The sequence below is a fragment of the Diadema antillarum genome, unplaced genomic scaffold (genome assembly GCF_040938485.1).
Source record: "Diadema antillarum isolate AM-2024a unplaced genomic scaffold, OU_Dant_1.0 seq00000368_RagTag, whole genome shotgun sequence".
Taxonomy (NCBI): Eukaryota; Metazoa; Echinodermata; class Echinoidea; order Diadematoida; family Diadematidae; genus Diadema; species Diadema antillarum.
The window spans coordinates 319,743-372,793 of record NW_027271369.1 but is presented as its reverse complement, the minus strand read 5'-3'; the positions used below and the strand labels follow the sequence as shown (position 1 = coordinate 372,793).

Below are 53,051 nucleotides of genomic sequence, written 5' to 3'. Positions count from 1 at the left end.
GAGGTTTGCAAACAATTTCCTTTCATAAACTGATATTCAAGATAAGGGGAGAAGGCCAAATCGTGATATCGGTCCCCTCTTGTTCTGCGTGTGCGTCTTCACTATGTGCAAAGTCTATATAGGTTGAAAGCAGTCACCTGCTATGACGAAACGAATGGCGGTGAATGGAGTGGTGTACTATTTCACGATAATGCCGTGGAGAAACTATATTTGGTGGTGGTTGAGGCAGCTTTTTGCACTGATGTTAGCTAGAGTCTGTAGTGTAGAGATAGGCCTACATGCAGTCCAAAAACAGAGTAGCTAACAACAGTATAGGCCCTAACTAACGGCACTAAGTTATCAGGGAAAATGCATGGTTACTTCTAGACAGAAAATCGGTCTGTCCGGAGGAGTCCCTGACTACCAGATACAGACTGATCTTTTGGTCAAGGTTATGTTACTTCATTCAGGTAGTGCCAATCTATAGGGCAGTCTGTTACAGCATGCAGGTCTAGATCCTACAGGACGACCTACGATCACTCTATTTGTATTTTCAGTAGCACATTACTCCAACCAGTAGGGCCTATTGTAATTACCATTGGAATTACCATTTTATTACTATAGTCATCAATAAAATAGTTTTAGCAGTAGTAACACTAACAGTAGTAGTTATTGTTGCAGTAGTACATGTACGTACTAATTGTTATCATGTTCATCATCATCATCTTCATATTTAGTGTTGGTGGTAGTGGTATGAGTAATATTTTAAATTGTAGGATTGGGTTGATTTCTTTTCAGGGTCAGTTGAAACTAGAAGTACTGATAACAAGACCAAATTAAAATGGTACCACATATTAACTTCGAGTGATATGCTCTTTAGTGATTTGTAAGTGTAGGCCTTTCTGTGATAATGAAAATAAAAGAAAAGAAAATGGCATTGAAATGAAGCTTCCTCTTTCATAATTCTAAATTAGCAGAAAAAAATGGTTCTGAGACCATTAACCTTCAGTTGAAAAATGAATAACAGCCTTAAATTGTTTCTAATTACTTGCATGTCATATTGAACTGAAAGGCAATGATGAGTTTTGTTAATATCAGGGGCACCCTGTCAAAAAAGAAAATTCAATCATTTGTTTGGTATCATGTACACAGCCATCATGCTCCTTTTCTAATTTACACAAAACTTACATTCTTCTGTTACGTGTAGCAATCAGAATTGGCTTGCACTGGCATTCTTCATTTACAAAATCATCCTGTCAATGAACTTCCATAGCTTTGCAGTGCAATGACTGAATTTTCAATACAAACATGCACTATCTAAAAGGCCCAAACTTTCTTTCAATGAATCACAAAAAAAAACCCATAAATTTTCCTATCCTCTTCTTCTTCTTCTGCATATGTGTCAAGTTATATAATGATTTATTTGAAATGTTCTTAGATGAAGATGTTCCCTTTTCGGTTGTTGAGCTGGGAAACAGTGGGCAGTCTGCTGCATACCCCAGCAGTGAGAGGCGACAGGATGCTGGCCGCATGTGTCCACAGTAAGTCTGAGGGCATCACTGTTTGATGTAGGTGACCGTATGAAGCAATGTTGTGAACATAGGCAGTGTAAATCCATTATTTTACCTGGGATGTGATTTCATGCAACAAAATCTTGATACTAGATTGACAGGCTGGCCTGGTGTTTTTTCTTTTTGTGTTTGTTTGTGTATATGGGTGTATGTGTGTTTGTATGCAGACATCACCTGGAGTTATCTTGCTACCACTTGAGTAATTTTGCATTCTGTTCAATTCTGGAAACATCTGTGGCTCTTTTAAAGCATTTTAACACCTTGCATTAAGACCATTTGTATTAAGAAGTCATTAAGAACAGTCAGCATTAACATTGTACAAACCTGCCCCCCCCCCCCCCAAAAAAAAAAGATAATAATAATAAATAAATAAATAAATAAATAAATAAATACAAAAAATAAAAAATGAATGGAAATGAGGTAGAAAATATACTTCATTGAAACACACTAAGTGTGGAGGGTAACAAGATAATTTGATTGCATCTATTGTTTACGGGAATTGGAGTAATTTTTACACCAAACACTATCATGTAGACTTGTAATTTCCCTGCCATGGCAGAAATCCAGTAGATTTGGTGTTCAGAATGATTGTATATGTATAAAATGCTTTAAAGCAAATGACACTGCAATAACATTCTGTAATCAGTCAGGCATCTTGTACCATATGATTTTTTTTTCTTCCTTCCAGCTCCCATTTGGATTACCACCAATCTTCCAAGACCTGCCAGAAAGGGTCAATGCCTTTCTCAACTGTCCAGAGAAGCTATCTATCCACGATGTGTACTCTGCTCAAAGGTTAAAAAATCATCTTTTACTCAAAGGGATTTTTTTGAAAAGCTTTGGTATAATCAGAAATTCCCAACCCTTAGTCTAAATGTTCACTGCATTTTGATGCAGGCGGAATGCTTCCTCTATTAAACATCTTTCTCCTAGTTACAGAATTCATGGATCTGCCCCACTGTCTAGCACCTTGAAAAAGGAAAATAATAATATATTACTTATATTGCTCCAAATCCACTCTGTAGAGTGCTCAAGACATATATGCTGTTATTACTTGGTCATGGGATAGGCGTACATTATTTCAACAAGCACTGACAGTGCTTACTTCAGTACTCTGTATTGTAATATGTCCAGTAGTACTTTTAGTAGTAATTCTTATGACAGATGACACATTCATTTTACAGTGGAAAAAACAATTCAGGTTAACTACTGCTTGAGATAATCATTTCATTTTTGCTGATGAAACAACAGTCATTATCACTTCCAAGTTTTTCATCGTCAGTCTTACTTTATTTCATAAAATCTTTTCATTCACCTCCTTAAAAAACAACAACAACATAAAAACCATACCACAATGATTTTGACTTCATGTGTGCTAAAATCATGCCCATGTTTGAAGTATTATCCTATTTGCATGACTTCTGCAGAATTTTTACTGCTGAATTGCTTATTTCCTGCAGGAAACTGCCCAGAAAATCAACTCCAGCCAACCTGTACAATGTAAGTCTGTGTCCATTGCAGACAACACTGCAGGTGGAGAGGAACGCAGTGACAGGAGAACTGCTCGGTTACAAGGAGGTGAGCCCTGGCGATGTGAAGAAAAACTTGCCTTCCGAGCAATATTCCACACAAAACAGTAGAAGAATGCCTCCAAGTAGTATGTTCTTTGAGGGCAAATTCAATGTCGGTTCCTTCATGCCGCAATGTCTAAATTTATAAATGAACTATCATTAACGTCAGAGATGATCACGGATAACCAGTACAGCTATTGGTAACAGAGTAATTTTACAACTTATTTTTTGTTGTGTGTAATTGACGACAGATAAAAATTTCCCCACCATTAATTACATGAAAATAACTGTATATGAATGCTCAATACATACATTGTACTTGTGGGTCTGATTGTATGTCAAAAGGATTCCACAAACATGAATACTGAAAATGTACTGTCTATGGGGTCCCAATTAGTTGCCAACAATTTCTTTTACTTCAAATTGATGAAAGTCTTGCATCACGTTGTTATTATTGCAATTGTGGGCAAATTGCCCAACATTGATGTAAATAAGCACTGAATCGATCAGTGTTTTAGTTAGTGTTTCAGTGTTTTGTCAGTAAGTTGCAATATCTTTGACGGTAATTATAGTATGTCATTGAAAATGAGATATGTGACATAATTTTGCCTTTTCACTGTTCAGTAGCAATTGCTGTTGATGAAAATAGCACTGCAGTTCATAATCACACAATGAGGAAAAGTCATCAGATTTCAAACTCTCCCTGTGTTATGTTGTGGTAATTCATGTGAGGAAAAACTTTGGAACATATTTCAGTTTCGGCATTATGTAAAATTTATCAAATTTAATACATTCGTCAAGGTTCCCGTTGAAGACACCAGTGCCACGGCAAAAAACAGCCTATCCCTGACCAGGCAACCTGGCCCGTTGTCCGAGGCCGTCCGGGGAAGCACCACTAACTTTCCCTTCATGCCTGGTGGCCTCGATGAGGAATCCTTTCTTGATGATGAAGCAGTGCTGCTGACCGAGAAACTCCAGGGGGAAGACGACATCGACTTTGAGAACGACCTTCTGACCGCTCCCCCAGACTGGGAGTTTGGAATGGTCTTTGAGAAGCGGGCCAGGGAGGAGGAAGAGGATGTGAAGCAGGACCAGCCAGTGGCAGAGTTCAAGCCCTCAGCTGGCACTGTTGGACTCAATGACATCTTCGAGGCTGATGATCAGTTTGCTTTTCTGGATAAAAAGACTAGGGAAGACACAACAGCCAGTGATAATGTCATCAAACCAAAGGTGAGTGGAAAAGGTGTTTACTAGTCTTACACTCATTGACAATGAAGAGCATGACACATGTCACACTTGTTTCACTGGAAGCATACATATAGTCCTCATAACCCAGACAATCATACCTCATGAAGTTAAGTAGTCATTCATATTTGTACAACAGCATTCCAAGTGTGAATGTGACATGGTTTGGTGAGTGCTAGACCCACTGGTCTCTTATTTCTTTCAAGATGTTGTCAAAGTAGACTTTGATGTGTGGTGATAGCATGCTTTCATGTATTATTAGACTCACAATATAGTGGATATTGCCAATACATTTGAAATTGTCTGATTCATATTTTTCTTCACGCATCTCAGGTGGACAAGGAAGAACCAACCATGAAGAAGGATGAGGAGTTTGAGCAAATTGTTCCAGAGGTAGATGGACAAATCTATTACCCTTATTCAGATTTGTTTTATTTTTAAACAGTTTACCAAATTTTCTTTCACATAATTGCACCTTTGCATCTGATATTTATACTCTATCCTTGTTTTATTATAAATATTATGTTAGCACTGGGAAATGAAACATATTTTGTTTATCCTCAAAGGTGGTTGTAGGATATTGAAGTATTTAATGTTCTTATGTATTCTCCCCCTACATTTCCTCCACCAAACACCAAGACCAAGGAAAAACAGGAGGCCATAGAGGATCCCAAGAAGAAAAAGGCCTGGGCTATCAAAGTTGATGTGAGCTCACCAGTGGAAGACTTCTACAAGAAAATTCCTGTCATGGCACACAAGGTGAAGGTTTACTTGTTAATACCTTATTGTGAGATACATCCAGCCACAATGGCAACATGACTTGTCTATTCGACTGGTCAATTGTTTGTCAAAAACAATAACTTATCATTCCTGCCATGTCAACAAAATGTTACTGAGTGTATACCTTGTGTACTGATATTCCTTTAGAATAACTTGTCATTATTACATCATTAATTGTCATTGTACAGTCACAAAATTTTCTTTTGATTGAGTACACAATATGCAGGTTGAATCATCTGTGAGAAAATACCCAAATATTGCATTGAGTGATACTTTATAAAAGAAAGGGAAAAAAAATCAGTTGAAAACATGAATAAATGACAGTCCTGTATTGGCCTGTACCCCTTCCATGCCTTGCATCTGTACTATTCCGAAACCATAAATATCTTCTTCTTCTTTTTTTTCAGTATCCATTTGAGCTGGACATCTTCCAGAAGCAGGCTATTCTGAGGTTGGAAAATCACCAGAGTGTCTTTGTTGCTGCTCACACATCTGCTGGAAAGACTGTGGTGGCAGAATATGCGATTGCATTATCTATCAAACACTTCACAAGGTTTGTTGCCACTCGCAAAGTTTATCATATTACCAGTTTGCCCTTCTTAAAAGTTTATTATAGCATGTTGGTGTACAGTTATGAAAGATGGACTAGAGGAACTTTCTTTCATGCTGACAATTATAATAGGGTAGAGATGAAAGGCACTACCAATCAGTAAATTTCTATTCCATGTTACATGGTCATCATCAACTAGAATGATTAGGGACTGTGTCCAAATATTAAAATACAATTAATGTCAAATATCATGTACAATTAATGTCAAAAGCTGCTGTGCTATTGGAAACAGTACATTGGATGTCAATTGCAAATGCTGCTTATAGCTCCCTCATGATATAGCTTTGATAACAGTTGCCTTCCATCACTTAGCTGAGACTCAGGAAATTGAAAGTAATATGATTTTGCTTAACAACCTGTTGGTGCATATTATGCTAACCTAGTATTGGAAGGTATGATTCAATATTGAAATATTTATCAAGTTATCATATGTACATGTATCTCATAGATTTTGCCTCTTGTTCTTGAGCAGCTGAAAAAATATATATGCATGAAAGGAAATAAAACTCAAAATTTAAGAAATCTCCAGCCAGATTAAACTGAATGATACTGGCACAATGTTCTATGTACATATGAGTATTGAACTTATGATGGCAAGGCTTTTGAAGAGGGGTTAATTGCTAGCAAAAGAAGTGGGACATTGATGCACAGCTCTCTAGGAAACAATTCAATACTGTGATTTTGACTGACCCTAACCTCCAGCGCCATCAATTAATTTCATTGTTTGTATTGCAGGAGTGTGTATACTTCACCAATCAAGGCTCTATCTAATCAGAAGTTCAGAGACTTCAGAACCACATTCGGTGATGAGTCTGTTGGCCTCCTAACAGGAGATGTGCAGATAAGAACAGAGGCCCCCTGCCTCATTATGACAACTGAAATTCTAAGGTAAGGTTTCTGCTTTTCTCAAACCTATTCCATGTTATGTATTTTAAACTTAAATTTTAATCCAAGAATGATAAATTAATGTACTTTTTAAATGTCTAGTAATAGCAACAGACAGGTGATAACAATTCCTCTAGGAAGATACCTTCAGTTCTTTCATTAGGCACTCATTTTCACATGTGTTCCCTACTACACGTATTAAGTACGAGGTGTTAGGAGTGATGCTTTGAGTAGTGCCACCAAGCTCACAGATGGGAACATTGCATTTATGGCAAAACATGATTAGTCGTAGACAATGCACACAAATATATTCTGTTGATATGAATTGCTGAGTCTATCAAGAAATACACAAAGCTAAGTTGCTTGGCCATGTCCCATCGGGCAACAGATAGGGAAGTTTGGCGTGAGCTCATCAATATCACAGCAGCGCATATTTGTGCCAGTTGAAATGAGTGAGTGACCGAGGCGCTGTCATCCAACTAACAGTATGTCACATGTTTGTTGCATGTCATTGCCAAGACATCATACCAGGAATATCAGCATTGACTGGATACTCTTTAACACCATCTGTTTTGCCCATTAAATCTTATTCATTTGTACTATATAGGTCCATGCTCTACAATGGCTCAGAGATAATTCGTGATTTGGAGTGGGTCATCTTTGATGAGGTTCACTACATCAATGACTCAGAGGTAGGTGAAATGTATGAGATGCTATCCAAATATCCTCAGAATCACTGCATTAGAATCACTACTACTGTAGGTGGTTACTTAACCTAGATAAATTGGTTGATGAACCAGTCATGTTGTAGATGCAGATGAATTTCCTTACTGGTACCAAGTGCTCTAAAAGTGTTGAAAACTGTCTCATTTCAGCGAGGGGTGGTGTGGGAAGAGGTGCTCATAATGCTTCCGGACCATGTCAACATCATCCTCCTTAGCGCCACAGTGCCAAACACCATGGAATTTGCAGACTGGGTCGGGTGAGCAGTCACATTGTAATGTCAGCAGTATCTAAATTTAGTATAAGTACAACAGTATCTAATATAGGGATTTGTCCAGGGTGACTGTTTTGGGTTAGTTAGGTTTCCATATTTTAGTGTCTTTCATAATTCTGCTTCTTATGTACAACAGTACATCAGTCATGGGATTTATTGTATTACTTGTGTGTGAGAGTGTTGGGGGGGGGGGAATGCACTCTACAAGCAATGCTTCTTAGCATTCCTCCCCATTTCCAGCATTGCCGTATAACTACAATATTCTGTAAACTTATATTTTATTATGTACTGTGATGTAATTTGTGTGTTCATTTGCTGTAAAATATTCATATGGTTCTGTTGGAAATGGAAAAAATGAATGAATGAATGAATGAAGGAAGGAAGGAAGGAAGGAAGGAAGGAAGGAATAGTAATAGTGTAGTCAATGACACAACATTTGCTCCTGCGACAAAAGCTCTAGTCTTATTTCTCCAAGGAGTTAGGGTTAGGGTTTTGGTTGTGATAGAGATTTAGGTTTAGTTTGATGTGAGGATTAGGATTAGGGTTAGAGTTATGTTTGTGGGTTTGTGTGTTTTTTGTTTGTTATATACATTGCAAAGATAGGATTCCTTGTGTCCTCAAAATGAAGCTGTCGGTTACTCTTATATAGTTCAGATGTAAACTGTGGTTTAATAGGGTAATGGTACATATTTCCAACTCTTAGAAGTTCCTGTTATGTTAATTACATATTGCTAACCTTCTGCCTAACAATGAAAACCATGTCTTGATGATGATGTTGTTGTTGGTGGTGGTGGTGTTTTTTTTTTTTTTTTTTTTTTTTTGGGGGGGGGTTGTTTGTTTGTTTGTTTGTTTGTTTGTTTGTTTGTTTTTAGATCTAATAGTACATTGTACTTTGTCTTATGAATGTTAACACAGGTGAAGATAGAATGCTTCATTGATAATCTACTTGTGTGTGGAGTAATTGTCATACATGTTAATCATAAATGTACGTGACCTTGATATTTTGGCATAATGATTTAATAATGATCTTGTTGTTTATAGGAGGATCAAGAGAAAAAGCATCTATGTGATCAGCACACTGAAGAGACCAGTTCCCCTGGAGCATTTCCTCTTCACTGGGAACAGTACTAAGACCAGTGATGAGCTCTTCCTCCTGGTGGACGCTGCTTCCTCTTTCCTCCAGCCAGGGTAGGATGCTAATCACAGTGTTAACCCTTTGAGGATGAGCTAATTTTTGCTGTTACACACATTTGCCATAGATACCTGCCTGAGTAAAATTAGGACCAGTGTTGAAAGGGTTAAGTATGAACATCATCCATAACTCTACTGAGTGCTGACATAGAATATGAATCATACACAACCATGCTTTAAATAAGCGGAGCTCAACTTCATAGACTGATGGACTAAGAATGGGATATTTCATTATCTTGTTTCATAATCCACTTTCCTCATCTTAACAAGACAAAGTGTACATGGAGATGTATTTGATATTTGGATGTTAGGATTTTCCTATTGCATGGCAGCAGACTTTCCTTTAAAGTAGTAAGTTTAGTGTGATTGATTATGGTATAGAAGAATATTGTACCAGCATTTTGTTATTTTATTTTTTTGTCTGTCACAGATATTTTTCAAGATAGCAAAAAAATATGCTTCTCCTTCAGTCATGTCTTTGTCATGATCATATTTTTCATGAGAAATGGACTTTCTTTGACGTGGTATTGAGATATGTTTTGGCAAATCTAATTTGCCGTGCCTTTTTAAGGAGCTAAGTCAAATGCTCTTTCAACATTCAAGAGAATGGCTCTTTGCGAAACATAGATTTTTCTTATATCATCTATAGAGGGTAGCCCAAGCAACTACATGTGTAACTCAGACTTTCAATGTGTACAACTTTTGAATGCATTGACCAATTTTCCTAAAAGGTTTCACTGCATGTTTTTCTAATCTTTCTGCATTTGTATGATCCATATATATATAATATGAAGAGTTTGTTTGCAAAAACCGATAAGTCCATATTTGTCAAATGGAGATATTTGCGATTAAAGGTCAAGAAAAATAAAGAGAATAATAAGAAAATTTTTGCTTCTTTTGACCATAACTTCAAAAATATACCTTTATATGTAGTGACCAATATATCATTTGAAAGGTATTATTTTGTACTTTATGACAAAGACCATACTTCAAAATCTTCAGAAATGGACTTATCGGTTTTTGCAAACAAACTCTTCATATATATATTATATGATACACAAAACACCCCATTCAAGTTATATGTAAGTATATATGCTGTGGCAAGCATATCAGTAGTACAATGTTACCTACTGTTTCTAGGTACAAGAAAGCAGTGCAGGCAAAGAAGGACAGAGAAAAGAAGAGCAGTGCAGCTTTTGGTGCCAAGGGGTCAAGACAAGGTCACTCTAAAGGGGTCAGTTTTCACGGATCCAGCATATTTTGATAAGAACCAGTGAGAGATGAGAAAAAGTATGGCGCAGCATGATTATACACAGCAAATATTAATCATATATTTTTTGGTGTGCAATTGTACAAATTTTTTTTTTTTGTTGGAAGATTAGTGATGTGAGATAATCTTTTCACCTTCTCTAATGATTCCATTGGTAGTTAAAGTTTGTATCAAATAGATAATAATATTAGTACTGCCTGGTTTTGTACCACTTCAACTGCTAATACTAATATTTGATTCAAATTCAACAGTATACAAGAGAAGATTCTGCTTTAATATTTTCATCTTCTTTCCTCTTCAGGACAAGAATGTCTACATGTCTGTGGTGGAGATGCTGAGAAAGAAGGAGCAGCTTCCTGTCGTCTGCTTCACGTTCTCCAAGAAGCGCTGCAACGAGAACGCCGCCCAGCTGTCCAGCCTGGACCTAACGACGGGCAAGGAGAAGAGTGAGATCACTGTCTTCATCAAGAAGTCTGTGGACAGACTGAAAGGGTCGGATAAGAAACTCCCACAGGTACAGGTTGCATACACCTTTATCCTTTACTTATTTCAAATCCTGTGATCTAATTGATCAATAATCCACTAAATATTTCCCGTATTTCATGAATGAGGTCATTGCCCCGCTGTATTTTGTGTTTTGCATTGGTGCGCATATGATTGATCTTGTGCAGACCACAAACCTGGCTCACAGGCAGTGATGTCAACATCACCTGTGGAGAGAAATCAATGAGAAGAACTATAAAGATAAGTGATAAAAAGCGAATGCAATGGCAGCCCAGGCTCTAGGTCGAGATCTGCAAAATAAAAGATCAAATTATTACTGCCTGCTTGTTCTCACAAAATACTGAAAATATATATGTGACCCGCTACAACAAACTGGTCCTAAAGTCGCGCACGGTCGAAGCCGTGAAAATCGAGTTTGAAGTCAGAGCATCAAAATCGGTCAAAACTTACGATTTTTTGAATTTGACATATCATTAGAGTATGAAATGTCTTCTATCATCTGTCGAAATTTTGAAGCAAAATGATGAAAGGAAAGACCATAAAAACAGCGTTTTTCTGGGCCATGTTTTTTGGCGTTTCAACGAAGCAGAAACTGATTCGAACATTTGGATTGAGCGCCACACATAGGCTCCGCCCCTAACAACGACCAGCGTGATCTCATTGGTCAGTTTGCCGCTTGCCGCTAACCGAAGTGTGAAGCTCGCACACTGCCCAGTTGACTGGTGCATGCTATGCCCAGCCGGCCCAGTGGCTTCTCCTGGCATCCTGGTCACTGATTGGTCGGTGAGGAGACCGCCGACGCTGTGTTTGAATGAGCATTTTGGGGGTTGCCTAGGGCTTACCTTCTATTGTCTGGAGGTGAATACTGCCTTGCGTGTCCCGTGATCGTGATTGCGTCGCAAGGAGAACTTTTAGGGCGCTTTTCTCGAAACACTGATTTCCCAGACGTCTTGACATGCTCTCTTTTAAACATCGATATCTCAGCAGCCGATTATCTTTATAAGATGTGTTATATATCAATTTAAAGCAGAAAGATTAGGGGATTGTGTCATGCAATTTTCAAATAATCGACTTCGCCCGACTTTAGGATCATTTTGTTGTAGCGGGTCACATATGGTCTGGTACCACCCAGGGGGTAACTGCCGATTTATCAATGTCAGGAGATTTAGAGAGCATTGATGCTCAATCGCTCTGTGTATGTTTGTATGCAATAATTCATGTAGAGGCAGGATTTAACTGTAAAGATTACTCACTTTTAAGACAAATGTAATTTTCCCATGGTTCATCATATTCATGAAACAATTAGTGTACTGCAATATGGCATAATTTATTGTAATCTGTATAGATAAAATGCTGTTGTAGAGAAGCAATGGTCTCTCTAATACTGTCTGTTCATGTTCGACAATCCCCAAGCAAATGAAGCATTCTCTAGGCTAAGAAGTGGAGGTATACTTGAAGAAGATTTTTACACATTTATATCACATTTCCAAGTATAATCCAATCATAAAAGTTCATCCCAAACTGTTTTTTTCTGAACCACAGTGAAGTATAGAATGCAAATGTTTGGATTGTATTTTGGATCCAATTTAATGTAGCAAGTGTAATTTCATGTAGTATTTCAGTGTATATTTAGAATTCTGCCTGATAATTCTGCATAGCTCCGTTACTCTTCCATGATGTGTGCAGTCTTGTTGGATGTTTTTGTGCTTGCATTCACTGTAAAAAGTCCAACAACATTGTATCTTGATGTCCTGAGGAAAGAGGATATGGGAGGACAACAAGGCATAGCTTTGATCACAAGACACTGTATCTTCATTGCCTGACAGGTGGTGCATCTCACAGAGCTCTTGAAACGTGGACTCGCCGTTCACCACAGTGGCATTCTACCCATCCTCAAAGAAGTCGTAGAAATGCTGTTCCAGAGAGGTCTTGTCAAGGTCAGTGACAAAGGGTCAGTGACACTTTCTAGGCAGTCAAGAAATTACAGTTTAATTTTTATTTTTTTCTTGTGATCGTATTTCAGTATCCTTTGTTGAGAACTAGAATTATGAGATAATAAATAGATTGAATTGTAGGAATGTAACGTCACTGGGGCGAAAAGACTTCGCATCTGAAATTTTGGTGAAAATTGCTTTTTTAGATTAATGGTTAGATAATCAGATAAGTGATGTCCTGTCCAAATCCTAGTTGTCTTACCCCCAAAAATGATGCCACCATGGCATGTCAAAGGAAAGACTCTCCCATTTGATATAGTGCTTTGGCTGTTATGTTCTTTTGCTCTCCTGAACATTTGACATTTTGCAGATGCGAGGTCTTGTCGCGACAATAAACGGTATGCTAATGAAAGTGCCTTCTCTTCTTTAAATATTGTCTATGTGACGCAGCTCCTCTTTGCCACGGAGACCTTTGCTATGGGAGTCAACATGCCAGCACGTACCGTCCTCTTTGATTCCATCAAGAAGCATGATGGCACCAGCCTGCGCCACCTCCTCCCAGGGGAGTACATCCAGATGGCTGGCAGGGCGGGGCGCAGAGGACTGGACAGTACCGGGATGGTCATCCTACTCTGCAAGGGGGACGTTCCCGAGATGTCCGATCTGCACTACATGATGAAGGTAGGGCTCCGGATCTCCTTCCTTGGTCAGTCTTGTCACCAAGGACTTAAAACAAAGACTCTAACCCCAAGCATTTCTCAAATGGGAGATACTCCCACCTTGACCCCTTAGCAAAGTGAAGACACTGATTTGCGCGAACATGAGAAAAATATTATACATATCCGCATGCACATACCACATGCTGAAAGTGAGATGTCCCTTGCAGCCGGGGTCCAGGTACATTAAGTGGGCCTTGGAGGCTCTAGGATCATAGATACTCTGGTGCTGTCTTAGCCTTATTTTTGAACATGTATGACAAAACTTCAGTTGAGTGGAAGAAAGCTATGTTTTAGGGGATACGCACACAGCTACAATTTGTAGAGCAGGAGAAATTGAAACTCATGCAGGAGAGCAGGACATTTTGAGAAAATGGCCTCAAAGCGCGAGATCTCCTTCCCGAAGCAACTTCAAGTGCTAGAGAGTATTATGATGCCAAGCTTCATCTGTCAGTATCATGATGTCAAATTGAATTTGTCACTATGTTGTATAAAGTATCTTTGAGTCCAACAGTGAAGTTGCTGTTCATAAGTTCAACTAATTATTACTTTTTTGACTGTGTTCATTCACAATTTTGATTTGTATGTCATTTCATTTTCATATTTGTGCTTATATATTTGAGAAAAAACATGCAGAAATATTATAAAGAAGCAATGGAGCTTCAGGAAAACAATAATGGGTGCATGACATGTAGATAAATCAAAGTTGTCATAAGTCAGCGAATGTTTGTGCTGTAAGGTTATTGTGTCAGAACATAAACCGACATTCTTGAGTATGTTTTGTTGTTTTGATTGGCTTATTTGATATAAGCAGTGTACATGTGCAACAGAAAATGTATTTTACCACCACTGTATGCACCAGCTTGAGCATGTTTGTCTTGTGCCTGTGACAGGGTCGTCCCACCAAGCTGGAGTCCCAGTTCCGCCTGACCTACGGGATGATCCTGAACCTGCTGCGAGTGGAGGAGCTGAGGGTGGAGGACATGATGAGGAGGAGCTTCTCTGAGTTTGCCACCAGGAAGGACACGGCCAAGTACCGCCAGCAGTGCAGAGATCTCAGCCAGCAGGCAAAGCAGGTGTGCAGCTGTTTGACCCCCTTTCTGTGACTTTTCACATGGGCTCATCATCTTTTGTCATTATCTTTTGTAGATTGCTGCTTCTTTCATTTGCTGAAATAAAAGAGAGGAGTGAATGTGATCCTACTTGATCTTAGGTGGAATTACTCATAAACAAGTCTCTCCCATTCATTAGTAGGCCTTACTCATCTCCTTTTTCCTATCAAATACATTTGGAAAATATGAAGTGGAAAATTGAAGGTAAACCATTGAATTTAAAATTCATGTGCTTGTAGTATAAGAACAATGTTTGAGTTATCAACACCCTGGGCAAGAATATTGCACGAGGCGTGAGATAAGCCAGGTCAAAAGGTTAAAATGATGTTGAACAAGTAGAATTGTATAATAGGAAATGTAAAATATTGTTCAAGTCAATAATAGTTGAAATAGTTGAATTCTTAACTTGAAAGCACATGAGGTCAACATATGTACAAAAAGTTCCTTTCAGAAAGTAAGCTTTGTTGATGAAATCCACTGGTCCAGTGATATGAAAGTGCTGGACAGTATTCTTGCCAATTTTGGTGGTCAACGAAGATGAGGATTGAATATTCATGTTGGACTGAATCAGTTCTTGGGATAGTGTCAAGTGTCTTTCGCCATCAGCATCAGCAGCACCTTCGATCTGGTTTTGGATTTGCTGTAGATCTAACACAGCCCAAAAGACCATTTCATGTGACACAACATCCCCTGGTACTGGACCCGGTTCTGGCTCTGCTTTCTTGTTTTTGTTCTCACACTCTACAAAGCCCTTTGCTTTATAGGTGCTTATTTCTGTCTTCCTGAGTGCAGTGGTCTTTGCGTAGTGCTTTAGTGAAGATTTGGGCTTATGTCCAGTCACGGTCATGATTTCCCTGCTTTAGAAACCAGTGTCGATCAGAGAAGTTGGTTGTTGCTCTCAAGCTGTGGTTAGTATTCTTGGTGATACATCCAGCTCCTGTGATTTTGTTCATCTTAGTTCCGATTGTATTGATTCCAAGGGGAAAGTTGTCATACCACGGACCCAATTCTGCCTGCTTAGATTTGGGCCTTTGTCAAGATGCGGTACAGGATGGGTTGAATGATTCTTTGTACTTGATCAGACTATTGACTGGGCATCGAGGAGAACTTTTGAGTTCATACATCCAACCTCCAAACTCTTCATTTCACCCTCTCTCCTCAATTCTGTGAAAGTGTGGCACTGCTCAAAATAGCAATTACGTAGTTCATCTGTGTCCAAGATGTAGTCATCAGGAACTCTCTTCCTCTTTGTCCAGAGTAGACTATGACATTGATAAACACTTTGTTCTGTCGCCCCAAGTGGTGTTTTAATATCCAATTGTCCACTTTCAACTATTTTTTGTCATGTCTTCCATGATTCCCCGTCATTGCATGAATATGCCGATATGTGATCACAGGTTTTATTTCATTTTGTAGTTGTTATTGTAGGTGAGACACTTATGGGACATGAACTATCTCACACCGTGACATGCATTATTTCATGCCGAAGCACACAATTCCAATATATACAGGATTCACACAGGGAGAAAAACTCTTCATTTTCACCGAAATGCATGCATGCAAATCTTACCATGGACTGTATCTGTATCCTCCCTTAGGCACGGGATGTGGATTGCTATATGTGCACAGACTTGGAGAAGTACTACAGGACATGCAAGCTCCTCCATGAGCTGAGGCAAGAAACCCAGGTATGTTTCCAGTTGTTCCGTTAATAGGTTCAAATCACCTACATGTATTGTTTTGTAGCACTAGGGTCACCAGGGATCAATGCTCTAATTACTCTTTACAAAAATATTCTGTCACACTGATAGGTCAGTTTTTTACACAAGGTACCCTGTAATATTGCTGCAAGGTCATACATTGATTTAAGTGGTTATACATTGTACAGTGATCCAATCAATTAAGAGAGCAATGGATGAGAACAACCATTTCCACTAGTGCTTTTTATGAGTCTCCTTTTTAAAGGTATGTCAAAAATACATTCCATGGTTTAATTCTGATTGGTCAGAGATTCTTGTATTGAGGGATTGGGGTCATTGACTTGTTTTGGTCCTATAAGAGAGGGACTGATGTTGTTTATGGTAAACTTTGATCAGGGTGGAGGGGGTTAGGATGAGGTTCTGGGTAGAGAGTTGTGTATACTGATGGCACTGATGCCATCTCTGGAGAGGTAGACATACTGTGGCTTGAGAGTGAGGGGCTTGATATAGGGTTTTCTGAAAAGGAAAATGTCTGTCTTTTCATCTGCAAATGGATGTTATCAGAGACTCCAACCCTAAGCACCTTCTGATCTGGAGATTCTCCCGCCTGAATCCCCTAGCAAACGGGAGACTCCAACTTGATGTGTGCTTCGCGCACATCAAGAGCACGAAGTTCCTTGCGGTCTAGGGTTCTAGACGCTCTCTCGTGCTATCTAAGGCTTATTTTTCAACATACACATCTGTACAGTGAAATTAAGTAAGAAATCATTTCAAGCAGGAGAAATTAAGTCTCAAGCGGGAGGACGGGAGATTCTGCAAAAATGGGCTCTTGGCTGGAGATCTCCCGTCGAAAGCGGGAGAGTTGGAGTCTCTGTGTTATACTGTCTTTTGACTTGTGCCACATGGTAGTCCAGATATAAAGCAGTGAGCTTTAATAATTTCATTGTCTTTGACCCATGAGACATTCCTCTGAACTGTCTTTTCACCGTTTTCAGTTGACATATCATGTTGTGATATGTGTATACTGTATGTTTTTGACATCTCTTGTCTACTCATAGAGGATAGTGTTGTCACGCCCTGCTGGAGTAAAGGCCCTTTGCCCAGGTCGAATCCTGATAGTCAAAAGCAAGAGCCATGGTAACGTCCTGGGTGCTGTGCTGAGTACCTCTGGGGCGTCGAAAGAGAGAAAAGTGAAGACGCTCATTTTGTGCAATCCCTCGGACAGTGCAAAGCCAGAGGCAAATCAGAAAACTGCATCTGGCGGTGAAAGTAGCAAGGGAGACGTAGAGCTTCATGTACCGCCACTTTTGAAGGAGGACCTCTGGAGGCCGGAGGGCCAGTGCAGTCATGTTGTGGAGGACCTTGTAGCAGACAATATAGCAGGAGTCACCACACACACCATCAGGCTTGAAAACAACAAGATCATTGATAATTTCGACAAGAGACGGATACCAAGATTTAGGTGGGTGTCACTGTTCAACATTTTTTTTTGAAGTATACGATTGCAAATAGATTTCACTGTTATTTCTAAGTTCAGCAAGACATTGAAGCAGATGGGAGGAGGTAGATTGTGTGTGTGTGACAAAATTTTGAAGGATTTTGTGATCATTAATGGAATTCATGAGCATATTATCTTTACTTCAAATGCACAGAAAAGAAATTTTGTTGAAAAATAAATGATACATCAATGATAAAAGGAAAGCTCAACAACAATCATAATAATTCCATGACAGATTCTGATATAGATTCAAATCCAGAAGTCCAGCACAAAGTGTAGAGTGCTCTTTATGGTTTTAATCAAGCACTTGAGTTTCATCCATTTTTTTGAAACCATGTGTGAATTTATTAAGGTGCAAAATGAGAAATTTATATGAGGACAAATAAAGAAAGAAGATCATGGACAACTTATTCTCTGTTTTCGTCTGCAGCAATGACCCTCCAAGTCAGTCAGCTACCCTAGCCACCCAGGAGCTGCTGAGACTGACTGAAGCCAACCCTGACGGTATCCCTACTCTTGATCCTGTTCGCGATCTCAGTATCCGGGACCTGGAACTGGTCGACAAGTTTACAGAGAGAAACCATGTGGAGAAGACCTTAGACACATTCAATTGTATCCGCTGTTTCAACTTCCAGCAGCATGTAAGTGCATTGCTTAACAAGTTTATTTTAGAGTATCAGGTCAGAAAATAATGATACAACCCCGAAATGTAAAAAGTCTTCATATGATCAAAGCATTCATGATAAACATTGTATGATTGTGTGTACAATGACAATTCTTTTTTCGGGGTTTGTACAATGACAATTTGATGAAGAAACAAACCAAACCAAAAAGCCATGAGCTTGACGCATATTTGATTAGGGGAAAAAAAAAAGATTTCATGAGTTACGTTAACAAAAGATATGTATTACTCTCACTTCCTCTATTCATTGATAATCCCTTTCATAACACACTGTCATATGCAGTGCCATCAGTTTGTTACCCATGAGCATTTCAAGATCCCAAGCTAGTTTTTGTATGAACATCAGCACTTGCTATTTGACAAGAATCCATTGAATATTGTGCAGCTGCTATTACATTGTGGTAGAGTTACTGGAGAGGAAATATGATGTCTTTTTCAGACTTTTTTTTTTTTACATTTTTTTACGGCATGTAAAGCCTGGGAAATGTCAAATATTCAGCAAACTTAGCTTGGATTCATCATAGCTTTTGAAAAGTGAAACACAACTTGACTGTGTCAGTTTGACATGATTAGAAGGAATAATAAAAGTTATGTCAGAAAGTGTGTGTAGACTTATGTGTTGGCAGGGGGAAATTACTTTATGTGGGAGGCTTTGGAAAACTGTATGTTTGGCACTGAAATGTAAAGAAACAATTACCCTCCTTTTATAGAGATCACAAATGTAACACTCACTGATAGATTGAGCTACCAGTATGTGACTTGTCTGTCTAAGGAAGAGAAACAACAAGCATGGGGGAGAAGTCACCCTCTGAAGGAATTCCATTGAGTGTGTGTCTGCTGCTTGTTTGTATTTGTTTGTGCATGTGATTGCGTGCAAATGAATTGGCAAACTTTAACAGCACGGTTGTTGAAAATGTGTAACACATACAATGCACTAATATTCGTAATGTCTGTTCTCTCTCTACTAGTATGCCCAAACATGCCACAAGATGAAGATTATGGAGGACTTGGCCCATTACAAGTTCCTTCTCTCTGACAGAAGCCTACAACTCTTGCCTGAATACCACCAGAGAATAAAGGCATGTTCCTTGCAGTGTAGAATTCATAAAAATTAAATCATATTTACAGTCTGCAGTGGAAAGTGTGAAGTGCAGATAGGAGTAAGCTGATTGTTATGCAAACTGTTGACTTACCACAGAATCATGACAACCATTTGTATTCATGTGGTGGTCATTAAGATGATGTAAGTTCAGTCATCACAGCAGGAATATAAAGGGGTGATGTTTGAGGTCCTGGAGGGTACATTCATCGCAGACTAGGAGACAAAAGATATCTGTTGGAATATTGATCCTAGTTGGCATGTGCAGATGTTATTGAAGTGCTCACTAGATGGGGCTGCATTACTTTTGTGGGCTTAAGCACTTTATGCTGAGGATTAACCAAGTGTTATCATTAAACCTTTGTGTGAAAATCAGTATGTTGAAACACCAAGAAAGAGCAAGATATACATCTAGGACCTATTTCTGTTATTTGGAAATCAATTATTTTGAAGTTTGAGACCGTGTTTTATCTATGTTATAAATATCACTCCCTGCAACAATCTGGAGGTATGGATAGACGGAGCAAAGTAGAAGTTTTTTCAAGAAAAAGTAACTTCAACATACATCTTTGCAAATATTCAGTGCACTAACTGGCATAGTCTGGTCGTCAGGACTTTATAGTTTTATGTACATTCATTGTCCTGTATTAACCATGGATTACAAGGTGCTTTCACTGAATTACGTCAACATGATAATACAATGTGTGTTTTTCCTCCGACAGGTTTTACAACAACTTGGCCACATTGACATGAGCAAGATAATCCAGCTAAAGGGTCGAGTAGCCTGTGCAGTCAGTAACCACGAACTCCTCATCACCGAGCTTGTCTTCCAAAACGTTCTCTCTGCCTACCAGCCGGGAGAGATTGCTGCCCTCCTCTCCTGTATGGTCTTTCAGGAGAAGAGATGTAGTGAACCGGAGCTGACCAAGAAACTGGAGGAGGTAAGTGGGACCTTGGGCAATGGCGCAGATGAAGGAGATTTTGCCGCTATACCCTATTGTTCTTATTATTACCAGATTCTAGTAACACTGATTGTTACCAGTTCACAAACAAATTAAAGAAAATGAACAAAGTAAATGCACTTCCATTGGGATATGGACCCGAGGCCTCCAGATTACCAGACTGGTGCTCTTACGTGTATACTGACTGAATTTAGCATAGAATTACTTGCATGTGTTGAATGAATGGATGGATAGTAGATAGGGACTGGGAGGGAAAAATAAGAGGAAACTAAGAATGCTTCATAATTTGCTGTGATACTCTGACAATTATTATCAAAATGTGGGGGTCTATAAAACAGTTTTTATGAATGTTGTACAGGGAAATGTAATCACCTCCTTACTTCCACATAACATTTAACTTGATTTGTGAATCTGACTCCTTTCTGGTCTGTCATTGCTCTCTTCTGATGGCTATTAGGGGGTCAAGCAGATACAGACTGTAGCAATGACCATTGGTGAACTCCAGTACCAATGCGGGGTGAAGATACCAGCTGAAGACTTTGTTGAACAGTACCGCTTCGGCCTCACTCAGGTGGTCTTTGAGTGGGCAAGGGGTATGGTAAGTGGCCACTTGATTGTTGTAACTTTTGACCTTCTTACACAAAATGTTCTACTCCATATACCAGGATTGACATTGTTGCAAGGAGGTAATGTGTGCTCATAACCTTGGCAATTCATATGCAGGAGTTTGTATTCGTCATAAATGTACAGTATATTCATCTTGACAATGACCATTTTTTTTATTCTTAAAAATCAAATTGCTTCAAAGCTTGGAATAGTCGTGGAGGCAAATTTCCATTAGTATTTTAATTTTGGTGCATAGGGAAAGATATATTTCAAAAGTCACCTTGTCTTGAGTGAATCATCAAGGTGAGTTCAACCCGTTGAATACGAGTCCTGAGTATGCTTGGACAAGTGTCTATGGGAAATGCATGTTATAGCAAAATTAGCCTGTCCTCAACAGGTTAAGCTAGTCTTGTGGACTTCTTTGTCCTGAATAAGAAGCCTAGATGAGATTAGAGAAATCATATACTTATTGTCTCATCCTGAAGAATGTGCCATATCAAGTTTGGACAAGTCACCTTGGTGATTTTGTAGAAGTCACCTTCTCACCTTGTTGTAATTTTTTTCTGCAGAAATGTCATTTCATGAGATAGATAAACTGATAATTCATTTGCCACCTCCCTAGCCATTCCGTGACATCACTGACCTGACCGATGTGTCTGAGGGTATCATTGTGAGAACGATACAGCGGCTGGAAGAAGTGTGTCGGGACGTCCGCAATGCAGCGAAAATCGTTGGTGACCCCATACTCACCAGTAAGATGGAGGATGCATCACAGATGATCAAGAGAGACATTGTTTTTGCAGCCAGCTTATATACGCAATGAGAGTCTGGGACTGTTGGATATTTTCCAATATGAACTGCTCATGGACATGTGGAATGATGAGTGTGTAAAGTGTGCTTGTTAAAGACCTGGTATCTTGGAGAATCATAAACTGATCTTCATTCGTTGCCCACCAGGGTACATTTGAAAACCATGAGTGGCGCCCATCAGCCACGTGTCAGCTTATATGTGCATTGAAGTGTACACTCATTGGTAACAGTAGACTCCAGTCAAGATTCTGTGGCTATGTGTGTGTACCTACATAGAGATCAGTGATAGAATGGTACATGATTAATTACTGGAGTTCTCAAATATATCCAAGCTGGGCCAGCCTTCGCACTCCATGGTATCCCCACGCTACTGAAAGGAGAAAAAAAAAAAAACATTTTGGCTGAGTTGCAGGAAAATGAGCAATGAGTTGCAAGTCTGTAGAAATCAGTGCATTCTTGCCATTAAATCAATTAGAACCATCCATTTCTAAAATTTCACAATTATGAAACAGATTGTTATCAATATCACTTTCCTTGTAACAACTGACTGAAAACATCTTTGCCAGCTAGATATTCTGTTTAATTTCCCAAATGTCTGAAATTTCTAAAGTTTGGTGATTGAAAAAAAAACAATTACTGTTTATGTAAAAATGAGTGTCAGAAACTAATTTCCTTACAATCCAGTCAAATTTACCTACTTTACAATTCTTTAAGCATCTCATGGACTGGGATCAATTGTGCCAATATTTCATCCAATCTAAACTTGGACGGAGAATATGACTGGAAATTGATGTATACCATGGGATACCATGATCACAGGTGTGTATGTGTGTGTGTGTTTGTGTGTGTGTGTGTGTGTGACCACTTCTGTATGAAAGTCAGCGTATCATACCGTAGAGGCGTCTCTATGATTCTTAGTTTGAAATAAAGTCTAACCATTTGTAATTGCTCATATGAAGAAAATAACAAATGACGTTGAAACATCATTTTACAGCTGATCATCTCTCTGTGATAAGGGTATACTTGGGGTGTGCATGACTTCAAAGTTCACTTAACCAAATGGTTAGACCTCCAGCAAGATTTTTTTTTAGTGTTAGTCATTTAGATAATTTACAAGGATATGGAGAGAAAATTAGAGGCAGTAGAGTTTTGGTTCCTTAGACAGACACTGCATATATCATGGACTACAAGAGTAACCAGTGAGACTCACAAACAGAAGAAGTCAAATTAGATCTATAGGACATATTAATAAAGGATTTGAAAAAGAGAGAGATAGCTTTCATGAAGACGAATAAAACAGGAAAAGTGGTGTCCACAGTTTGGCAGCAAACAACCAGATCAGCAACACAAGCTTTTTTGGAACTCCAGAAATTGGACAAGATTTGAGGAGCATTGACTGCTGATGTGTGTAACAGACATTATAGTGCTAGTGGATGGTGGTCGTGGGTTGAGTGTAGCCTTCCTATCTTGATACTTGGATGAAGTATGGTGCACCCCCTAATGTAAAAAGGGGAAGAAACATACCATGTGGTGTGCAACCCACTTCCAGAGTTTATTTGTAATACCATCTAGTAGTGTATCTTGTCTATAATTCAGCCATGAGCTCTTCTAATATTCTCCATCAAGTTTTAGTGTGCATCGTGGCAAAACTCTGTAAGTGCACCAGAAAGACGACGTTAGTCAGCAATAGATTGCTCAGTTTCATTGGGTTCGGTGATCACTTTTAGTATCCCTAAGACATGAGGTTATCAGCTATCTTGCAAAACAGCATACTGTAAAACCAGAAATGTTCATGTGCATTGTAATTTTGCAAATTTCATGAGAGCCAAGATTTGTGAAATTAAAATGCGTGCAAAAGTTCTTGCCTACACTATATGCATTGAATGCTAGTGACAATACGGGAAAATGTCATGACATGAAAATATCTTGCTTTACAGCACATGAAAAAGACACCCAACATGAAAACAAATTGATAATCATAGGTGGAATCTTATGCTTTTATGTAGGACTAACTTGTCAGTTCTCCAAAGTACATTTAGCTTTTCGTATGTGATATACAGTGTAGTTCTTTCTCAACATTGGACTGAGTAGTTGTCCGTTTTTTTCTACCTTTTCCCAACAATGGTGTCTTTACTTATGAGTATTTGGGGGACTCCAATTTTGTTGTTGTTTTTTTTTTCACGATGTAAATTTGTGTTTTGTCATCAACATTGTGCCATGTGTCATTCAGTTTCATACAAATGAAGGCTTGAGCAGCAGCTCTCCATTTGTTTCCTTATTTTTATGTCTCTTCCTGGAAGTGTCACTGGAGGCATTATGTTTTTGGGTTGTCCATCCGTCGGTCCCTCTGCCTGTCTTTCAGGCCTTCCATCCGTTCTTCTGTCCATAATCAATTTTGTGGACAGTATAACTTAAGCACTGTTTGAGGTATCCAAATGAAACTTGGCATATGTACATGTATGTATGTGTTGATGAAGGAGCACCTATCCACTTGTGGGTGCACATGCTCAAGGTCAAAGTTCAAGGTCAAATTCTCCAATATTACTTCTGTTTATTTTGTCCCATATCTCTATAATGCCCTAAGATATTTTCATTAAATATAGTGTATGTATTTTGATACATACAGTTAATGATTCTGTAGAGAAAGTACCGGTATTAGGCCATGGGGTTGTACGTCAAAGATCAAAGGTCAAGTGAAACTTTGAATTTCATTTTTTTTTTCCCTATCTCAGAAGTGGCTCAAGATATCTCCATGAAACTTAGTACAGGTACATGTTTTTTTCTGGAACTGATTCTCTTGGAAAGTTTTGGGTCATGAGATTAAAGGTCAAGGGCCAAAGGTCAGGTTAGAATGCTGAAATTGCACTACCATTTTTTTCTCCAGCAGTTGAATGTACCTGAGTAATGACTCAATGTATACGCTTAATTACATTTGGTATATTGTACATGCGTTATTGCGCAATGATTCTGTTAGAAATGGTTTTGGTCATGGGTTGAAAGGTCGATCAAGACAAAATCCTACAATTTCACTTTTATTTTTGGTCCATATTGTGAAAAAGCCTGAAAGCATTGTCACGGACATTGGTTTATTACCAGATACTGATTATTTGCTAATCGTGTGAAACCATTGTCTCTCATTTGCAAGATGCACTGTAGACATATTGGGAGAATAATGCGCTGTAGATGATGCATACCAGTTGCCATAGCAACATTTCTATTCTGTTTTATTTTGTATGTATATGGTTTAGGTATAGGGAAGTGTACTGAAAGTCAAAGACAATACACTGGTCTGTATATGATACAGATGTATCACACATGATCATGTTTTATGTTTTCTACATTATGTGTTTGCAGTACGCTAACTATGAAAAAAAAATGTCAGGATTGATATATACAAAAATATACAGTGCAAACAAAGTTTGAAAATGACATCTATTCCTAGTGCAAATAAATTACGAATTACACCTCTATTCCATGTAAAGTCAGAAAATTGTGCTGATAAAAATCAGAGTTATGTGCTGTATCTACATATCGTTACTGGGGCGACAAGACCTCATATCTACAAAATGTCAAATGTTCAGGAGAGCCAGAAAAAAAATGGCGGCCAAAGCACTATAGTGAATGGGATAGCCTTTCCTTTGACGTGCCATGGTGGCTTCATTTTTGGAGTAAGACAGTTGGGATTTGGACAGGACATCACTTAACCCATTATTTGACTATTAATCCAAAAAAGTCATTTTCACCAAAATTGCAGATACAAGGTCTTGTCACCCCAGCGACGATATATAACTGGGTGCTGCATGGTATTAAAAATACAAAGATTATCAAGAGTCAGTCATGTCATCGAATGCATCTTCCATCCAAGTGTTAATTGTTTTGTAGTTATGCAATCACTGTCAAGTACAGTGTTTGATTTTGATTTTTTGATTTTCAGTCTTACTGAAAGTGTGGTGAAACAGATTGTAGATTACATAGCATTTGAGATGCAGAGAGAGAAAGAGAGAGGGAGGGAGAGACGGAGAGAGAGGTAGAAGGAGGAAAGAAGAGAGGCAACAACAGACAGAGGATACGTCATTCTGTTTTATCAGAGCAGTACATTGCTGAAGTACATGTAGTTTCTGCAAGGTATTCTGACAGTGAATGTAATTGTGTGGCAAAAAAAAAAGTGCAATAACAACAATAATAATAACAATAAGGTCTTATTTACCAAGGGTAGCCTCTTCAGTGTTACCACTGCTCTACCAGAGGGAGCTGCTATTGTTATTACCCTAGCGTTGCCAGGTACCAGTGTACCCATTTATACACCTGGGTCGAGAGGGACATAGTGGGTAAAAACATCTTGTCCAAGGACGTAAGCACTGGGTGGGATTCGAACTCGGGTTCTCCGATCGGGAGTCGAGAGTCTTATCCGCTCTGCCACAGTGCCCCCGCAAAAACAAACTGGGCTCAGACATTTTTCATCTTCAAGTAGAGCCTTTGCAAATATATAGACACTTGAAAAGGCATAATTCAAAACATAAAGCATCTACTTTATTTTCTGATTAATAGAATTAGACATGAAATGTATCACATGGTATATACAGAAAACAATTACTATATACAAACATTGTGGCAATTGATTAACTGATTGTGAAATGTGATAACTGCTTCCACACACACACACCCATGTGCTGTGCTTTTTAGCTCCATGGACATTAAGTTTCGAAACTCCACTTTATTGCTGTCAAAGAGAAAAATCACCTCAAAGAGGCATTTATTTATCTGAATAAGTGCAATCAGGGAATTATTTGTCTTCTCATTTACATTATGGGATTAAAGATCTGTTGTACAATATTTCCTTTCAAAAGAGTAGGGGAGAAACATGTAGATTATAATGCAACAAAAAATCCCTGAGGATAATTTCCAAAGAAGTCATTTGACAGACTTTAAGGGGCATCTTGAAAGTTTGTTGTTTGTTGTAACTTCATTATTCATGCACACAAGATTTCTCAATTGTTTTTGTGCAGACATTAGCATTATTTAATTCAGAAGCAAAGTTCAAGACATGCCATTATTAAACCTTTTTAAGAATGAAAGTGATGATGATAATAATAGAAACATGACATACTAGCAATAGTGATAATAGTAATTGTATAATAATGGTAGTAATAATAATAATAATAATGAAAAATAGCATTTGCACTGACCAACTGTAAACTAGTAAGATGTAAAGAGTAGACAGAAGAAACCACTTAGTCATACACTTGCAGATAAAAAAAGATACAGTGTACATTAATATTGCATAATGGTATTTAAAAAAGAAAATAAAAGAGAGATTCTGCACTTTCCGAGTCACCTGACCAATAGTGTCTAATTCAGATTTTCAAAGAACATGTTATAGTTGTAGATGGCCCTTGATTTTTCAATATTAACCCATTGAGGACGGTTTGATGTTGCTACAACAAGCATTTCCCATAGACACCTGCCCGAGTATACTCGGGACTCGTCCTCAATGGGCTAAGTGCAGGTGTCCAATTGTACACATCTAGGGGTTGTACTATAATCACTATAAAATCAGCAAAACATTTTGTTTTTTACAATTTTTGATATGCAACAACTACTTAATAATGCAGGTTTTTTAGGTACATTTTCATCTCTATTTTAATTCTTTAAAAAAGTGTGGGGAAAATCCAGTTTCAAGCCCAGAGAGAAATAAACACTGATATGAAAGAAAAAGGAGTGAAGGATATTAAACACACATAAAAATGCTTTGCTGGATAGATAACAGCCCCCCTTGTATTAGATATATATATATATATATATATGAAGAGTTTGTTCGCAAAAACCGATAAGTCCATATTTGACAAATGGAGATATCGGCAATTAAAGGGATAGTACAGTATTGGTGGAGATGAGAATTGGACTTTTAAAATTTTTGCGAGATACTAAGAAAACACTTATGATATAGCACAGAGCATACCATTTTAAGAGGAATTCAAAGTTTATTTGATGGAAATCGGGTTTGGAATAACTGAAACATCCAAAAACAAAGTAAAACAAAGCGATCGTTACAAAGTGTGGGTCCCACACTTTATTAGAATCACTCTTTTTTGGATATCTCGGCCATTTCAAAACCAATTTTTATCAAATAAATGTTGAATTCATCATAGAATTACATGCTCTTTCATATTTCATAAGAGATTTCTCATTATCTCACCTAAAAATGTTAGAAACCTGAAATTAGGTCTCAACCAGAACTGTACGATCCCTTTAAAGGTCAAGAAAAATAAAGAGAATAATAAGAAAATTTTTGCTTCTTTTGACCATGACTTCAAAAATGTACCTTTATATGTAGTGACCAATATATCATTTAAAAGGTATCATTTTGTACTTTATGACAGAGACCATATGTTCTAATTATAAGAAGGAAGAGTCTCAAGTACGCCATGGATCCAACGAGAAGTTTTTTATTACAAAATTTTTGGTCTGCCTCAGACCTTTGTCAGTGTAAAGACAATGATAGACAATGATGATGTATATATATATATATATGTGTGTATGTATGTATGTGTGTATATATATATGTATATATATATATATATATGTATATATATATATATATATATATGTATATATATATATATATATATATATATATATATAATCTCTTTATCTATTTATATATGTCGATAAAAGCTGAGTGCTGAGATATGGCATCTACTTAAGTTTTTGAAAATACATGTGTACTGTATTGTCACTCTACTTCTCTAGACTGAAGAAAGTCGATCCCAAGAATAAGTGATTGTTGGCTATATCCGCCAAGCACAACACGGATAGCCCTCGCGAACGTCATTTCGTCACGCTGAGGTGGTGGGCTTTGTTCTTTGAAAACAGTACAAAGGAACCGAGCTGCATGATGATCCGACACTGGCCGTGCGTGGTGGTCTGATCCAAATATTATCACTCGGCGTTCGCTTGTTTTGATTTCAGGAGACAAACTCGATTACAATATATCCCATACAGTCACAGAAAGTACAGCTCTTTTATTGTTTTTGGAACAAAAAAAGATCCCCACATTCATCGGTGGTAATACACCTATGCATCAAACCGCGGGCCAGACAACAACGACTAGCGCTCATACATTCTACACCCGTTGTCATGGACGCGAAGTGCATTCGACCAATCAATGAGCGGTAAATAATGGCTTCCAGCAATGCTGGTCCTTGGCATAGCTATCTGTGCACATGTCGTGCATGTCTGTGTGTGCGTCATACCTCTTGCCGAGAGAAGTATACAATACTACGAAAGTGTAATAGACAACTTACCGAAATGCCTTTATCTATCGGACGTTACGTTGTACAGGTGAAATTGAGGATCCGTTTATATCGTCGTTGAAAGTCGTGGAACTTCTCAACCTTTTGTTTCTTCACGGTCACAAGAAACTTCATACGGAGTATATGAGGAATAATCATGTGCGATGGTGAGAATTAGGTGCAATAATTTCTGATAACAACAAGGAAAATTTGGAGCGAATTCGGCCGTCGGGCCACTTGTTTGTGACAGTAGCACGAAGCCGCTGTGTCGGAAGAGGACACTATGTCGCTCCGCCACCCGCCGGCTCCCCCGCGGGCCCGATCTCGTATTTCTAGCGGTGGCCATGGTTCGGGATCTCGCACGATGTCAGCCAACGTACGCCGACTTCACGAATCGTTGACGACTTTGTTAGCTGAAAATGACAAATCGCACTTTGTCCATGCCCTGAACGAGTACAACTCAAAGAGGAACGTGTACACCCTCGTGCAGAATCTCAAATCCATCTTGAACACACCTGAGAAGAAACAACTTTATGTCCTCCTTGGAAAAGTTATTCCATCTTCAGACCAGAGCCTGTTCTGGCAGAATGTTGAGTCATTTTGTACTATCCCAGGGTCAGGTCCCAGTAGACCAGTCAGTTCTATGAGCAATACCAGTACCAACAATATTAGTTCTAATCGGGGCATGCATTCGAGACCCGAGTCAAGACTCTATGAGCAGAATGGCAGAAATAGAGCAAATACCTCATTACTCCAGCCCAACAGCCTTCATCTGCCAAACTCGCAACATCCCCAGCTGCAAGGTTTCCAGCAAAATCAGAGCTACTATGAACAGCAACCTCAACATCAACTCCATCAAGAACAGCAGAGACCCTCTCTTCAGCAAATTCATCAAGGCGGAGAGGAACTACATGGAAAGACTGTCAGGAAGACGTCAGGTGCCCAGTGGTCAAATGACCAGACCAGAGACTTGAAGAGGGTTGTACTGAGGAAATCAGAGCTGAACGGAGGAGGGCTGGGGTTTAGCATCAGGGGTGGGGCGGAGCACTCGGTGGGGATCTACGTTTCACTGGTAGAACCTCGAAGCCTTGCAGAGAAGAGAGGACTTCACAAGGGAGATCAGATTGTTCAGGTCAATGACCTCCCATTTGAGAAGATATCACATGCAGATGCAGTGAAGGTAAGAATATTTAAGATATATGTGAAAAAAAAAATAGTACACTGAGTTGTAATCTTTTTCGAAGAACATTTTGTGCTAATGCTTTTTTTTTGTCCACACATTTTTTTTTTTTGTTCTGTGAACTAAATTCTGCTCATTTCCGTCAATATTTCACAAAATATTTTTAAAAATGTATCAGATCACTTGCATGGATTTGAACTTCTGATCACAATATTCAACATTGACGCTCAACACAGTAACTTCATGATAATTCATTGCTCAATCTACGAAATCTTCAGAGGCAGCTTCCTCACCAAGTAGCCAAAGTGATGGGAAAAACATTCTCACCTCAACCAAATCAATTTCAGATGAACGTTTTACCAGGCTCACTCTACTGGGATTCTGCTGTATAAACTCTTACAAGTATAGATCTCCCTCTCACTCTCTGACTGGAGAAACTCCTCTTTTTTTCATAGTCTATCTGCAGCTTCCTTCTTGACTTACAATAATACATGTAACAAACGTACTATTGTGTAATCATCATTATAAGTCTGTGACTATATCAACTACAATCGTACGCTCAGAAAAAACAAAAACAAAAAAACTTCTGTTTTATCACTAATCGGACAACCGTGCATCCTTTGGCAGTTCTGACTGGAGGAAATCAAGCAAAGAAAGAGAAGAAGATATCACACGTGTTAGCACCCTGTACCATCCATGTTTTATTGTCATAAGTGATAATGCTGAATATTGAATTTGATGGCAATGCCTCCCACCACACACACACACATACAACTGTACAACTGTACAAACACACCTAATACTCTCTCTGACTGCATGTGCAATGTAAGTTTCACTACCCTAACTTGTTCATCTCTGTGTGCCATTGATATAGTACATTGTACGTTACAGGCAGCAGTCACTAAATAACCATAATAATAGTAATAATAATAATGATAGTGATAATAATAATTATGATAGTAATGATAATGATAATGATAATAATGACATTTGTAATGCACCTTATCTATCATTACTGATATTCTTGGCGCATGAGAGCCTGTAAGATTCAACACCTATGTTGTGTACACATGAACAGCTAGTACATTTGTAGTATGGTGTACATCCCTTCAAATGCAATCCATACATAGAAATTAACCAAATATGTGTACCGGTATTGTTAATGAGTGAACTTTTTTCACTTTTGATATAAGCCTTTTGAAACAAAGTGAGATGAATATATTCCATGAACTTTTTTGCAGTTCTATTATACTTTCTTATTTTTTTCTACATGTACTGTACTTTTGTCGTGTCAGGCTTATTGTAACTATAGTTCTTTATACATGTACCGAGGTATGCTGCCAAAAGAAGGAAATGTTGATATCTTGTTGTAATATGTCACTTTGGTCTCTTCAAATGAGTCGACAGCTTTGTGCAAATATTGTTTCTTGCCCATGACCTACAATGTAATAATGATGCAATCATACAATTTTTCCCCCATCCTAGAGATAATATGATGCCACAAATGATACTTGAGTTCATGAGATATATGAAGGGTTTGTTTTCAAAAACCGATAAGTCCATATTTGCCAAATACATATTTGCGATTAAAGGTCAAGAAAAATCAAGAGAATAATAAGACAATTTTTGCTTCTTTTGACCACAACTTAAAAAAGGTACCTTTATATGCAGTGACCAATATATCATTTAAAAGGTATTATTTTGTACTTTATGGCAGAGACCATACTTCAAAATCTTCAAAAATGGACTTATTGTTTTTTGCGACCAAACTCTTCATATGGTACAAAGAATAATCTGCTATGATGCAGATTTCTGTGCAGTTTTTGATAGTGATCAATGGTCTCCCAATATTGAAATCAATGACCAAAAAAAAAGTTGTGCAAGTGGTTATAATGATATGTACATTTGTATACTGGATGAGTGGAAGAAGGAATATTGACCTTGTAAGAGCATAGTATCTTTTAACCAGTGCTTGCATGTTTCATGGAGACCTGTTCATGTACAGTATTAATCTACAGATATCATAATGTGAATAAAATTGTACCTAAATGTATCCAAATAACTTTATCTCATTTACACTTTGCATATATTCCATGGATGTTAAGAAATTTGGCATGTTCATACCAACTTATTGCTCCTTCTTATCAAGAGGTTAAACAGCAGATTTAATGACTAATTGCTTTACATAATCCCAATATAGATTTGTCAGACCTCTGATGTTGACTTTACTCTCTTTCTGTGAGTGATTGGTAAACATTCTGACATGCTTCACTGTATTTGCACAGAAATCTGTTAAACTGACAACATTGTTTGCCCATTTCATTCTTTTGACTCCTTTTAAAGCTCCTTTACTGATGTTTTCATACAGTTTGTTTGTAATTGTTTGTAAAATATTCATCATAATTCTGTTGAATTCCAGTGAACCAACATTCATGTACATGTACACATGTACATTGTAGACCTGCCGACCTTTTTTTTTTTTTTTAATAACACAAAAGTGAATGATTATAGTTTAGGAAAGAATGAATAGGTATTAAAATTGAGCATTATAATGATTTTACAATAGACCTCAAAAATTCAGTGTCCACTTGTAAAGTACACTGTAAATTACATCTGACATTTTAATGACTACCCATAGAACAAAGAGTACAGTGCAGTCATGAAGGTTTAGTTATAAAGGACATACAAATCGTACATTGTAATTTTTTGAAAGAGGATTCAGCTAGTTTTATTTGACCTAGATGCATCTCATTGTGAACAGATCTGAGTTAAAGACACTGATCTTTCTTGACAGTATCTACTGGGAAAAATCATTTTGATCCCATTTCTTAGGTTTGAATACTTGAAAATGCCCCTACAAGTACCGTACTTCGAGATATACCATGTGTTAGGGTGACAGTCAGAGTTGCCGAATCTGTTTGCTTTTCCTTGATAGTTGTAGCAACCTTTACTACAAGCCACAATGTCTGTGCTTCCAAATTAAAGCAATTATACAGTTTTGGTTGAGATGGGGACTCGGGTTTTAACTTTTTATGAGATAATTAGAAACCACTTAAATATGAAATATCAAAGAGCATACAATTTTAAGAGCAATTACAGTAAGTCTTTGCTTGCTGAAAATCTTTTTTGAAATGCCTGAGATATCCAAAACAAAATAGTCCTAATAAAAGGTTGGTCCCACCTTTTATTAGGACCACTTTGTTTTGCCTTGTTTTTTGATATATCAGCCATTTCAAAATAGATTTTCATCAAGTAAAGTTTTAATTCCTCTTAGAATTGTATGCTCATTAATATTGCACATACATTGTAAGTGGTTTCTAATTATCTCGCAAAAAGTTAAAACCTGAATGCCGGCCTTTCTTAACCAGAACCATACCATCCCTTTAAATGCCACCATAATGTCTAATTTATAGTAATATACCAGACTACAGTACGTAAAGATTAGGTGTCATTGATCATAATATTGCCACAGTGAGACTTTCTGCTGATTGATTTAATATTTAAATCAGAAACATTTTTACAAATTTACTAGTACAATGTACATGCACTGCTATGCATATGACAGTGATGTTAGGAAATGCAGATTAGATGAAGCGTAATACCTCATACTGTAACATGCAAGCCCATTGTTTTTGCCTATTGACGTACAGTATGTAAATATCATTCATCAGATTTTGGTTTTAGTGGAGTATATAATATAGCAACCACAGCTTCCTTTACAATAAAAAAAAAGCTAAGTTGTTACAGCTCTAAAATCACTAGCTGCAATGTGCATCACTTTTTAGAATGTATTCCTTTTGATGTCCTGTATAAAAAGACATCTAGTGAAAATTGTAAGCAGGTCAAGTTGATGTTTTGTGAAGCTGTGACATCATCACCTCCACAAATTTGCACAGAGTGTGGAAACTCTATTTTTTCATGAAAATTCATCTGAAACTCTGAAATTTCAAAACTTTTATGTTTTACTATGTGTATGCCTAATTTTAGTCAAACTTGTACCTTTCTGTTCATTTGATTTTACTCTCCAGGGAATGAGAGTCATATTCATTTATAACATGAAGTTTATAGTTTACTCATTTTTTGTTTTAAACATCATGCATGTGTATGAAGATGCTCAGATTGTGCTACAAATCAAGGCATGGTGTGCTTATGTCATTTATGTACAATGTGCTTCCACAGGTGGTCATTGAGAGCCTCTAATCAGGAGTACCCCATAGCAAAGACAATGTTTGGAGACAAATTAAAAAAAAATGGTAGGCCTACACTGTATGCCTGTACTTACTGAACATGTATTTATTGCATGTAAATAAAACACCTTACTTGTAATAGCAGGACACCTGCCTTTGAAAGACCTACAGCTGTGGGTGTCACATGATCGGATGTATTCTGTATGTCTCACATGAAACCTGATCATACACACTGAAGGTGGCAAAGCTCTGATTTCTCAGCATACAAAGGATGAAAAGTGCACGAACGCAACATGAAACATGTCGAGGTCACCACTGATGTTTTCAAGTCAGCTGAATACCAAGACTAGAGGAATTCTGTGAAAAATCAGAACAATACTACCTTTGTTGGCACAGTTGATACTGTAGAATATAATATATATTTTTTTTTAATTCAGTGATGAATCTCAATTTAAACATTCTAAATTTCTGTTTTGTCCAGTGGCACACATTGTACACTATGTACTTGATGATGTGTTGTAATCATCTATAATCATCATGAACATCATAATACTTTAATAGTGTTATTAAGTTGTGATGTGAGCTACAAATTTATGACTGTCTCTGACAGATACATGATATTGTATAGCAGTATAGCATTATAGCAAAGATTCTATTCTGGGTCCAAGGTTGAATACATTGTACATGCAGTGCGCGCAGTCTTGTTTTCCTCTAGGCATTTGGGTAGTGATGCTGCAGGCAAATTAATGAAAGTGGCACAATGACAGGATGCATTCTGAACAGAACAGACACAATACTCAGCGCCTACCCTACATCAGCTGCACATTGTGTAAACTCAATAGATGATGGGACACAAGCCTGGGATGCTGTGTGGTTGCTGTGGCAACGTGTGACTCATGAAATGTATTAGCTGTGTGTATTCACCTTTTAAATTGCCATAGCAATCCTTTTAGTTTTATCAGATTTTGATTGTGCTCTCATTGTCCATCATTACACAAATTATGTATCAATTCATCAACAAATATGACAAAGATACAACCTTATAGACATTACATATACAATTGTACATGTACTGTATATACACATAGGTACAGTACCACATGTTTTACTAGATGTTGGTACACAGGGAGTTCACAGTTTTCATTATAAAATGACCAGCGCAATCAGATGCTGTATACAACATGTACATGTACAATAAATGTACATGTATTATTTTCAGTGGTTGCTTTTGCTAACACTTAAAACTACTCTAAAAAAAATCGAGTGAAAATTTTCACTCTTTTAGGAGTGAATACCCAAAAAAGAGTGAATTTAGAGTGAAATTGGAGTGAATTTAGAGTGAAAATGTTCATTTTCACTCGTTTTGGAGTGACGTCAGGGATTACTCAATCTTCGAGTGATCCCTGAGGTCACTCCAAAATGAGTGAAAATGAACATTTTCACTCGAAATTCACTCCAATTTCACTCTGAATTCACTCTTTTTTGTAGTCACTCTCAAGAGTGAATATTTTCACTCGATTTTCTTTAGAGAGTACCATTTTGTATACAATTTATTTGATTAAGAATTGTCCTGAGAGATTAATTAAAGGGATGGTATAGTTTTAGTTGAGATGGGGATTCCGCACTCTTTACAGTAACTTTTTTGCTGAGTAATTACAAAACCACTCACGAAATATATATGAAAGAGCATACAAAATTCTAAAAGGAATTCAAAGTTTATTTCATGACATTTGGTTTTAAATGACTGAGACATCCAAAAACAGATGTACTTTATTTTGTAGAATTGAGTTCACACATTTATCATTAGGCGAGGAAGATACATTGTATATTCAGCAGAAAGACAATTTTTTGTCTCTTTTGCAGTATCAGTGTAAATCACTTTACCTGGCATTCGTAACATAGCCATCCATTCAAGTAGGCAACTTTTGCTCCATTATGAAATACTTCAAGTACGGTATATTTTTGTAAATGGATTACAGGGCTTTATTTCTTGTATTATAAGCATATGACTGTGTAGGCACATGGCATATGTTTGATATTTTGTGGAATTAGTATCGTGCACTTTCAAAATGAATGTAGAACCATGTGCTGTCGCAACTGCATAACCATACAATCATGTACATACTGGTACCTGCATGTACAAAATGTAGAACAAAATTCATTTAGTGTGCTACAATCTTCTAAACAGTGAATGATAATATTTTCATTCTGTGTTTGATTTTATTAAAGTCTTTGCAGGCATACTATATACAAACTTTTGCAGTTTATTTTGTTCATCAGTTTGAAATTTTGTCATCATTATTCATGTTACAGGAATGGGGTACAATTGTAGATCTGATGCATTTCTGTGTAGGGCCTATTAGGAATTCTGCTTGTTGATTAAAGTCATTGCATCATTGGTCTACAACAATCTTTTCTTTGCCACATGAGAATCTTGTTTCCTGCAACAAGATAGACATTGAATCTTCTCAGGTTCCTATGAGTGCTTGTAACTGTATGTGTAGACAAAAGTGATATCAGATACTGGCATGGATTCTGGCTCTGCCCCTTGTCAGTTTTAATGTTTTCCCCTCCCATGGAAAGCTGAACCCATGGGCTTTGCAAATAATAGTGGCTGGTACCCATTGTCATGCAAAGAGGGGTTGAATCCCATTCAGACCACACTGGAGGTATAATAGTGAGAATAATCAATACTTTCCTCTACCCCTGAGGAGGCAGCTAGGCATTATGAAAAGAGGATGCTCAGTGAAATGGAACTACATCTATTCAGGGTGCACGCACTATGCCTGCACACAAACACTCAGACACACACTCACGCATACACACATATATTCACACATGCGGTTGAAGAAAGAAGGACTTGCTGTGATACAGAGATTGTTTAAAAACAAATTGACCTTGTCTCATGATCTGAGCTGGGATTTGCATTTGTTATGTGATGGCTTGACTTGTTGATCGATTTTCTAGGAAATGTGATCTTTTGTTTATTGTGAGTTTTCTACTTTTTCTTGTTTGTGCAACAAAGTCATGATCTACCAATTAAACGATGCAAATATATGAAACTAAAGGACGCTTGAAGCCATCATAAGCAAAATGCATTTGATATCATTGTGTAGATCATCCTTATGTATCAGTCAGAAAGCGGGCAGGGTTCGATAAACATGACATGATAACCATAACCGAAACATTCAAATTCAGATGAGTACAAGCAAGAATTACGGACCTGTCATATTCAACACTTATCCAGATTGGTATATCTTTTGCATCATAGAGAATAGGAACAAGAGCATTTATCAACTACTGGGTTGGTAAAATACCATTTCCATTTTCTCTTTTTAGATCTTGAACAAAGTAGTGAGACACATACATTGTACAAGTACAAGGGTTACTAGTAACTGATGGCCATTGTATCACAGTCTTTGAAAATGTTTCTACCATCAACCTCATCATGAAAGTACCTCAACATGATTTTCTACTATTTTCAGAGTGGAGCAAGGAGTGGAGTGAGTGGTCATGGTATTCGTGATATAAATGCAATGCTTCAAAAAGTTTTCCATTCTGATACATTGCATTGCTATTGTTTACCTTTTACTTTCATTAATACACATTGTCTAAGAATATGAATGATACAGTGTTTACACTGTATATTTTCATGAAAACGTAAGAGTAATTCTCTTACAGTAGGTTGAATCCACAAGAAACATCATGATCATATTTAATGAATTATGAATCTTTAACAAATAAGTAATAGTATGTGAATAAAGATTGAAATAGTACATGTTATCTTTTATATATTTTACCTGTAACAGATTCTGAAGAATACTACCAAGCTGGTGCTGTATGTCAAGAGTGTGGGGCGTGTCCCTGGATCGTTCCTCTCACACCAGACTTACACATGGGTAGACCCCAATGGACGGAGTGTTTCTCCTCCTCCGGATATTGACCCTCTGAGGGGGAGGATGTTGAATGATTCCCAGAACAGGAAAAGTAGTCTCAACTTGCTGAAGAGTGGAGATGAGAAAAAGGTATGTATTATATACTTTCTTCACAAACTTTTTGTTTTAATCTGCTGATTTGGGTTTTAAATAATTGGTTTCTACTGAGGACTTCAAAAATCTCCTGTACGTCGTATCTTGTACTTCGTATTTTTAGTGAATGCTTTCAGGAGAGAGTTGTGACATAAATTGAAATGAGTTCTTCTTATTTGTAAGTGTTTCATCAGAAGTTACACAGAACATGAACAGATGTTTGTTTTGACCATCATTAGTGTTTTAATAATGGCTTGGCAATTTTAATGTTTATTTGAGAGTGTATTATCCCATGAAATACTGGTAGACTTTTTCTCCTTTCAAGATCTCTGATATTAGCTGTTACATGGCCTGCTTGACACTGGGTGATTCATGTTATGACACAAATTCCATACATTAACTTCTTCGAATTTTTTTATATGTGTCCAAGAAAATTGTCTGCACACACTCTCTATGAACTCAAGGGGAATGCTACTTTTATGAAGGGAAGGTGTTTTGGTTTGCCAATCTTTTTACCTGGATTGACACAGTGACATTACTAAATGCTAAGTGCTAAATGCTAATTACTAATTATTACAAAATGATTTCATGACATGATTTTCATATTGACTTCAGATTGTCCTTTCTGCTCAGCATTACACTGGTATGTTGCATTTGTACCATTGTTGGAATTTGTAATTTAATGTCTTCTCCTTTGATTGAGAATCAGTGCGGTTCAGTAATGTGGCTGGAGAAGTCTTGTTAGCTTTAAGTGTGAGTCAAGCTGTACAGAACTGATTAAAATCAATATTTGCCATGTTTTCACAGGTGCAACAGCTGCTACTGCAAAGCTTCTGTTTGTAATACGGCATCATGTCTTGTAGAACCCCAGTTTGAGTCATACATATAGTATAATAAAATGCACTGAAAGCTGAAAAGACTTGCATAATTTGTAATTATCAAATCATTTGAAGAAAACTGGCTACAGATGTAGATTACTCTTTTTTAATCTTGATGCAGCATTTGCTATTGATGATATACTCAAATTAAGTATCACTCTGTGTGAGTGTTTGTTTGTTTGTTTTTTCTACTGGTATTGTATTGTATTACTTTTGTGAAAACTATTAATCTGTTAGATTTAGCTATGAAAAAATGAGCTTCTAGACCATTGGTCACATGTAGACTTTCTTGTACTACATGGTACTTTTTCATGATAGTAATATTCCATGGCAAATGAGAATCCCATATGTTTAGGCTTACTGTATTAGGTTTCTTCATTTGACAGTGGTTTATTGAGAGCAGCCTTGTGAGTTGTTTGTTCAGTAAATACAAGAGCAAACATTAAAACATTACTTCATAAATATTGCAATGTTTTACAAAGGAGATGCATACCGAGGATTATTTCTTGCATTTTCTAGCTATGGATACCTGACCAGTTGTCACTGGGAGAGATGTGTGATAAACATTGTTTTGTTCAGAGTCATCAATGGCTGTATCTTGATACATCATTGCCATTTAATATGGATGTGGTGTTTTTGTTCCAATGAATTAATAAATTATATTATTTTGTTATTGTCAGTATGCATTTACTGTAGATGTCACATGGAATTACTTACAAGGCATGAAATTTATGCCATGAATCAAGGATATATAGTGAGACCTGCACACAGAAGGGACTCTGTGATATAAGTTGTTGATGTGACATTCAGTGAAGACTGCAATATTAAAAGTTAATGTTAATACATATCAAAATGCTTCTACATGTATTTGATTGTGTCTTAAACCAGTGGATCCCTTTATCTTGCAGGTGAATGTGGTGGTGAATGAAGGAGAGAGCCTGGGCCTAATGATACGTGGAGGGAAAGAGTTTGGTCTTGGTATCTACATCACTGGCATTGATACCTACTCAGTGGCAGATGATTGTGGCCTGAAGGTAAGCTTCTTAGCACTGTAAATGCCTTTGTTGGCTGCCATCCAAAGGACAACAGCATAACATGTTTTCACACATTAATGTGCCACAGAATTTTGTTGTTATCAGCCATTTTGTGTTTGTGTGTAGTTGATTTCATTCACATTTCAAAACTATGCTTAGCTATTAGTTCTCCCCATGGATGCTTTCTTTCAGCTTTCTTTCCTATTTTATTTTTTGTCGAGCCCACCGGAGGTGTGGGGAGACTAAGGGATCGCCTGCAGCGTATGTCCGTCCATCTTCCGTCCGTCTGTCGTCTGTCCGTAACGCTACAAAAACTTGAATAACTCTCTATAACACTGAGGATTTCAATTTCAATCAAACTTGGAGGGAAGAGTGGTTATGCAAAGTTCCACATTTTACCAAACATGAAGGGCACCTCAAGGTCAAAGGTCACAGGCAGAGGTCAATGAACTTTAGGGCCAAATGTTAAGTTTTTAAGGCGCGTTTCGTTTATGGCTCCTAACTTTTGATGTATCTGTCTATTTGTGACCAAACTTAGATGGTAGATGTCCCTTGGGGAGGTGAAGGTCATCACAAGGTCAAAGGTTACATACAGGGGTCAACAAACTTTTAGGGCCCAATGTTAAGTTTTTATGGCGCGTTTTGATTATGGCTCATAACTTCTGATCCCTTTGTCTGTTTGTGACCAAACTTGGATGGTAGATGTCCCTTGGAGAGGTGAAGGTCATCACAAGGTCAAAGGTCACATACAGGGGTCAACAAACTTTTAGGGCCCAATGTTAAGTTTTTTATGGAGCATTTTGATTATGGCTCATAACTTTTGATCCCTTTGTCCGTTTGTGACCAAACTTGGATGGTAGATGTCCCTTGGGGAATTAAAGGTTATGACAAGGTCAAAGGTCACAGAAAGGGGTCAACAAATTTTTAGGGCCCATCGTTAAGTTTTTATGGCGCATTTCGATTATGGCTAAGAACTTTTGATCCCTTTGTCCGTTTGTGACCAAACTTGGATGGTAAATGTCCCTTGGGGAGTTGAAGGCCACCACAAGGTCAAAGAGCATACATAATTGTAGGCGGGTCAATGAACTTCTGGGAGTTAGAAAAGTATTAATTTCTTGTACGCGAATGGGCGAGACACAATTTGGCACTTGCCTTGTCTTTTGTTCTAATTTTCACCAAACATAAAGAATACACATACATTTCACAAAAGACATAATCAGGGATTATGTCTTTTGTCTTATTATATTTTTTCATTTCTATCTCATCATCAAGTACATTTTAATTCACTCATAGTAGTGGCAGATTTAATTCGTTCAAAAATTGGCACTTTGAAAGGTATATAGAGATGAAACAATGGATTAGTTTCTCCCAAAAAGAGATATTTGTCCTGTTTATATATGCCTCTTATGTAAACATTCAAGGATAGAAGGATAATGATATACACTGTAGCGTATTTCATAACCATGGCAAGTATCAATCTGCTGCAGATAGTAGACCTACAAAGAATTTGATATTTGTTTCCAAAATTGTGCATTGCTACTGTACTGAGAGGGCAAGAGAGATATGATTGTCTAAGTGAAGTACAACAAATGCTTGTCAAGACCATTAACACTGCTGAGAATAGCATCATATGCTCTCTCATTTTTAAGATGTGATGCTTATACAATTCAGACATGTATGCAAATATGATACGTACAGTTGTAGATAAAAGTCATCTTGTTAAGCTTCTTCCAAATTCTATTCATTAGCAATCTACTCAGTATTAACCAGTAAAAGTTTTTCAAAGCTATCTAGGCCAGTGTCCATCAAGATTAAAAAACAAAATAAAATAGATGACATCTAGAAAGAACAGATATTTTTGTTTAAATGCATGAGTTCTCCTATACTGACAGGTTGGTGATCAAATCATGGACATCAATGGACGCAACTTCCTGGACATCGAGCACCAAGAGGCGGTTGACATCCTAAAATCCTCCAAGCTAATGATGATGACTATCAAGGATGTTGGGAAATTGCCCTATGCCAGGACCACCATTGACAGGACCCAGTGGTTGACAGGTGATGAGGTGGACAAGGGTTCCCCCACCCTCTCTAGGCAAGGTGTCAGACGGGGCAGTGGGGGCGGGGTGATTGATGAGACAGACTCCCTCTACAGTGAGCTACCAGAGAGGCCTGAGGTGAGTTGGTTTGACTTCAGTTCTAAACACAGAAACATCAGTATTTTGTAATCACTTGAGCTAAAGGAATAGGATTCAAACTCCCAAAATCTCCCAACTAAACATCCTTAAAGGAAAAGTTCACCTTCATATACATGTGGATAGAGTGAAGGCAACAATATTAGCAGAACACATCAGTGAAAGTTTGGAAAAATCTGACAATCCGTTCAAAAGTTATGAATTTTTTAAGTATCTGTGCAATCACTGCTGGAGGAGAAGACTACTACAGTGTGTGATGTCACATGCGTACAACAATATAAGGAAAATAAAAAGAGAATTTCACAAAACTTGACTTTTTGAATAAAGTGCACATTTCTTCGACTTGTTACTGACTTATGTTAGGGGTAATATCATTCCCCCTGACTTCTGAAAGACAGAAGTCAAGTGTTCTTTTATTATGTGAGAAAAGTGAGAATATCTTGAATTTTCTTTATACTTTCTTTATATGGTTGTACTCATATGACATCACAAGCTATAGTAGTCTTCTCATCCAGCCGTGACTTAGTAGAAACTTCAAAAATTAATAAATCCGATTTTCCTCAAACTGTCATTGTTGTGTTCTACTAATATTGCTGCATTAACTCAACCCACATGTCTATGAAGGTGAATTTGTCCTTTAAGCATGAGATCATCATGCATCTGCTCCTGGAGAGTGCCAGAGACATTTTAATCTAGTAGCAGCTTATCAAATATAACCATCAGATTCTAGCAAGGAATCCTGCATTTTCAAAGAGTGATTTTAAGAGTGAAGAGAAGATATAAAAAATGTGTTTATATTTCAACAAAATATACACTTGTTTCCAAACAACCAGAAAAAATTGTGTATACTGAAAAAGATACACACAAATAAATAAAAACAGGAAGCGTATTGCCATTCGGTTCGTAGCATATATTGGTTAACATTAAAGCTGTGTACTTTTTAAAAGTTATTTATAGTACTTGGTATGGAATGTTCACATCCTGCTTTAGAGTTTATATATCTGGATTGCATTCAAATTTGTGTAAAAATACTTGGAGCTGTACACTAATGCATGTGTACAGAAAAATCAATTAAAATATGTGTTCAAGGTTTAATTTGTGAATGATACTTTCATGAGCAAGATGCTGTTATTTCTTGTTTCCTGCACCAAACAGTCTGCTTTCAGCCGTGGCATTGGTTCCCAAATGATGTACAGCAAGAGCATGGCAGGGGTGCAGAACTGGAGCATGCTGGAGGACCAGTCCCGTACCCTTCTCAATGACAATGAGCGTGGTACCATGATGTATTATCTGGAGGAGTATCAGCACAGTACCATCACTGTTGATGCCCTGGTGATGGCGCTCTTTGAGCTCTTCGACACTCATGCAAAGGTATGGTGTGTGACCTAGATTAAACCCCAATATATTGATAAGAATAGTCAGTTGGGATGAAGATTCTCATTTTTGCAACTCTAAAACTACTTTGCCAAGTATGTGATATGCCCCTGCTTGCATTCATCATCTGCATGCAGTAAGTTCTTTTGCAAAGAAAGTAAGAGGTTCATGTGTCCAGCAGCATATCCATGAGACTTACAAATTCCATGAAGGGTTTGAGAAGGTTAAATGTGAAGTTTCATACAAAATGTTTTTGCTTACAGATTTTTTTTTTTGAAGGTGAAATATTTTAAGATGAAATATGTGAATATTACTGCAGAAAATATAACTTACTTTAATGATTCGAAGAAGAGCTTTACATTATCTGAACAAATATGAATAATTTGTAATTTATAAATTATGGTTAAGCATAATTTGCCATTTGCAGATGAAACAAAAACCCAGCATTACTGCTTCAAAATAGTTCTTAAATGTGAGTTAGGGATAGAAACAACCAATGTAAAAATTTGAGCCAGTATAATCAATGTTAAGTATTGTTAAGTGTTGTTAAATACACATATTGTTCACATTTTGTTATAACAAGTTATAATAAAAACAAGTTATAATAAAACTATTTCCAGACTTAACCATCTACAGTTACAGGTTAATGAGAAAAATAGTGATATCTCCTTATATTTAAGGCTTTATTGCAAAAGTTTTATATGGTAGGATGTTTTGTGATACAACTGACTTACACATATGCATCAAGAGATATCTTGAACATTTTTTAAATCACTGCTCCCAAAGGTAAACAGGATCTTTAAAGTTTCAGTTGAAAAGATATCACTTCGTATGTTTGATCCGTTAGATTATGGTCAGAAGCAACATATGGTTGAACATTTCTTTCATGCTTATGCGCTTATAATAATCTCTTCATAATTACTGTGATACTTTAAGACTGAATTCCAATACCGATAGATAATTTTTTAATACTTTGAAGACATATTTACCTTGATCAATGGGTTAGATCCTGTAAATTTACTCAATTATTCTGAACCAATTCACCCAGAAATATCCTTGTACTGTGCTGACACAAATTTAGGGACATCTTGTAATTTACTTAAGAGCTTTTGATACTGTGTTGACAGCGCATATGAATTTGCTTGATTCTTCAGCATGTATTGAATTTCTTTCAATAAGAATTTTCTATTATCCTAATGTTTCAGTTAGAATGGAGACCTGTTTATAAACATGACACAGGTTTTGTTTCCATTTAGATGGATATGAAGCAATATAAATATTTGTCCTGTATCTCATGACAACATGGGATAGTATATGGCAGTCATGTGACCAGAACCTGTCTTTTCTTTCAGTTTTCATTGTTGTCAGAGATCCGTGCCTTCATCCACCCAAGGGATATTGACAGATTTGACAGCCTGGTGCTAAAGAAGGAGGTGGAAGCAATGAAGGTAAGATCCAAAGGAAAACTTCAGCAGGAAAAATGCAGGTTCACAAAGGGTTTATGAATATCAACTTCACATTGATTTATAAGTCTAAGATGGCATTTTGAATGTGAAATGCAGTTACTTACCTTTATTTGGTGATCTCAACCTTTATTTAGCTCAATCAGTCACTTTCCCTCTCCCCTTACCAAGGATGTTCTGCTCATAAAATACCTTAAAGTCAGTGAAGTTCAGTTATCTTTCCAAGGATACTGATTAGTTGATTAGTGTGTTGTAAGTTTTCAGCACCATGAGTTAAATTCTGTGAAGAATTGATCTGCAAAGATGACAGAGAGTCAATTTTCAGCCAGATGTTCTTTAGAAAAAAACAACTTTTTGCTCTATATTTTCCAAGGGGTCAATACTCTCTAAATGCAGTATAAGACAAAACACAGTTTTCAACTTAACAGGCAGATCTGCATTGAAAGAGGGAACTGTGGTTTATGTGAAACAAGATCAACCCCAATGTGGAAATACTTACCAAGCAGTTGTTTTAAAAACAAAATAATACAACTTACAAGTGCAAAAACACACACTATTTGGTTTATGTATAAGAAAATTAATACAGTGACGGCTGAACCAGACTGTGGATGAGTAGCTGTCAGATGGCATTATTATGACATTACCATAGCAATGGTTGAACACATTAGAAAGGCAAATTGGTAGGCTGAGGTCATTGTTGGTTCAGCTGTTCTAAGCACATGACATTTCCCAAAGGAGAGGAATATTTATTGATCGCACACATACAACTTTAGGCAGCAAATGTTTATAGATGCTGACATGATGCTGTGTGCATACATGCCTTAGATGATGTCTTTAACACACGTATGTCGAGAGTCCAGGAATCTGATTAATTTTTTTAGTTCCTTTTGATTAGCACAGATTTAATGAAGATAGGCATGGCATGTAAAGAGGTACATGTTTATACCACTCACATCTTTGCTTGTTTAACAGGATAAGTGGTATTCTCAAATTGTATGTGGATGTAAAAGAAGAGAAAAATGGGAAGAGATGTGTAGTGTAAAACTGAGAAGTGTAATTAAACTTCCATATCACAGGTATGGAACTCATAGAGATGAGCATATCAGACACAGTAAAAAACTACACTTCTTTTAGTAGTGAAAATGATGAGCAGTTGTATTTTATCCACTATATGTCTTCTATGTGTGCAAGTTCTCATTTACAAAAGAAAAGAACATAAATGAAGATTCATATGGATTAAATTAACTGGTAATTCTTGTTTTGAACTTTCATAACAACTTACATCACAGGCTCAATGTTTTGTGATGATATTAAAAGTATAACATATTGATTGGGGAACAAGATCTTTAGAGGCATGACAGCAACAAAATGGAGGTATATTACTTGTAATTGACAATCAGAAAAAAAAAACATTGACCACTCAACAAGCTGTTCCATTTTGTATTCTGTGTAACACAGGCAAGGCAGCGGGGTTACTTTATGAATGAAAGAGAAACCTCCTTCACAGACACCATGTCAAACAGCAGTCGGTATAACTCATCCAGCTCCATTGACTCACGACCTTTGACCCCGCCACAAGTGCCGAAACAGCTTCCACCAAATATCAGGGTAAGTGCTGATTTTGCATTTTTTTTAACCAGATAAACTAGGAAATATACACACACAAAATGTCTCACTCACACTGTTTACTGTTTTATAATATTATTGAGATAGTTTCTTGAGCAGAGATGAGCAGCATTCTCTGAATTTTCCCTCATGATTTGTGTTTCCAATCTACATCAGGTAATCAACGAACCAGAAGACAGGTACCCAGGAATTGACACAAGACAGATCAACGATGACACAAATGGGCTTCCAGACTTTGCACTACCTGTGAGTGTGATGAATTTTGAGCCAGTATCTCACACAGCGTCTATATTGTGACCTAGCAAGATTAATACATACATTTGTATGTAATATCGTATTTTATCAGTGTCTATTTTATGCATGCAGAGGCAACACTTTATAGTAAACAGGACTGATTGAGAAAAATCCTACTTTATGTTCTCAACTTCTGAAGGATGACTGTTTCTTAGTGAATGATATATGTGTTATCTCATACTGAAATCAGATTTCCCCATTGTTTATGGGAACTAAGGGTGTGATGTCTTTTAATGCTACAGATTCAGTATCTTTCAAATGACATATTAACTTCATGTTAGGCCTACTGTAGCACTCGCGCCCAATTTGACTGAAATCAAGGAAACCTGAAAGAAATTATAACATGTTAGATTGCTTTCAAGATATATCCTTATATGGGGGGGGGGGGGGGGGGGGGGGGCAACTAATGTCTTTCAGTTCAATGTATCTTAAAAGAATAACAATTGTCAATAAATAATGTTGTGCCCATAATCAGTGTGAAGTATTAATTCCTAGACAAATTATGTCAGTTCTCTGAGAATGTAACATAATGTGGTAGTTGATGTCTTTTGTTAGAGGTGATGCATATAACATTCCTTGTCTATATGCAGGATTATGCTATTGGCTCACCAATCAACAATAACAGTGGCAGCACACCCAACCAGAACCAACATCGCTCCTCTCCCTCACCCTCCACCTTCAAACCCAAGTCCCTCTTCAACTCACTGGACTCACCCAACATCCAGAAGGTCACAGTGGATGTGCATTACAACAGCCACTTGCCAGAGGAACCTTCCACTAGTGGTCGGGGGGTGGGCCTGCCTCTTGAACCTATGTACATCAGCACCAAAAGCCCCAGTGAGGATAGTGGAGTTGACCTGACACTGACCAATGGATATACCAATGGAAATATCAATTTTGACAAGTAAGTACAGCACTCATGCTCCTACAGTATATTTGAGTTTAACACATTGAAATTAAGCAATTCATTACAACAAAATCTATAGGAATCAACTCTGTATTTCATCTGTCATGGGATATAAGTAGATATATATGTTTCAAGTAGTGGTAATTATGATTAGTATTTTGTCCGTATTAAAGATTATCTTCAAATATATGTATCTCCGGATAATTGCAATGAGTAACAATAAATCAGCATCTAAAAACTGTGATATTTCCCTCTTTCCCAAACACCAAGATGATTACCAGAGTCAGGATATGCCTCCCCCCCCCCCCCCCCCCAAAAAAAAAAAAAAGAAAATGATAATTCCAGAATCAAATATATACACTATGAGCAAACCTTGCATGTACACCAATATGATAATCAGTGTTTTTTCTTCCTTTTTTTTTTTAGATTTGCAGCATCATGAAAGTTAAAGTGAAAGATTTTTTTAGTCTGCCACATCAGTTCATTGAAATATGCACTATATCAAAACAAATGTTGATGGATTTAATGTGTTACATTTTTGTTGGAATTGACAGTACTTACGTTTACATCCTCTATTTCTAGATTAAAGACTTTGACATCTTCACCAAACTCTATGGCCAGTGATACAGACATTAGTCCTCGGTCATCTGAAGTGAGCCCTCGCTTGCCAGACTGCAATACGCAGCTATCCTCAGACAGGGGCACAGACATTGGGATGAAGTCATCCAAGGAGTCAACGTCGGCTTCGATGTCGACGATGCACTCAGGTGGAGAGCCCCGTCCAGCTCGGTCCCACAGCAGGCAGCGACGGATGAGCCTCGATAGTGTGTCAACTGAAGGATCAAATTCAGTGGTGAGTTTGTCACTCTTGATCATTGAATTTGAGTGAAACAGGGAGGAAGTGATCTTATCAGAATTACGATACAGTTTATTGCATCATGTTGTAGACGAGAATGAAAGAAGTGTTGATAATTCTTTAACGATGATGTGCACAAACTTTAAGTGTTTATGGAATTGCAGTTTTAATTTTGTTTTACTTTGAAAATGAGTCATGTTCACTGTAGCATAAAGTAAATTAAAATGACTGTTTTTATGGCCTTGCATATGAATGCCCATTGAAAATGTGTCTTTCAGAAAAGAAGAAAAAAAGGAAGTAACTCCTTTACAGTAAATGATTTTAGAGATTTAATGATTTAGCAGTACAAACTTAGTTGGAGCAACAGTCACTAAATTTGTGACAAAAATGCCTTTATCGATTGTATTATATTGAAACCATTGCCTCATCTAATGCATCATTTTCTATGTAATTATGCTGATATCACTGTTTCTTTTTTAAGATTTGCAAAGCTTCAGAGTTCCATGACCTTATTTTTAATATCCTATTTCTTATTTGAATGACATTTTTCATCATGTTTGATTAAGTTTACTCTTCATATAAACCAATATACTTTGTATTTCCTTGTCAATGCATAATCAGCAGAGACCATTAGAGTTTTCTTGATATTTTTCCCTTAAAAAATATAGGTTGGAGAATTGATCAGCCGACAAAACAGTGGGACTGATGGAATTCCCAGGCGAATTAGTGACCCTACTCATGTAAGTCAGCATTTAGAGTAACAGTAGTTCATGAAGAGTGCAGTATTGTGTATTCATTTGTGGTAATCATTGGTGGATATCATGACATTTCTGTCTTACAGTCGAGAGTCAAAATTATAAGTACCACCATAAGAAAATTAATGATGAGAAGTAAGTGCCCATGCTTACCACTAAGCCTGTGAAATGCTTTTTAAATGGATTTTGGGTGATGTGTCTAGCTCACTTGCTTTTCTGTACTGAAAGCATGCCTGCTTATTTCATGGTATTCAAAGAGATACTTATGGTGAACAAAGTGAATACTTACATGTATATCCTTCAGTAACAGTAGTTAAGCAGCAAAAAAAGACAACTACAGCAAACTGTCCATCTAATTTTATGCACTCTGAACAATTACTGTTCACAAAAAGTGACATCTTCTAGATTTTAAATTTTTCAAGGTTTTTGTGTTACTCTGGAGAAAAAAGAAAAAGCAAGATACTCTTGAAACTTTCTTTCAGCCTCACCATTTCCTAGGGCCCACCCTAGAAAGGTTAAGATGTATGATTAAAAAAAAAAGAAGAAAAAAACAGAGAGAAGTGATAAACAAAGGAGTGTCCAGGTTAATGTTGATATTGTTTTTCACTCACTTAGTAAAAATGGAATATTTTGATTTTTTATATCATTTAGAAGTCATGCATGCATTAATTTGACAATTTTTTATTTTGTTTTATTCAATGACATGCAGCATACACCAAAGGATCAAAAGAGAAGTGTGAACCAGACCAAGAAGGCTAGTGAAACACTGTATGAATTGAGAAAGAGCAATCCAACATCACCGGTATCATCATCATCGTCGTCATCATCACCTGCATCCAATCATCGTTTGCCATCATCTACGCACAAGTCAAAACCCGGCAGTCATCTGTCCCGACACCAGCGGCCCGTCTTGCCACCCCCTCCACCACCCCCTGCTACCACAAGAGAAACCTCTCAACCCCTTAAACAGCCAAACCCCCTGACTCCACCTGTCCTTGATACCACTCCTTCACAGGAAGAGATGCCCCCACCACCAACAGAGTTCCTTGAAGACACCCATCGTGCCATCACTTTACCCCCACCACTCCCCTCCCCTCCTCCAGACCAGTACCTAGGAGATGCCCCTCCTCTTCCTTCTACCACACCTCCACCACCACCACCCGAGTTTCAGACAGATGATGATGATGATGACGACAACAATCTTGTCCTCCCGGACCCCTCCTCCTATTCCCTCTCTGAGGGCCGGACAGGAAGTATGTCTCATGAGAGATTGCCAGTCAACACCCAAAAGACACAGGTTAGATTATGAAGAGTTCTACCACTCAAGTTATGACATACCTGTTAACGATATACCAGTATTACAGTGTCTTTCCTTACTGTGACATAACCCAGGGTCCCAGGCTAGCTTAACTCCAGCCGAAGCACACTGAGCCAGTGACAACACAATGTCAGACATGCCATCAAAATGTTGTTGACTTGACAGTCACTCACTCTCTACCCTCAAGCTCATCCCCACCAGAGATTCATATCAATTATATCCCATATTACTGGTTCCTATGTTCACTGCATTGTTTCTGTCAAATATTTTGTCATACTGTGTTCTATTTTAACCACTGGCATACTCCTTGTGAACAGTACTCTGTGATATTGTGTAGTAAAAATTCATTTATTTTTAACAATGTTTTTCTTTGTTGTAGTATATCATGTGTATGCAGTATAAAAAAAGATGTAAATATAAATATTTCTTTACCAGGGAGTTAATGAATGCTCAAATAGTTCTATATTTGAAGAAGAAATTTGAGATGATGTTAATTCAGAGGTGAAGATCAAGTATTGTTCACACAGATTTAGATACGTCAATGCATCATATCACTTGACTCTCTTTTTCTCACTTTCTGTCTGTACAGGTCAAGACAACATCAGTGAAATCTGATGAAGCTCTTGTCGTGGATACAAGAGAGGACCGACCTCCCCACCATGAGATCATTGTGGTGAGAAAGAGTAAGCCCAACCTGGGGATTGCTGTTGAGGGTGGCTCAGGGACAAGACAACCACTGCCAAAGATCATCAAAGTTCAGGTAAGAAACAAAGGAAGAGATATGTATGTGTATCTTGAGAGAGTATGACAGAGGGAGTAGGAAGAGATTCGAGTTGAAATTCATGGTAGTCTTTTGAGTGGATTATGTGGACTTGAACCTATCGCTGACACAGAATACTGTGCATTAAACCTGAGAAGAATGATTCATTTGTCTTGTTTTTCTTCCATGTAATTCTATGTAAACAATAAACTCCCTGAATATTCTGTTATGCTGTTATTATTGAACCAGCAATACTAGCTGGCCATTTTTTTTTCACATGGATGAAGAGGAGCATTTTAGATCAAACATCTTCTCCAATGATGTTGTATGTGCTGGCAAGGTTTCAAAATTAGGGTCTCCTGTTATCACAGTCTACTGCCTATCTGCCACACCAGTGTTCTTTCACAATATCCATATTTGGGAAATGGAATCAAGAGACAATTGCTCAGCATACTGATTGTCTAATAACTGAGTATATTTGTCACAGGAGAACTATATTTATGGACCTCATGTCTGTGTCTTTGTGTTTCAGTATGGAGGCTCAGCCTACCACAGCAGCAATCTGAAGGTGGGTCATGTCATTCTAAGGGTCAACGGGAAGCCACTGCATGACCTCTCCCACTCACAAGCTACCAGGGTCATTGCTGAGGGTTTCAAACAGAAGAGTTCGGACTCCATGGAGTTTATGGTTGTAGATTCCAACAAGTTCAATCTGGTGTACTAGAAGGCCAAGCAAGGCCCAACAATGGACGTATTTCACAAACACAAGATTCTTTACAAATGCAAGATCATATTGAATGTTCGATGTGCTAAGTTAATGACAAAGAAGTTTATGAATGCCAACATGCAGGCTGAGCTCTGCTCTGATAAAGCAACTTGCAGGCAAGTGTGTTTTAAAATTCATCAGAGTATGATACATGTATATTAGAATGTACAGATTTATTAATTCATTGTATATTTAATTGTTTTGTTGACTGAAGTGATATGTTTTTTTCATGATATGTGTTCTTTCTGTTTGAGAACAGTGTACAATTTCTGAGTGTTGCTGTGTTGATTGTAACTCTGAAGAGAATTTTGTCATTGATGAAATACCTGTACCATCAATTTTCTTCAGAAACATAGATTATTGAAATTGTGAAGGTGAGATTTCAGGCAGAATGAGATCTTGAAATACCATATCCT

At 37.5% G+C, this 53,051-nt stretch overlaps 2 protein-coding genes across 2 annotated transcripts; both read left to right on the top strand.

Annotated features, from left to right (window-relative positions):
• Positions 1 to 1,417: 1,417 nt before the first annotated feature.
• Positions 1,418 to 22,229, top strand: LOC139731343 (superkiller complex protein 2-like). The gene is made up of 23 exons (XM_071642235.1): positions 1,418 to 1,540; positions 2,239 to 2,345; positions 3,011 to 3,128; positions 3,923 to 4,351; positions 4,700 to 4,759; positions 5,006 to 5,125; positions 5,554 to 5,699; positions 6,492 to 6,644; positions 7,249 to 7,333; positions 7,517 to 7,623; positions 8,680 to 8,826; positions 9,970 to 10,063; positions 10,401 to 10,613; positions 12,430 to 12,540; positions 12,988 to 13,218; positions 14,147 to 14,329; positions 15,964 to 16,053; positions 17,124 to 17,527; positions 17,994 to 18,204; positions 19,214 to 19,324; positions 20,067 to 20,285; positions 20,764 to 20,904; positions 21,535 to 22,229. The coding sequence occupies exons 1-23, from the start codon at positions 1,418 to 1,420 to the stop codon at positions 21,733 to 21,735; spliced, it is 3,804 nt and encodes a 1,267-aa protein (XP_071498336.1). The 3' UTR covers positions 21,736 to 22,229.
• A 7,068-nt stretch (positions 22,230 to 29,297) lies between these two features.
• Positions 29,298 to 52,757, top strand: LOC139731276 (whirlin-like). Its single transcript, XM_071642162.1, has 14 exons — positions 29,298 to 30,194; positions 38,191 to 38,406; positions 40,196 to 40,321; positions 42,214 to 42,498; positions 43,672 to 43,887; positions 45,243 to 45,338; positions 46,812 to 46,961; positions 47,136 to 47,225; positions 47,864 to 48,177; positions 48,763 to 49,033; positions 49,705 to 49,776; positions 50,501 to 51,088; positions 51,699 to 51,869; positions 52,402 to 52,757. Exons 1-14 carry the CDS (start codon positions 29,298 to 29,300, stop codon positions 52,591 to 52,593), a joined length of 3,684 nt encoding a protein of 1,227 aa, XP_071498263.1. The 3' UTR covers positions 52,594 to 52,757.
• The last annotated feature ends 294 nt before the right edge of the window (positions 52,758 to 53,051 follow it).

Excerpts from the sequence above, each read along its gene's own strand:
- LOC139731343 (XM_071642235.1), top strand. The coding sequence starts at position 1,418 with ATGAAGATGTTCCCTTTTCGGTTGTTGAGCTGGGAAACAGTGGGCAGT. Across the intron at positions 1,541-2,238 it reads GTAAGTCTGAGGGCATCACT|CTCCCATTTGGATTACCACC; the intron begins GTTTGATGTAGG and ends TCTTCCTTCCAG. Across the intron at positions 7,624-8,679 it reads GAATTTGCAGACTGGGTCGG|GAGGATCAAGAGAAAAAGCA; the intron begins GTGAGCAGTCAC and ends TGTTGTTTATAG.
- LOC139731276 (XM_071642162.1), top strand. The coding sequence starts at position 29,298 with ATGTCGCTCCGCCACCCGCCGGCTCCCCCGCGGGCCCGATCTCGTATT. Across the intron at positions 43,888-45,242 it reads TCTTCGACACTCATGCAAAG|TTTTCATTGTTGTCAGAGAT; the intron begins GTATGGTGTGTG and ends CTTTTCTTTCAG. Across the intron at positions 49,777-50,500 it reads GAATTAGTGACCCTACTCAT|CATACACCAAAGGATCAAAA; the intron begins GTAAGTCAGCAT and ends AATGACATGCAG.